The sequence below is a fragment of the Juglans regia genome, chromosome 10, assembly GCF_001411555.2.
Source record: "Juglans regia cultivar Chandler chromosome 10, Walnut 2.0, whole genome shotgun sequence".
NCBI classification, from domain to species: domain Eukaryota; kingdom Viridiplantae; phylum Streptophyta; class Magnoliopsida; order Fagales; family Juglandaceae; genus Juglans; species Juglans regia.
Window position 1 is genome coordinate 31,486,223 of NC_049910.1, and position 72,089 is coordinate 31,558,311.

The following is a 72,089-nucleotide window of genomic DNA, read 5'->3' on the forward strand; positions in this document are numbered from 1 at the left end:
ACCTCTCTCTCTCTCTCCGTTGCATTTCTTCATCACTTCCATGAAACTATCTTCCTTGAACTCCGTTACTTTATGAAAAATTAACTGAAATCTTGGATATTTGTTGCATAATTTCATTGAATCTTCTTTCTTGATTATCCCTATCAATCCTTACCGCCTCTCTCTGCTATTCCAACAAAATAATTGTCTCTTAACTCTGCTTCTGTTGCTACTTCAGTTGTGTTAAAGAATCCACCATTTAAGTATACGAACGAGTTCCATCCGCTATTGTTGTCAATACAAGAGAAGAATGCATTCTCTGATATCAATTATAATGGACTCACTAGGATCACTCTCCAAGAAGAAGAAAAGAAGGATTTTAGAAGGAAAAAAATGGGTTGAATATCGTTCTTACCATTTTTCCCTTTGATCATACAATTCTTTAATAAGCTTAGGCCTTAGCCCATGAGTACAACAGTAACTGCTAACAAACGCTAAGCCCATACAAGTCAACCCATGCATTTCTACTCTATTATCTACTCAAATGTTACAATTGATATGCCACCGTTTCCCTTTAGAATAATACGCTGCCGTTTATATCATCCTTTGATGACTTGTATAATTTCTTATATTTTATCACTTAATTAAAAAAAATTGAGTTTTTATTTATTTTGGGATACTCCTGAACAGATTTTTATTTTTAATTTCAGAATTTATAAAAAAGCAAGTCCAAACCCATTCAAATTCAAAGGACTTTCAAGTGGGCAAGACGTTGGAACAACCTAAGAACTTTCAATGAGTGTAGGATTCTTCAAATAAGGATAATGATGGAGTTTGAGAGTAATTCATATCAGAGTCCAAAATGTACTCGTAGACAGCATGGACATACTTTAGTATTTTAATCATAACTTTCTGTTCCAATATCGGATTGATTCAATTCTTGATGCGTTGAAAATTTATCTTAAAGGGCTACAAAGTTGTCTCTAATAAGGTTTTCCAAATTATAACTCCTGAAGTGCGTACGTGGATGCCAAGTTGAGTCTATAAATTTAAGCGATTTTGTGTGCGGGAATATGAAGCATTAGGGTTTCTTTCCTACCTTATTTAAGCATATCATTAGCACGAAATTGATGAGTTTTTTGAGAGGAGCATTTCTTTGGAGTTTTTTTGTTTCAGACGCTGCGGCTTGCGAGGGATGACACTGCAGACTGCGATGAGCATTTTTAGTGTTCATTTTCTTCTATTCTTCTATCAGAAAAATTATGGTAAATTCGTTTATGTTGAATTTAATTTTTAGCATGAACTAAATTTTCTTTATTCTAGGAAAACGATGTAATCTAGTTTCAAACTATGCTTGCTTTTCTATGTTAATTTGAAATAATTATCTTCTATGTTTGTCTAATTTATTTTGAGTTTATTGCTTCTAATTAACTGACCATTAATTAGATTATTTTAATATTGTGATTTGCTGTCGAAAGAGTGAATTATAAGATAGATATTAGATATTTCGGCATAGGTAATTATAGAGATCGAAAGGCTTGTATGAACCTATATAGTATTAAAATCATTGGTCTTATTGCTTTCTTGCTTTATTAATTTGCATACTCTTATGTAAAATGATGAACAATAATAATTTCCAATTGACTATCGAAAGAGGCTTTTGGATGTTTGTGGAGATTTGCTAACAAACAGAGAGAATTAAATTCAATTAGTTAGATGAGTAAAGCATAGTGAATGATTATGTGAAATCGATTTCCTAGAAGTTTTCTTTCCCATTGATTTAATCTTCGAACAATATCTTTCTTTTCCTTTAAGTATTTTCTTTGAATTAATTTTATTTTAATTTTTAATTATAAAAATCTTAGTGACTTTTCTAAATAAAATCGAGATTAATATAATTTCGGTATTTGTCAAAAGTAAGTTACCAATCCCTGAGGACGATACTATTCTCATTACTTTACTATAAAACTATGATACTGTGCACTTAATGTTTTGCACCGATCACCCTTCCTTCGGAACATAACACATCCCATATCCAATGGATTTAGTTCCCAATTCTTGCTGGAAAGGAAGGTCTTCTGCGTTCTAAAGTTTACATCCCTACATTCTCCTGAAGATGGGAGGTAGGGGTGATACTCGCATGGTGCGAGGTTGGGGGTTTTTCCCCCAACCCCCGGCCCCCGCCCCCAGGAGGCAGGGGCAGGGGAAAAAATCCCATCCTCCCCGGCCCTCGCCTAGGCACCACACTGTGTTTAAAAAAAAATTTGGTCTAAAAATATATTTTTAGATCTAAATTATAATATAATTTAAATAATAAATTCAAATTTATAAATATAAAAAAAACTTAAACTCATTAGAGTTAGATTTTAGATTGATTTGGCCTCCTAGACCAATTTTTATATAGGAGGCCAAGGCAATACAATAGTCATCCTCAAGCAATGTAGGACTTAATAATAAGTCTCACATTACTTGAGGATGACTATTGTATTGCCTTGGCCTCCTATATAAAGGTTAGCTTAGGAGACCAAGGTAATCCAATGACTTAAATATAATTTTAAGTATTTAATAAATTGTATATATCTATATACAATATATTTATTTATATATAAATAAATAAAAAAATTTTTATATGTAGAGCGGGTGCGGAGGGCGGGGGGGGCCCCACTAGGGTCATCCCGCCCCAGCTAGGCCCTCTTTATGCGAGGCGGGGGACCCTGCCCCCGCATAGGCGGAGTGGGGTAGCCCGCCTGCCCATGCAGGGCCGGGGTGGATGGCCCGCCCCTAAAGATCCTCTACTACTCTCACAATGCCACACTGTATTTATTATCTAATTCTTTAATTTTTAATTTTTTTATATAGAGCTGGCTTTTTGACATAAACGTAGGGAAAAACAATGATTGCCAAAAAATTAAGGACAAAATTAGTATGGTGGCTCTACAGCCCCCGCTCCCAGTCTCGTTGGGAGCCACCGTTAGTGTAAAATAGTGTTTTTTTATTTTACTTTTTTATACATGTATTTTTTTAACACTGTAAAATATTTTTTAAAAAAATAAAAAAATTATAATATCATTAAAAAATACTTACTTAATCATTAAGTAAAAAAAATATTAAAAAAATATATAACAGGACCGGGAGCAGTGAAAGTAGCTTTACTCAAATTAGTAATATTAAAAGAGAAATATAATTTTTTATTATAAACTTTATCATTTTTAGACTCACAACTAATGTATCGTATTTTAAGCAATTTTATTTAATTGATTTAATTATGAACTCCTTTAATATATATATATATATATATATCAGATCAACAAATTTTATTAAAAAAAATAAAATAAAAAACAAAAAGTAATCTTAAGAAAGCAAAAATGCAAAGACAATTTTAATATAAGAAAATGATATAAACACAATTATTGTACGACTTTTACAAATCTCTAATAAAACATTACTATTTTTAATTCAATTCCAAATAAAATTTATATAAATTTTAAAAAACTAATATTTTCTTAAACAGTTTGCTAAATTATGTAATTTTTGTTTTGTTATTTAACCCATAAATAAATAAAGATTTGGGACTGGTTTGACTAACATAATCAAACAATCTCATCATATATGATATAATTATTATAATTTTTTTAAATTTTATAAAAAATATAATAAATAAATATTTTTTTTATTTTTAAAATAAAAATAATTTTATAATAATTTTTAATTCAATTTTTAATATCCCAAACGAGGCCTCGCTCTTTCTCATGATTTCACGATAAAAAATCCCGTTGACGGTTAGGGCATAAATATATCTACATATATCGCTGCTTTGTCATCGAAATCTTCGGCGATCAGACACGCACTTACTGCTCACCGTCCAGTGGGAGGGAAAAAATGTCCTCGAGAGACAAGGACCAAACGACAACGCATCACCAGCCTTTCCTCAGCAGCCTCGTCGTCCGTCCCTCTGTCAGCGACGGCGCCGGAGGCGGTGGTGTCGACGGTGGTTTTGGAGGCCGTGTCAGCGATTACGAGCCTGGAGAGGTCCGCCGTGATCCTCCTCCGTACTCTCGCTCCGATCGATACCCCGATGAGCCTGGTTCGTCTCTTTCTCTCTCTTCGTCTTCTCGATTGTTTGGTTTTGTGTTTTTTTAATGTGCAAATTGATTGTGTAATTGTTCGGGTCCTTTTCTTTAGATCTCAAAATTCAGGTTTAAATTACAGGAATTATAGTTTTTCCAAACCCTATATCATGGAAGTAGGATTTCTTCGGGTTTTTGCTAAGTGTATTTGTTACTGGTCTTAGCTGGTTTCCGGATAATTATGATTGATTCGGAATTATGTTGTTTGTTTACTTCTTGTTATGTTTTTTTATCCTTTGGTTATAAATCTGCTTGTTGAGCGTCTTTAGCTATCATGAACTTTTACTTATAAAAAAAAAATCTGCTTGTTGAGTTGATTTGGTTTTTAAATTTTCATCTCGATTGTGATTGAGATGAAGAAACAGCTTTCATTATGCGTATTGCTAGCATAGATATATAGAACTGATTGATTGGTTGTATTTTGGCTTTATTTTTTTATGAGTAAACTTTGGATTAATTGATATGGGGAAAAAATGTTAATTTATGCTTAGATTTTGTGGTGATAGTCAAGATTTTGTTAACCATGTGGAAATCTAATTTATACATAAATAAAATTGTGGTCTAGCTACTGTGTTACAGTTCATGTAGCTTTTTTGCAGTTCTTACTATATCTTAGTTTATCCCATGGGGTGTTGAATTACTCTGATGGGGTATCTTTTAACGAATTAATCATGATTGTGAATGGGAATGCTGAAACAAACATCTGACTCTATTTACAAATTAAGGTTAAAGAATAAGATGGCTCCTTTTTGTGACTCAGCTCGACTTTCAATGACACCATTATGGATGGTGGATTTGTATCTTCATATGTTAAACACAGTGATGCCATTTATCTTTGGAAACACATATAGGCCTGTTGAATTGAGTGGAATAATTTGGAGGATGAGTCATGCTAAAACGACCCAGTCATGAACTTGGTTACCTCTGAGACTGTATGAAGGCCTATGTAAACTCAGGGTCACATTGAGGACTGATTGATCTTCATGTTAAATGGGCTCCCTATATCTTCCTATACCTTGCATGTTTATGATTATTTCTCTCATATTTGCTCCTAATCAAATTGCTGTCATGGACTTCTAATTACAAATAAGCTCTGTATTTTATTTTGTGTTTTTCTGAGTCAAAACGATATCTACCTTACTAGCTATGTTGTTTAATTTATATTGCCTCATGAGTCTGTCCAGTATTCCAAGTAATATTATTTTTAAAACCTGTTCAATATTCCTTGTGTTGCGTGTCGAGCATGTGGATCAAGTATCACTTATGGAGTATCAAACTGCGAATAAATTTTGCTATTATGTGTTACAGCTCTAAATGTTGCCTACATGCACTTGGGCCTTGAGGAAGGCATGTTGGTGTGAGTGCGGTCTTGGATCAGGGTATGGGGGAACATGTTTTTATGTTAGGACTAAATGTGTTTCGATACTTGCCATCGGTTGATATTGTTCGTTGTGTTTTGAGTTTATGAGGTGCAGCACCACCAAAATAAGGGCCTGGGTCCCATTTGTTGCAATTCATGGTCATGGGCATTGAAAATTGGGTATTTCTGGGAATGAAACTGATTGGTTGGGGTTGAAATTAATTGTGTCTAACTGGGAATGCTAGCCATTTTCATGATGAACTTGCAAAGATCCAAGATGTTCATATGCCTTGATAAAGAGCCTGAGAACCACACTCTCATCAACCATTACTGTGATGGTGCTTCTAACTTGTTATCAATCAAAAGAAGTATACAAGAAAGAGAAGTACAAGGGCTGAGTCTATGGAAAGAAGTTCAGTGTGGTGAAATAGTACCAAATGTACCTTTACAGAAGCTGACATTGTGTTGGAAGCTGATGTGTAATGGTGAATGTCGCGCTTTATAATTTTTTGCTTACATTGGGTTCTTTAGTGCATGGAAAGGCATATTTCTGTTCTTCCTGCTTACCGATAGATTTTAGCAGGTGTTTTGCTGCTATATGGACTATTCTTATGAGGATTGATGGTTTAGTTGGGTTTGCATTTTCAGCTCTTCCCCTTGGGTTTTGAATTAGGTTTGAGTTGGACTGTTTTATAGTAACCAATATGAGATTGTGCTTTTCAGACCTGTTATAGTGGATGATAAATGCATGGAGATTTGGGAACTTCTGTTAGCAAGTTACTTTCTTGCTTCTTGTGAACTTCTGTAGGTTTTGGTTATTATCATATTTCTGACGAGTGGTGAGTTGGTACAGAACTTCAGATCTTTAAAATCTTTGGTTATTGTTTTTCTTAACGATCCCCATCCGTTCACACTTCTATTGTTTCTAAGTTGTAGAGGCATAGTCAATGGCAAACAGTAACAATGAATTACTCTTCTTGGATTGCCCATGCCATATGGCTTCACCACACTTTCTCATCTGAGCAACTGTTTTCTCTGGTTGGTGGAAATCTTTGACGCTGGTGTTGCGTTTAAGTCAAATTTGGGGGTGTTTACAAGATGCTGAAGTGGTGATTAAAAAGAAGCAGACCAAGTTGGTAGTGGGTAAACTATTGAGTTATTTGGATGCTTTTTGGTTTTGTTCCTTTGGGGTTCACTCAATTGCTGTTGCTGCTCTTTTTGGCTGGCATGTTTCGACTGTGAGGTTTTGTAACAAGGTTTATTGGAGGTGTTGCTTAATCTGCTGGGTTAGTTTTAGGCACATATCCATCTTCTCTATCTGCAGGCAGCAGATTTGGATGAAGTTCGCTTCCTTATAACTGCTACGGTGCTGTATTAAGTTGTGGTCGCACCAGATCCATGAATTTTAGCATTGGTTTTCATATGTTTAGGTTCAAAAGTATAAATTATGTAATGGTGCACAGGGTAATGGACGTGGCTTTGTAGATAGAAATACTGGACTTGTTTTCTTTTTGAAGACCATGAGCAGTTTCCGTATGTGGTGGGTACAAGTAAACACTGTTTGACTTGTCATGCTTTAGTTATATTCACTGGTGATATGGACCACTTGTTTGGGAAGTGGCAACAAGCGCAGATATCATCTGAACTTCTTACTCTTTCACATATTTTTGCTTTCTGCTACATATGGCAAGAAGATGCCTCAAGTGATGGTAACCATCCTTGCAAACTCTGTTCGATGGGTCATTTTTGAGTTTCATGGTCACAGTCCTTCAGCTACCATACTAGTTTTATACTTTGACCTTTTCCCCTTACTTGAACAGGGGTGGCTTATTGCTAGATTTCACTGGTTTTTCTGTTTCCAGGATATACAATTCGTGCAGGTTCTGGTTCTCCTGTACGCCACAGAGATGCAGGTCATCGTTACAGTCCTAATTTTAATCATTCAGGTGGTCTGCCACGCAGCCGGGTATTTGGCAGCGGGAGGGATCCTGGCAGATATAGAGACTCTTCACCGCCTTATGGCCGAGGAAGGGGTGGTGGTAGGCCATTTGGTAGGGCTTTTGATGGGCCTGGGCTTGGCCCTGGGACATTCAGAGATGAAGGCATGAGTAGAAATAATCCAAATGTGCGTCAAAGAGAAGGAGATTGGATTTGCCCAGATCCTTTGTAAGTCCATCTCTTGCATCTCTTTGTGCGACAGTTTTGCTATTTGCAGTCTGTATTGGCTTTTGCTTGTAGTGTGTTCTGCAAGTTTTAATTGTTGTAAATTTTCCTTTTTCTTTGAGAAGTAGGACAATGAATGATCTATTACAATTTTGCTAGAGATTTTCCTTGTTTTGCCTGTTCTAGTTTTGCAGTAGGCATTAGGAGCAAGTGTGTTTTTGTTTTAGCCTTTGTCATCTACTGTTCCTTCTGTTGCATGTGTGACTCAGAGAATCTAAGCGTTCATTCTTGTCTCACTTGTTTCTTGACCATGCCTAGGTGTGGGAACCTGAATTTTGCAAGGCGAGAGTATTGTAACAGCTGCAAAAGGCTTCGCCATGGGCCTGGGGGTAGTCCTCGGAGGGGCTATCCTGGCCCACCTCCTCCACATGCTCCTCCACCAAGACGCTTCCCTGGCTCTCCACTGGAGCGTTCTCCAGGCAGGAGCATGAATGGGTATAGGTCGCCGCCGCCTCCTCGTGCTTGGGCTAGGGAGGGCCCTAGGGAGTTTGGCGCTGGTGGTCTGCCACCTCCCAGGCACGAAGGTAGGTTTTCTGATCACCACATGCGGAGAGATAGACTGGACTATCCAGAAAATGACTACAGGGGAAGAAACAAGTTTGACAGGCCAATGCCAATGGACTGGGGCCATAGGGACCGAGGAAGGAATGTCTTTTTCAATGAAAGGAAAGGATTTGAGAGGAGGCCACCGTCTCCACCTCCACCTCCACCAGCAGCACCATTTCGCCGCTGGGCTCATGATGTTAGAGGGAGGAGCCGCTCTCCAATAAGGGGCAGCCCGCCACCAAAAGACTATCACCGGGATATGTACATGGATCAAGGACGAGGTGATCGGCGTGCCGTGGGGCGAGACAGAATTGGAGATGCATATTAGCGGGGTGCTAGGGAATAAAGTTTGCATGCATAATTTTGGTTCTAGTAGTCGATCTTTACATGTTTGTTAACAGAGGAAGGATAGTCAATCAGGACTAAACTTGATGTTTTGTTTTTCCGACCTTGGTAAATTGTTTTGGCTTTAAATAGGTAAAAAAAAAACTCGTTTTTACAATTATTTGTCCTTGCGAAAACACACACAGATATATATATATATATATATATATCGAGAGAGAGAGAGAGAGAGAGAGAGAGAGAGAGATTAATTTCCCGTGTATTGGTTTGCTTCTTTTGTTGTAGTTGGGTTATGCTTGAGCTTCGAGTTAGATTGCGCTACTGTCGTTGTCATTAGCCAGTCTACCCTCCACTTGTTCCAAGTCTTCGCAAATCAACATCATAGAATTGATGTAATTGCAAGAGGCCATCTCTTTGGTATTGAGATTTCTTCCAATCTTATCGTCTAAATATTTTTTTTACAATTTGAAAAATAGATGGATACAATTCCATCTCTCTCTCTCTCGCTGTCTTTCTGTGTATACGAGGTGGGGTGAGATATTTAACTCATGGCCAAATCACGTTAAAAAGAGAGACGAAATTATAATACTATCCATCTAGGTTGAGGTTTTTTGCCATCCAATTTTCTTGTTAGAATAGGAGTTTGGCTTCTTTATGTTCAGTGAATAAATTTGGGCGTGTCACGTTGTGGTTAATAAACTACAATATTATTTAAATATCCCTAAGAGAAAATATACTTACAACCGTAAATTGCGTAACCGTCGCGTAATCGCTTTGAAAAAAATGAATAAAACATGGGACCCACATGAAAAAAATTAATTTTTTAATAGTAGACCCCACTCTTTTTCAAAGCGATTACGCGGCGGTTACGCACTTCACGGTTGTATGTAGAATTACTCAAACATCTTCATCAATCTATCGTTAGAAAACTAACGAGAAGTCAGTCATTTGTTTGTTAGGTTTTTATTGGCTAACATGTGGTATCAATATCTGTATTAGCCAATCAAAAGTTGGCACGCTATATATTGATGTCATGTGACAATCCTATAATTAATTTTCTTATGGGAGATTTACGGAGATATCTAATTATGAATTTCTTAAAATTCAGGTGTTAATTTTACAAATTGTGAAGATTTAAGATCTCGAGTTGCAAATACATCAAAATTCATTTTGCCATTGATCTTTATTTGTGTCTATGCTACAAGAACTCTCTATGTATAGAATAGTTTGTAATTTTCTTTTATTCTTAATTTATCAATTATACAAATAAGTGTAAAAGAGATAATGGTACGAGCTTTACTATTCATCATCTACGCACATCATACATTATATATTTTTTATTTTTATTTTTATTTTTATATTTTTTTTGGTTTTATTCTTTTTAAACTCATTGAATTCTTGAGCTCTTCATCCATATACCACACATTTAGTAAGAGAGAAAAAAAAGTTGTGTGTAGTGTGTGGAGATGAAGAATATAATTTTCTTTAAATTTTATAAAATATCCTCTATTTAAGCTGTGTTTGGTTGCAAGACTCAATTAAGCTTAGTCTAATTTTAAGTTAAGTCTAATATCTAAACACACAACTCTCAAATTACTAAATTCATTTCAACTCAAAACTTTCTTACATATGAGACTCACAACCTTTTTCAATTTCTCATAAAAAGTATTAAATTCATATTAACATCCAAACACATTTTAAACTCAGTTTAGATGAGCTCTATATAATTCCCTCTACTGCTCAACTTACTACTATTCATAAAGAACTGAGTTCAGCTCAGCTCAACATACAAACGCAGCCTTAATATAATATTATAAAAAGAATTATAAATTAGTTATTTTTTAGGACTCATCTAGATAGTGAGATGAGATGAGATGAAATAATTTTGGATTAATTGATTAAAATATTATTAAAATATTATTTTAATATTATTATTGTTTTGAGATTTGAAAAAGTTGACTTAGTTATTATATTTTATATAAAAATTTAAGAAAATTGTAATATAAGATGAGATGAGATAGGTTGAGAGTGTTTATTATCCCAACGGGCATTAATATCAAATAATTAAATGCCCGTTTGGTTGCAAGACTCAACTGAGATTAACTCAGTTCAGTTTAATTTTAAACTGAGTCTAACATTTAAACACCCAATATCAAATTACTAAAATTATTTCAACTCAAAATTTCCTTACACGTGAAATTCACAATCTTTTTCAATTTAACACATATTTATACACACAATATTTTTCAATTTCCTATAATTGTATTAAACTCATTTTAATTTCTAAATACATCTAAATTCATGTTAGATAGATTTTATATAACTCACTCTATATATTTAACTTATTATTATTTATAAAGAATTCACCTAAACTTAACTCAATACCAAACGCAACCTTAACCGACCGTTTGTTTAGTTCGGCTTCTTTCCAGACTTGTCCGCTAATCTTACCTGCCTAGAAAATGTCCAATCACACTCTCACTCTCACTCTCACGCTCACGGAGTCAGAGACCCTTCACCCTTTTTACCGCCATTTTATTTATTTATTTTATTTATTTATTTTATTTTCAGTTTTAACCATTAATCTTATAATAATATTAATAATAATAATTTCCCTCGTTTCCAATACTCCTAAGAATTCTGCTTTCTCCAATCACTTCGTCCACGTTTCACCCATCTCAGCCGACGGTCAACTGCTGATGATTCCCAGTTCTATGAATTCAGACCGTTAGATGATTCTCTCATATACCGTCTGATAAGACCATTGGGGCTAATCTCACCGTCAAATATTCCACAAAATTGAATTTCAAAAGCTTGGGAGAGAGAGGGAGCAGAGACGAACAAAAGTCCCTTAATGCTATTCTCCTCCACTTCTACTTCTTCATTGCTTTCTTTTGCACTACGAAACTGTGTGTGTGTCGCTCTCTCCTAGAAACTTTTACAATTTTTTCTTTTTTTTAAATTTCTCTGTGTTTGAATTTAAAGCCTTCTCAAACTCGGTCACTATTCGCTTCGCTGAGCTTCGGCTTAAATTTTGAGCTGCAAAATCGTGTATTTGAGTTCGTTTCGGTGGCTTTCGATTTCGTCTTGGATCTGAAAGTGCCTGAATTTGAGGAACTTGGGTGATTATTTGGAAGTAATCAGTGGATTGAACTCTTGAAGGAAAAAAAGAGAAGATAAATTTGAAATTTTGATTGAGTTTTCGAATTTTTAATTTGATGGGAGAAGGTGAAGGAAGCGACTTACATCCTAAGAAGGCTCAATCTGAAGGTACAGCGGCCTCCGCGTCGACGGAGGCTCCAGCGGCGAAGAAGCTGGCGAGGCAGCTGGATTTCACGGCCTTCGGTGCTGCTGGGGGCTCGGGGAGTGTGGTCTTGCCGGAGCACCCGCAGCCGCTATTGCAGTCGCAGCCTCAGCCTCAGCCTCAGCCTCAGATGGTGGCGGCGGCCGTGATAGTGCCCCCCCAGACGCAGCCGCAGCCGCAGCCACAGGTGATGGTGATGCCGGTGGTGGCGCCCCCTCCGCCGCCGCATCATACGGCTCATCCGCCATTGAGGGTTGTGTAAGTTCGTACAATTCTGGTTTTGCAGGAACAAGCTTTGATTTTGTTTGGGCAATTGTGGTTGTTGGTTCATTGACAAAAATGCTGAATTAGTTCGAAAGATTTGGTCTTTCGTAAGAGTGGTATTTGTATGAACTTGTGTTTGTTGCGTTGAGAAGGAATCTTATTTGATTTGGAAGCTTTTGCTAATGGAGAGTGACGTTTGTGTTTTTGGTTTGTGGGTTTATTGAGAAAGTACCACATTTAGGTGAAAGATCTTCTTTTCGAGTATGAAGTTTGATGTGTATCTGGAAAGTACCCATAATCACAGCTGTTTCTTTATTTCTAGCCTTATTAACATTTGTTCACTTGTTTGTTGCTTTTATGGATCTCTGAAGATATTATTTCCTTTATTTATAGAAGAGTGGGAGGATTAAATTCTTACTAATAACATATATAGTGCTTTTACACTAAAGTTTGCCTGGAATGCCTACACATAAATTTAGGTGCGGTTTGGATAGTAAGATGAGATAAGATGGTTTTGGATAAAAGTTGAAAGTTGAATAAAATATTATTAGAATATTATTTTTTAATATTATTATTGTTTTGGGATTTGAAAATGTTGAATTATTTATTATATTTTGTATGAGAATTTAAAAAAGTTGTAACGATGATACGAGATGAGACGAAACATTTTTACTATCCGAACGGAGCTTAGTCAGTTTGAACTTAAAACGGTGAGATCACATGAAACTTTGGATTTGGTTATTCACCCATCTTATTATAGTGTCACAAAGCTGTAACGGTATTTTTTGGGCTTATCTATGTTATGTGAAAATGTAATAGTTTGATAAGTAATAAATATTATTTTATTTCCTTTAAGCAGAACTGTTGAAATATTTATGAATTCTCCATATTATGGTATCTTTCATAATGGTGTGTTATGTGTTGTGCCATATCTATGAAATAGAACTTTATCTCACTTTTGTGGTTGTTTGAATTTAGAAAATTCTATTCTCAAGGTGGTTTGTAGAGCACACCTAATAAAATGCTTACATGACATAATTTGATTTGGAAGATAAATTTTAAAATTTGAATCTTACAAATCAAATCTTATTGTTTAAGTGATGTGGATGACATGCTCTACACACTGGCTTGAGAATAGAATAACTCTTGAATTTATATATATATATTTTTTCTTTGTGCTATCATAATAGTTCCTTCAGCTAGTCTACCTGTGTTGTAACCCTGCTCCCCAACCCAAAGAAGGGATGCCAATTGGCATTGCTTTGCCCTTGTATCATTGAAGAGTAATCTCTTGCAGGTGAAATAATATGGCTGCACACAAATAACTTACTGATAGGGTACATGTGAATATGTTCATATCAAAGCTCCATATTTATATCTGAAATTTAGTATAACCCTAACCTTTCTTTCTGCAGAAAACCAGATTCCCCAAAATCAAGACCAAGACCAAATTCTGATGTGAAGGATGGTACTCCAAAGAAGCAAAAACAGTGCAACTGTAAACACTCTCGATGCTTGAAGTTGTAAGTAGATGAACACTTTATAGTCCCCTGGTATGACTAAAGAGTTTTGTTCTACCCTTGAATTACAATGCTCACACGCACACACACAGCTCCCACATCTATACTTCTTTTGGTAGAACTTGATAATTACACCATTTAATACTGTGCCATGGCCTCATTACTTCATAATTGTTTAATTTAATATTGTGCCATGGCCTCACAACATCATAATTGTTTAATTCTAATCATGTAACTTGAGCTGGTGGCATTTTTCCTTGCACCAAAGAGGAACAAAAGTAATTAGTTTATATCTTGCACTTCCTTTATTTTACTATGGTTGTGTGTGTGTATGTGTGTGTTTGGGCATGCTTGCATGTGTGCATTCTGATAGAACTCAAAGAGAATGACATATTTCTTATACTTCCTTTATTTTCCTTATGCACCAAAGAGGAACAAAGTAATAAGTTTATATCTTACACTTCCTTTATTTTACTGTGGCTGTGTGTGTGTGTGTGTGTGTGTGGGCACGCTTGCATGTGTGCATTCTGATAGAACTCAAACAGAGTGACATATTTCATCGTCCATTCTTCTTTGTTTTGTGTGATGGTTGCTTAACAGTGTATAATAAAAACCAGTAAGGGCATAGTCAAAGCTCATTGAAGCCTCTGAATTTATATGCTAACTGAATGAAATTTAATGTTCTGTATAAGATATTTTTACTGATGTGAAGCTTGTTTGGTCAATGTGATCATGTCAGATATTGCGAGTGTTTTGCGTCTGGAATATACTGTGATGGGTGCAACTGTGTAAATTGTTATAACAATGTTGAGAATGAAGCTGCTAGGCGAGAAGCTGTAGAAGCAACTTTAGAGCGTAATCCAAATGCGTTCAGGCCAAAAATTGCAAGCAGCCCACATGGAGTGAGGGATAATAGGGTATGTTTAATATGCAGTATTTTGAATACATCTATCAGGTACTGGGAATCTTGCAGTTTTTATGTTGGTGTAGATAAACATGCAAGAAGTTCAGTGTTTTAGGTACTTTCAATTAATGGAGGTATTGATGCTCCTAACAGGTTCTCTTATCATGTGACTAGCCATTGTGGCATCGTTGTTACTTCCAATTATGGTTCTACTACAGATATCCATTATTGTTTATTTGGGAAATTTGTGCTAAAACTTATGTGACATCAGAAATTCACATTATTGCTTACAGTTTTCCTATTTTTTTGTGCATGAGATGATTACAAGAATAAGTGGATAGAGAATTGTTATTATGTTACTTATTGTATTCTGCCATGTGCTCGTTGTTTTTGGCTTGTGCATGCTTGTGTTGCTTGCTCTGAACTGTATCTTAGAATATTTTGTAATGCCATTATGAAAAATGCTGGCCTAGAGAAAAGATAAATTACATGTTCTGAATTAATAATTTGAGAGGCATACATTGGCGATATACCGATTGAGTGTTTTTGTATTAGTACACCAAACATTATTCTCTTTTCTGTATGTTAACAACAAAACATATTGTGTGCTTTTGAATTATATGCAGGAGGAGGCTGGGGAAGTTGTAATATTGGGAAAGCACAACAAGGGATGCCATTGCAAAAAATCTGGGTGTCTCAAGAAGTATTGTGAGTGCTTCCAAGCCAACATTCTCTGCTCTGAAAATTGTAAGTGCATAGACTGCAAGAATTTTGAGGGTAGTGAAGAGAGACAGGCTCTATTCCATGGAGATCAAGGCAACAATATGGCATATATGCAGCAGTTAGCAAATGCTGCCATAACTGGAGCTATTGGGTCCTCTGGCTATGCATCCCCTCCAATATCAAAGAAGAGAAAAGGTCAGGACCTCTTCTTTGCTTCAGCAGCTAAGGATCCATCCTTGCAACGGCTCAGACATCTTCAACAGGTAAACTTGCTCGTCATATTTGAGGAGAAATTGTATTTCGACTGATTATTGGTTTAAATTGGCGAGTATAAGAGAATAATTATTTCTCTTCAAATTCTTGCTTATGACAGATCACCTGATCATATCTGTCTTATAGGGATTTTAAGCATTATGTTTTAGTTAAAAAGAGAAGTTGACTGAAGTATTGATGACAGCTGTGCACTGCTGATAAGGCATGGCTGCTGTCTTTTTAGTACGTGGATAAAATTTTTGTAATTTTAAATTATTTACTGCCACTAAACTTCCTCTCATTGTGACTTTTGGGTGCTACTTTCATTACTTAGTATATTCACAGTTATGTTTCCATGTTTATCAGGCAAACCAACTCAGACCTTCTGCGCCATCTCCTTCCCCGTCTTCAGTCCCAGGTGCTGGTGTTGGTGGAGCTGCAGCATTAGGCCCTTCCAAATTTACGTACAGGTAAAAAATTGTTGTCTTCTGGGAGATGCATTAACCTGCATGGTTACACTACTAACTTGTCATAATTGTTGAAGGTCTCTCTTAGCGGACATTATCCAACCACAGGACGTGAAGGAGCTTTGCTCAGTTTTGGTGGTACTGTCAGGAGAAGCTGCCAGAACAATTGCAGGTATGTCATGATTTGTGTTAAGAAATTTGTATTTCAGGTTGGGTACAATGCGGTCTAAATTACCTTTACTTTAGAGGTGAGGTGCATATGAAGTTCTATATGACACATGACACATTTCCTGATGAATTATCTCTGATTCTATAATATACGAACATGATAAACTTGATTAATATTTCCAGAACAAAGAAGTGTGACAGAACAGCGGGCAGAAGATCAGACAGAAACTTCCCTTGCTTCATCAACACAAGAAAGATTTCAAAGCCAGAAGGAACCTGATGCTGAGAAAGCTGTGGCTGATGATTGCTCAAGTGCTACCCAGGCGGGTAAAATCTGTGCTGAAGATTCCAGTTCAGATGGTGCCAATGCGCCAAAAGGAAGGCCAATGTCTCCTGTAACTTTAGCATTGATGTGTGATGAACAAGATGCAATGTTCATGGCATCTGCTTCTCCAGATGGGTTGATAGGTCAGGGCAACACGTCTTCACCCTTGCCTTATGGGCACGGTATGGCAGAGGTCTATGCAGAGCAGGAAAGGATTGTTCTGACAAAGCTTCGAGATTGCCTTAATAGGCTCATTACTTTTGGAGAAATAAAAGGCAAGTTAATCTTCATCTAAATTTTGATGAATTGTTTAACTGTGAAAGAAAAACAGCCATATCAATTTCCAAACTAGAATCATTGATCATTGTTGGGGAAAATCAAGTTAATCTCCATCTAAATCTTGATAAGTAATGCTTAAAAGTCAAAATTCAACTGTTAAACTATGGCTGACTGAACAAATAAACAGGTTGAGGATGGAAGTCTGAAAATTAGGATCATTTTTATTTTTTTGGGGTGCCTGTGTCCAGGCGGGGGGGAGGGTTTGGTTTGTTGTTTCTTTCTCAGTTCTGTACTCAAGACAAAACTGGCTTCCCTGCAATCAGAAAGTCAGCATGATTATTATTGGCCAGCTATAAATTACCGAGTGCAGTTGGTTTCTTCATCTGCCAGCTTTGTCCCCACACCCCCACCCTATCCCTTTTGTGGCTGTGTACTGTCATAGTTGTTCATATCCAATGGATGCTCAAAACTTATTATGCTAATATTAATGATAATTACAGCAATGACAGTTGATGACAACAACACTCATTATTGCCTGCTTTAGTACTGAAAATTATAAAGGCCCTTGGTCTGGGTGGTATGCTCCCTCTAGATTTAAGGTTCGTACCCTTGAGTGAGTGCAAACACATTTTAGGGACAATTGGATGGGGGGAGTCCCCCTTGAATTACTATAGATGCACTCATTGCCGAGGGCGTGTACACCCCGGAATTAGTCAGGACTTTGTTTCTGACATCTGGTGCCAATAAAAAAGTATTGAAAGTTATTGACATTTTTTTTATACATGAAAATTATTGACATTTACTTGACACATTGCAGAGACAAACTGTTCATCATTAGCCAGAAGTGAATTGGGAGGTCAAAAAGAAGTACTGAGCAATGGTGCTGCCAATGCCGGGACTGAAGCAGTGGATCAACAGGGTCCAGTTGGCAATGGTATTGCAAAACCTTTTTTTCCAGAGACAGCCATGACATCTCATATGGCTTCAGCCATTGCGACCCCTAGTAATGAATTCCTTCCAAAAGTTCCATTCCTCCCCGAAAATGGCGAAAGAAAACAGAAGACTGAAAAAGAGGTGTAAAAAGATTTTAGTACAGAAATTTGTCCTCAAGGCATTTCCCTGCATTTCCATAAGACTACACCATTGTTGGGTTTCTTCAATGCAGTAGTCAAGATGGAATTGGGTCTCATTATTAGAGCTGACGGGGATCTAATTCAATGTTTCTTTTTCTTTTTCTATTCTTTTCTTCTACGCCATTAATATATTTCTAAGTTAGTTTCCAGCTTCAGCCTTAGTTTGACTTTGAACACAAAGTGGTGTAAAATGTCGAGCCTTTGTAATTGAAGATGTGATTCAGATGATTAATGCCAATGGCAATATAGCTTGTAGCCTTGTATTGTTAGGTGCTAGGAGTTTTATTTTAACCATTCACATTTCTAGAGAAACAAAGAGCGGAATTATAATTTTGTATTGGAATATGTTTCATAGAATTTCTTCAAGAATAATAAAATGTGCACATTATTTATTCTTGTGAACGAGATGTTACTCTCCCTTTGCAAATATTTTTTACTACCTCAGAAATTAGAATATGCCTTTTAAATAAAAAGTCTTAATTCTTGTGAAGTTACATCATCTACTATCTCATTTTATTACCATTAAATAAAAATTTCTATTATAAGAGTCAAATCATCTTCTCCAGTTTTATTATGGTTAAATGAAAAATAAAGAAAAAATGTGCAATTAAGTTAAACTTCTTAAATGAACAATAATATATCTAATTAAAGCAATAAATTTTATTTAAAGCTAAAACTATTAAAAGGAGAATAATATATTCAATAAAGCTAATAATTTTTATAAAGGATTAGCAGTTTTTTATATTTTTGGAATGTGTCTCTTTTACAGAGGAAAATAAACCTGATAAAAATAGAGACATGACTATTATATGATGATGTTGAAAAAAACAGTTCTTTATTTTTGCTGTATATGGTATAAAATAAATCTAAAACATTTTATACATCTTTAAAACAGTTTTTTTTATAACGAGAATTCCATTAATCAACAAAGCATTACAAACAATATTTTTCAACCCATATAACAAATTCAATAGACTCAGGGAAAGAACATTCCCATACACTGATATCATCAATATGCCATGCATACTTTGCCAACTTTTGTGCCCCAGCATTACTTATGCTTCCAACATGTTGAATGCTACACTGGTGAAAGAGCTTCATCAAATCTTGTATCCCCTTGATCATATTTCCTATCATAGACCGTGAATAGGCTTCTTTACTCGGAATAGTATTGGCCATAATCAGTGAATCAGTCTCTATCTCCAACTTTGGTATACCTTTATGTAGACATAGTTGTAAACCTCTAAGAATAGCCAACAGTTCAATCTCGAGTAGATTATTAACTGTCATCTCTTTCTTACAAGCTGTTAGCAGGACATCCCCCTTCTCATCTCGAAGTAGAGCTCCCACTCCTGCTCTTTGTTGGTCAAAGAAAAGAGCACCATCAACATTTAGTTTCAAAGTTCCAACTGGTGGAGCAATCCACCTGTCTTTACTCTTCTTGCCAATACCCTTCACCTATTTCAAATCAAACCATAAGGCCAATGCTTGATGTACTGCAGTTGTTGGATGAACTTTAGAATCATCAAACATTTTCTTATTGCGCCTATACCAAAACCCCCATGCAATGAGTATGATTTTTTCAACTTCCTCTTTGCTGCCATTTTTCAGTGCTGTAGTAACAAATTTTGCAAAATCTATACATCTTGCCTCAGGTTGCAAAACAAGTCCCAGGTCAATCCAACACTGTCTGATTGTTTTGCATTGATAAACTGCATGCATTATGTCTTCTTCCTCAGTACCACAGAAAACACAATTGTCCTCCAATACCACTTGCCTTTTCTTTAAATTGGACTTTGTAGGTAAACAACTCATTGAGTAGGTTGGAATAGACATATCAACTACCTTAATCAAAATCTCTTTTTCCCCTTGTGACAGCACCTTCTCCTTCCAGCACTTCAATTTCTGCCATACCTTGTATTTAATCTTAAAAAAAAAAAACTTGATTATTTGCATGGCCAACCACTGAAGGCCGCCCAAGTACCTATCATACTACTGAAACGGTTGAACTCCCTACAATGCCAGTAGCTCCTCCTGTTGAGAGCTTGTAACATTCCTGCTAAAAACCACTATTGTCTTAGCCCTATTGACTTGTTGGCCAGATGCTTGTTCAAATAATTGCAGCAAGTGTTGGATCTTTAAGTTCTCTTCCATATCAGCTTTGCAAAATAGGACACAATCATCTATGATTGATTCTAGGTGTACCTTTTCAGACTTGAATACCTTTGAACTGATTCTCAACAACAGCTTGTTGTAAAAGACATATAAGACCTTCGGTACATAATAACAATAGATAAGGAGATAGAGGATCTCATTGTCTCAAGCCTCTAGAGGGAATGATGGGTCCTTTGGGCTCACCATTAATAAGAACAAAAAAAGAAATTGTTCTAACACAAAGCATGATCAAATCTACCAATTTCTTAGAAAACCCCATAGTAAGCATAGTATGCTCAAGGAAAGGCCAACTAACCCTATCATATACTTTACTCATATCCAATTTAAGAGACATAAAACCCTCTTTCCCATCCCTCTTTCTTCTAAAAAAAATGAATGATTTCATATGTAACAAGAACATTATCAGTAATAAGACGACCCGGAATAAATGCACTTTGAGAGTTAGAAATAACATAAGAGGGTAAAAGGCCTCTTCCTTCCACTTGAACCACCTTCATCATTTTGATATAATACTATTAGGGAGTGATTTGAATGTGCAGCTATTTCGTGCTTAACTCTAGCAGTGGGGAGCATATTAGACCATCCTTCATTTGCAAGAAAATGATCAATTCTCTCACTAATTCTATGTTGCACCTCCCTACCATTTCACCATGTATATTTGGAACCTAAATATCCAGGATCAAACAATCCATAATCATCAAGAGCATTTCTAAACTTTGTCTCTTAGATCTTCCTCTACCACCCCTCTTCTCCTGAATATTCAACATTTCATTAAAGTCTTTAAAAATAAGCCAAGCAGCAGGATTTTGTACATTTAACATACGCACAAGTGCCCAAGACTTATGTCTTCGAGCCACCTCACGATGTCCATATAACCCTATTAGAAACCACTTATCACAATCTCTTTTCACACAAGCATGAATATGGTATCTTGAGTAATTCTGAATATGAATTTGGTACTCCTTCCATAGAAGGGCCAAACCTCCACTCCTACCAACACTGTCTATTGCCAAACACCCTTCAAACCCTAACTTCCTTTTCACAAACTCCATTTTCTGAACTAATAACTTAGTTTCAATAAGGAACATTATTTAGGGAACTTCACTTTTGACAAGATCATGAAGTGCACGAATTCCTGTGGGCTTGTCTCTGCCACCCTCAGTTTCCTTTAAACTTACTTTTAACTTCTTACACTCTTGAAAATGTGACTCACTAACAGAACCCTCCCCAGCAACTCTTTTCTTAGCAACACCCTCATGAGAGAGAGAGAGATTTTGACCTATGGCACGAGCTTTGCTCTTCCAATTTTCACGAGTAGGTTGATCTTACTTCTGTCGTGGCTTGGGAGTTGAATTGTTTTACTGAGTAGCCATTAGACTATCTGGAGGGACCTTAAGGCCAGTGCATGGGCCCAAACTAGAGTCAGGGTCATGACTAGGCTCGTCCCTTAAGTAGTCCAAGTGAGATGAAGACATTTGTATTGGCCCATTTAGGCAAGTATCAATTTCAGCACATAACTTCTCCAAGCTTCCCCCCTTATCTGCTTCAAAATCGACCATTACAGTTGTTTTCTTTCATTTCTTAACTCTTTCCCCCACCAGCTCCTTCAATGACACTATTCTCAGATTTTCCTCCTCCTCATCAACACTAATCACGCCGTCTTCCATTCGTTCTCCATAATTAGGTAGAGTAACATCTTCCATGTTCTCGACGTTGGCCTTCCGGCCATTGGGAATTGCTTCTTCTTGTTCATCTGTAGTCTGAACTGGATTCCAATCATCACTCATTTTTCCATTCTCATCCATAGGATCTGGGTTCTGAACTAGAGTACTTCGACACCTTGCATAGACATCTACTCAAAGCCAAGTGCCAAACTACTTACTGCCATTTCTCTGTTTTATGTCTTTTGAGCAGGATAATCCAGAGTGTAAAATATGACCACAATCAAAATAAACTCTTGGTAGTTTCTCATAACACACTGGTACCCAAACACTTCTTCCATTCACCCTAACCATACACCCTCTTGCAATGGGTTTTGTGAGGCCCATTTTAATTTTCGCATGTAAGCTATTCCCCCATCCTACTCTATCTTCATCAACATCCACCTCTTCCACCTCCCCCATTGAATTTCCAAGCCTCTCTCTAGTCTGTTGATTCATGCAAGCCAATAGCAAATTATGCATCTGTACCCACAACGATGCATGATTGAAACTCATCTTGTGATGTTGTGTAAACCCATCAAACAACTTAAGAACAAAGAAATGATTGTTAAAAAACTAAGGGCGACCCCCTTCCACCCTTTATTTGTCAGCATGAGTTCCAAATATGATAAGAAATATGTTTTGTCCTACCTGTTGAAAACTTGTCAACTTAGTCATTTTCCACATCTTAGCCCTTGTTGGCAATTATAGCTTTTGTTATCACACATTCCATACATACTTTCCCAATTAAACACCTCTCACCCTTACGTTGAGCATTCTCACATGCCTCCCCTCTGATATCAATTGATATATCTTCCTCCTCCGTCAGAGACAATTGTCCCCATCGGCCCTCAATCTCTTCCATTTTGCAATGAAATAGCACTCACTCCACTTTGAAAATTAATAGGAACACATTCTTTCACCACCTCTACATCTTAAAGCGAGAGCAAGAGAGGAGACTCTGATTGCTGCTTGCTTCTCCTTTAGAGCCACTCTCGATGGGGACGCTAACATTTAAACATAGGTAAAATATCTTAAAACAAATATTGTACATACTAATGTTAATTAGATATCTTATGGTATTCGTGCACAATACATGGGTGTTCGACTAGTTGCAAGTAATTGCTGTAACAGATCAATAATTCAATATTAAGATATTTATCTTCTATTAGAATTAGAAAATGATTTATATATAATGGTTGTCACCTTTGATCCTCATAATCTTATAATTAGATAAGATTTAGTCAAATAAACATATTATTAAATAATATGAAAGTTAATTCTCCTCGAGTTAAACTTATTAAATGAAGAGCAATGCTAGATACAGTCCCCATTTGGAGACTGCAATGCAAGCCTAAGCTATTTTAACTTTAAATTTTTTTTAAATTACAAAATTATCCCTCCTAAAATGATGTTTTCTCTCATTTAATAATGTGCTTGCACACGCAGTCCCCACTTGAGGACTGCAAATAGAATTTCTCTTAAATGAAAAATGTATACATTTATTTTAATTACTAATTATTTTTTTTTTTAAAAATCTATTTTCAAGTTAATGTGTAGAGTATACCTAATAAACTGCTTATATGACATAATTTAATTTAAAAGATAAATTTTAAAATTTAAATCTTACAAATCAAATTTTATTATTTAAGTGATGTGAATCATATACATTACACACAGACTTAAAAATAAAATAACTCTTATTTAATTAAAGTAATTCGTTTTATTCAAAATTATTAACCTTTTACTTTTCTAACACGTGCTGTTCTTTTGTTTTCACAAAAGATACGAGTTACAACATATTTGAATATACTTAAAGAAAACTCTTCCAAACTAGTATCATGAATTGCCGAACATGTAAGAGACATCTTTTCAATAAGATAACAGTGTTAATGTCTTACTTTTTTTTTTTTGTTTTTTTTTTACATCTAAAAATCAATGTGACTTCTACATACTACACCATCACCCCATTCTCTCATCCAACCTCGTTCATCCATCTGCAAATTTATTTATTTTTTAAAAAATAAAGAACGATCCGAGAATGATAGAAAGTAGAGAAATACTGTACCCACAATTGAATTACACAAAAATAATCTCATAAACTGATGTAGCTTCACGTGGTTCGTCAGATTGTAAAGTTACTTTTATTATAAAGTAAATGTAATGGATTACATGAAACCACGTCAATTTGTGTGATTGCTTTTGTGTAATCTCTTGTAACTATAGCAGTCCTCTAGAAAGTATTACATTTATAAAATAGAATGAAAAAAAATAGTGATGTGTATAACATTACTCATTAGTAGTTAATCAAACACTATCAATCCTATTAAAAAAACAATCACATCTCACATATTCAAATGACGCGTGACAACCTGGTAGATTGGGTTGGAGACATTTTCTCTAACCCAAAAGAAAATCATTGTTCGTTCATCCGAGGGTGACTCAGGAGACACAAATAAAAATAAAAATTGAAAAAGCGCACCAAGAAGAAAGAAAGGGAGACAACAAACATAGAAATCAAGATCTTGTTTCTAAATATAGACAAATTTTACTAAATATTGAAAAATCACTAGCGAACCAAACATGAGTTATTCTGCCCACCATGAAAAAGGAACATCTCTTCTCCTATTCCGTATAGATTTAGGTCGGATTGAATTTGAAGTTCCTGCTCACAAGCGTGACTTTGAAGCTGGAGATGATGAAGTAGGTGCACTCTGCAGGAGGAAACAAGAATGTCAATAACACAGAGAGAGAGAGAGAGAGAGAGTTTTCTCTGCTTTCTCCCACTTCCACTTGTAACCAAGTATTATCTTCGTTGGAACATAATCTCAGTACTGGGAAATTTGCCTTTGCAGGAGAATGACAACACCATACATATTCAAAATGCCAAGGAACAAAGCCAAACCAATTAAAGGCAACTTTAAAAGTATAAGCTGACAGCCGTGACGCATCAAAATTAATACCAGTGTCATTATCAATTAACCACTCCCTATCAGTGGCATGAAAATTGTAAATGCAAGATTTTGGCTAGGACTAGGTGACTAGATGGATAAAGATTACTTGATGTTTTTATAAGTTGGATGAATGTAAAACACTTTGATTTTATCTATAAACATTTGAAGTGTATCTAAAAGCTATTAGATAATGTTTTAGATAAGTCAAGAGTATAGGTATCCGAATTCCAAGGAGCCTAGAATTATCCTGTGAAGAGTTGAAACTACATTTGCTAAGAAGACTTAGCGCCAGGTGTCAACAGTTGCATCAGCAGAGTTCTTCCGTCAACAAAATTCTTCTGTGACTCAAACTCTTATCAGACTCATTCCGTCAACAGAGTCCTACTGCAATTCAAATTGATTTTCAGATTGTTTATTTAAGGGATCCTATTGTTAGGATCTGTAGAGATTCAGTTTTAGATATTTTCTAGAGCACTTTGCAGTGCATATTTTGATGAGAAAATTCTTTAGAGAATTTTCATATTGTTTCTCTCAAAAAGTGTGATCGTTGATCCATGTTGAAGATACATTGATCGTGATTTAGCCACTGGAGTTCCAAGAAAAAAACCAATATTTGAAGATCGCCAGAGGTTTTGGCTACTGTGGTAGAGACAAACAGGTCGTTTGTCGGGTCAAAACGTGGTATTACAATACAAGGGTACTTGGATAATTTCAATTGTCATTAGAGCGTGGTTCACTCATTCAAGTGTGATACGTGCCCCTGTTGGCCATGTCGTTTTTTTTTTTTTAATGTCGGGGAACCTCTCCAAGGCAGGGCTCTTCGGACCCACCCCTGCAGAGTAAACCTCGGTCCCGTGCACAGCACTCTTGAAAGTTTCTCTACACGGAACTGGTTCAATCGCTGGTTTGCACCAAGGGGTATGACCCCTAGAGATTGTTTGCACCTAAGGGGATTTGAACCTTGGACCTAGGGGGAGCATACCCCCAAGCCCAAGGCCTTTACCACTTGAGCTAACCCCTAGGGGTTTCCCGCCACACTTTGATAAGGAAAACTATGCATATTGGAAAGTTCGTATGAGGGCTTTCCTCAAGTCGTTGGATGAGCATGTGCTATGCAGTTGAGCGAGGATGGACTAAACCCGAGACAGTCATTGATGCATGGACAAGAGATGAGATCACCAATTGCAATTGGAATAGCAAAGGACTTAATGCTATTTTTATGGTGGTATCTTCTGAAGAATTTAAAAGAATTTCCATGTGTGAGGTGGCTAAAGAAGCTTGAGATATCTTGGAAGTCACGTTCAATCTCGGTGATAAGGTGGAAGACTCAAGAGTTGTGAGAAAGATCCTAAGATCTTTGCCTGAAAGATTTCGCTCAAAAGTGACTGTCATAGAGGAAAGCAAGGACTTGGATGCAATTAAGGTTGAAAAACTAGTAGGTTCCTTACAAACCTATGAGTCTTCACTTCCTCAAACAAGAAAATATAAGTCCCATTGCTCTAAAAATTGTGAGAGAAGATCGTGAAGATTTTTCTGATGAGGAGAATCTAAATGATGAGGATATAGCACTTATTGCAAGAAAATTTAGAAAATTCATGTTTAACAAAAAGGCAAATGGAAAGCAAAAGAGAGGTAATGAATTATTTGCTAAGAAGAATGATTCTAAAAAATGGAATAAAGAGAAATCTGAGAAAAATGATAAAGTTAAGTGCCATGAATGCTCAGGTTATGATCACATAAAGATCGAATGTCCAAACTTTAAAAAGAACAAAGGAAAAGCAGTTAATGCCACATTAAGTGACAGCTTAGATTCTGAAAATTCCAGTTCATCATCTAAGGATGAAAGTTCATTTATAGCCTTTTCTACAGCTAATAGTGAGATTCCTGAAATTATGTTAACAAAATCTGAAAGTGATGATGATGACAATGACTCGGAGGTAGCTTTAGTTGAGGCTGATCATGAGCTGAGTTTAAAGGAAGTCTATAATGACTTATGTGAAGAGGTGGTCAAACTGAAAAAACTAAATAAGAAGCTTCACAACAAGCTCATAGCCGTGGAGAATGAAAAGAATAATCTGTCCAAGGCATTAAAAACTTCTGAAGTTAAAGTATCAAGATTGAACACTCAAAGAGGAGTATTTGAAAATGAATTGGAAAAAGTTCAAGAATACAAGAAAAAAAACTGCAACTTGGAAATTAGATGAGATGTTAAGCTTTCAAAAATCCAGCTGTGATTACACGGGTTTGGGGTACATGACTTCCCAAAGCAAAGAACTTCAAGCCTCATCATCTACTGCCACTTCATCAAAATGTATTATCTTTGTTAAAGAAAGCCAAGATGAGGATGCTCCAAAGAAAGATGTGTCAAAATCTAACATTCCGAGAGCCTCTCATGAAAGATCAATGTCAAGGAAGCTTAATCGAGGTAAGTTTGAAAGTAAGTTTATTCCTCCTTGTCATCATTGTGGTATTCTTGGCCATATAAGGCCATATTGCTTTTTAACTTGAGAAAAGTACAAGAAAAAGAAAGAAAAAGAAAATCTACAAGAAATGAAAAGAATTTAGAAAATAAGGTTGATGACTTAAGTCATCAGATAACTACCATCAGTTGTATACTTGGTGAATTAGCAAATTTTTGTCTTCTCAACAAAGGAAAAAATATGCAAAGTGATATGGACAAGACCAAACTTAAAGCAAAATAGGTGGTCAAAGAAGATAGTGACTAGATCTTGCCAAGAAAGAAAGCTATTCGTGTCTATTGGTGTGTGTGACATCAAGTGAGAGACACACTACACACTTGCATTAGTTTAGGACATGCATTTTTTTTTTTTTTTTGTGCTCTATTTTTATTTTGCTGGTTTGTTTGGTTAAATTATTTTTCATTTTTTTGCTGGTTTGTAGCTTAATTTTATTTTTGTTCAGTTGAGCAAAGTTCATACTTGGTGTGCCAAGTCTTGAGTACTTAGGGCCTCACACTTTCATTCCTTGAGTTGAAGCATCTCTCTATTTTGTGCAGTCAACTTTGTTTATGTTAACCTTATGATTCATCTAGACAAAGTCAAATTATAATGAACTGTGAGGAACTTAGTTTCACTTTCTTTATTATTATGTTCCATATTGTTTAAAAGGTGTTCATAAAAAGGGGGGTCTATGCCTTAAATTGACTAATACTAGTTGAGCCTAGTACTAAAAGCAAGAGATCTCACCTTGTCGGACATAAATGTTTGATCCATATAGAAAAAGTCAGTGTTTATTCATTGCGGAAAAAGACACCCTACATGGATTTGTCCCTTAAGTCCTAACAGGAAAAATCGTTACTCTAATCATTGTGGAAAAAGATGAGAAATAAAAATGGATATATCAAGAGTTGTGCAAACTTGTGTTCGGAGGAGAAACTCTTTCAAGTATTTAGGCTCTAGCATAAAGTTTTACTTTTAAGGTAAGAGACAATCTCTTGGAAGTATCTATGGAAATAAATAAAAATATATATATAATAAAAAAAAGGATGAAAAATACATATATATGATTCATTGAAGTAAGTATTCTCACTCACTCACACGAACTTTGATAATTGATGAACTTATGATGTGTAAACAACCATTGTGATTGTTGCAAATAAGAGTATCTTATTTTTGATTGTGAGTGACACGATGCTTGGACTTGTGATGCACTTAGGCATGTACATTGACTCAATTTAAAAAAAATAAAAAATGAAAGAAAAATTTCGAAAATATTTTTTATAGGGTTTTTATGTTAATTTTAGGTTTGTTTGTAGATGGTTTGTTTGACATTTTTTTTTTTTTTTTTTTGGGATAAGTCTAGAAGGGGTGGTCTACTTTATTTTGGTGTAAGTTATGGCCTAATTGTATAAGTCTCAGTGGGACATTGCGATTTAGACCCGTGCGTGGCACGGATGGGCAACAAGTGACTTAAGTCACTTAGATAGACCTACAGACTTGCACACGGCTGAGACCCCCCCAACCCCCCTGATATTTTCTATTACCCACACACCCTCGACACTCTCCTTATCGAGCCCTAGCCGCATCTCACTTCACACGTTATCATATTCGATTTTCTCATGATTAAGAACCAGTCCAAACCATCTTGATCTACAATTCTCTATCATGGTAACTACTTTCTTTCATTCATCTTAATCTATTTTTCAGTTCTACGATGTGGCGCACATGAAAAGTGGAGATTGGGATTTTGGTTTTGATTTGTAATGTTGGGGTTTGGATTATTGTTGATTGGAATATGAGTTTGTACATATGAAATGGGTTTATTGTTTTTTTTTTTTTTTGATAAGTAAGATATAAATATTATTGATATGAATGAAATAGGCATAGCCCGAATACACAGGAAGTATATAGAAAGACCCCTAAGTACATTCTAAGAGCGATAAATTAAAGACAAGAAATCATAAACATTGTTCCCATTTAGTATAATAGCAGAAAACCAAAGCATTAAAGTGTGAAAGAAAAAATTCTTTAGCTCCGCCATTGTGTGTTCCTTATCTAAATGGGTTTATTGTAACCATGTATAAATGCTCAATTTTTTGGTTATGCCATTGAGCTTCTCGGATCCTATGGTATGCCAACCAAGTGCTTGGTTTTATGTCTCAACCAGGTTACCTCAATCATTTGCTCACTATTTGACATGCATCCATATTCATACGTCACGGTTGTATATGTGCATGGTTGAGTTAAAATCAGAGAGCGCTTTAGTAATGTCAAATCAAGGTCTTCCTTAGCGTCCTCATCTTAGCACACATAGACTTGGTATTTATTTTTCTGATTCAGATGACGAGGAGGTTTGAGCCTTGTCAAATTAGTGACAAAAAAGGAAAGTTAAGAGGAGCATTGGAGGAGTAAATTGATTGTTTTGGTATTGTGAAATTTATGGGGAGTTAAAGTAAGTGTGTTGCCGAGAGGGAGTTGAATTAGTTCTGTTTAAGATAGTTTAATATTGAGGGGGAGAACTAAATACTGAACATGGTTATTAATGATGACTAGAACATGATTTTAGTAGGTTTAGATTACATCTAACCTTTGATTTTGTTAAGACTAATTTCAATTAATGTTTTATGTCATTTCTTCTCATTACTGTATTAAGATTTTCTTCACGAGATCTTGGTCTGCTGGTTGTTTTTATTTTAGGTACAGACTACATTCATCAAACTGATTTTTGTCACCAATCCGCCAAAGAGGGAGATTATAAATGCAAGATTTTGGCTAGGACTAGGTGACTAGATGGATAAAGATTATTTGATGTTTTTATAAGTTGTATGAATGTAAAACACTTTTGACTTTATCTATAAACATTTGAAGTGTATCTAAAAGTTATTAGATAATGTTTTAGATAAGTTGAGTGTAGGTATCCGAATTCCAAGGAGCCTGGAATTATCCTGTGAAGAGTTTGAATGGAAACTATATATGTTAAGAAGACTTAGCGCCAGGTGTCAACAGTTGCATCAGTAGTGTTTTTCGCAGCAAAGTCCTACCGTCAACAAAATCCTTTTGTGACTCAAACTCCTATCAGACTCATTCCGTCAGCAGAGTCCTACTGCAATTCAAATTGATTTTCAGATTGTTTATTTAAGGGATCCTACTGGTTAGGATCTGTAGAGATTCAGTTCTGAATATTTTCTAGAGCACTTTACAGTGCATATTTTGGTGAGAAAATTCCTTAAGAGAATTTTTATATTGTTTCTCTTAAAGAATGTAATCGTTGATCCATGTTGGAGATAGAGTGATTGTGATTTAGCCACTAGAGTTCCAGGAGAAAAGTCAATATTTGAATATCATCAGAGGTTCTAATTGCTATTGCGGTAGAGACAAACGGGCCGTTTGTTAGGTCAAAACATGGTAATATAATAGATGGGTACTTGGGTAATTTCATAAATAACCACACTATTAAAGGCCCCTTGAAATTACAAGGAAACAAACAAGAAGCCGACCCATGAGGCATAAAAATTTATCACAATCAATTAACCTCTTCCTATCCAAAGGTTAAGTGGTGCATACCATTGTTTTCAATTTCGTGCCGTACCGGCTGGTAAGGCCAAAATTTTCTGTACCGGCGGCTGGGCCAGTATAGGTACCATATATGTTTTGTACCGGCCCAAATACCGGCCGTACTACCGCCTCAATTTCGGCCTGTACCGGCCTATATTTCGGCTTTCAATTTTTTTTTTTTTTCATTTTTTTAAATTATAAGCTTATTTTTTTACCCCCAATTCAGACTAGGCTATTTATAATTTATATATATATGTATTTATATATAATTTATTCATATATAGACTATTATTATAGAATATAATTTATATATATAATTTATTCATATATCGACTATCTCGAAACGGTACACGAAACGGTACCAGTACCGAAATATTTCGTTCCAGTGCCTTGACTGGTATGGCTTCCGGTACGGTATTCAAAACATTGGTGCATACAAAGAATAAAACAGATTTCTTACCAATGGGATGCCTCTTCTCGCTCTTTCTTCCAAAAACCTTGATGGTTTATAAAAATTTCCGTATAGTTCTGACCATTTCTTGAGACTTCTATAAACATGGTTAAGCCCAGCTGCATCTGCCCAAAAAACAATACCACCACTGCAACAAAGAAATGATTGCTGTGAAATTCTTACACATGGCCAAGGAAATGTAAGATTCAATATGATATACCTAAGAGTAGATGCACAGAATCAAATTTCAATAGCCCATTTTGGAGTTTGGATAATAATTTTGTGAAACACCATAAAGCCTCATTTCCAATAATGCAATACTAATGTTTCCAGAATAACCAAGTAAAATACATAGCCTCTATATACTAGGTAACCTACTTTTCAGCCTTTTAGATTTCAAGCAGAGGACTGGATTTGATACATTTATTACACAGACAAGATATATGCGACTTATTATCATTAAGGAACAAGGAAAAAATCTCTGATAAGCCCTCACAGTTTGGCAGGAGGGATAATTCAAAAATGAGCAGACTGGTAACACATACAAATTTGTACCTACACTTGCTAGAATAAGATATAAAACCTGATGAACATATTTCAGGAAGGAGTATATAGGAAAAGTTTGGAAAGGAATAAATGATTACTTGAAAGTCCAACTAGAAAGAAGGTAATAATGGTCAAAAAGTTACTCACCGGTAAGATGGAAAACTCATCCCAAGAACAGATGCAATGTCAAGGTCTGATGCTCGAACAACTATTCCTTCACCTAAAACACGACATGCCTCATTCACCGCTGGAAAGAGCATCATCTCAACTATTTCTTGGTCGGTAACAGATATAGACTGCCAGCATTAAAATAATCCAGCAAACCCATTAGTTGATTGTCTCACAGGGACTGAAAAAATTATGTGTAACAAGTGGATCGACAACAACTTGAAGCAGTACTAAGTAATTTCATGGAAATGGAATGCTCGTGTATTGATGTGGAGCAAGAGTACCTTTCCACCAGGCATAATATTTGTTAGTTGTCTAGACTCCTCAATAATTGGTAGCACAGAGGGGTCAGGTTTTGGCTTGCTCCCCTTCTCGTAAATGTAGTATCCTTTTCCATTGTTTTTACCTAAAACAATGGAAGTGCATAGTCAGCTCAAATTATAAGACATAAAAAGGCACACAACGTCAGAACAATAAGAAATATTCATATGGGTGGCTATAGAACTCATTATTACCATTTCTTCCACTTCTCACCAAAAGTTCAACCAATGGCGAGTTAAATGTGCGATCAGGGAATGCGTTAACCAATTCTTTCCCGGTTTCTAGGGCTACTCCATATCCTGCTAAGTCCTGAAGCCTGCAAGTCAAGAGCATCAGGGAATAGACATCATGGTTTGTTATTATTTGTTGGTTTAATTTTTGTGTCTTTCCATGAGGTGATGATGTAAAGAGCATTAGGGCTTAACCAGGAAGCTCAAGATACTTAAGCCTCTTTTGGGCCCCTGAGAACTGCTTTGCAGTGGCAAAAACATGATTGCCACAGGCACATATACACAAAAAAGTCTTCAAATCTTCTTAACCCAAAATGGCTGGGGATAGAACTTCATAGGAGACTTGTTTTTAGCTACTCTACATAAATGCAAAGCAATTAAGGAAAGAAGATTACTGGAAAGGACCCATTGGGAGGCCAAAGCTGCTGATTGCTCTGTCAATTCTGAACACATCCACACCTAAATGTACCAGAACATGCGCGCCTTGAAAATATGGGAAAAATGTCCGATTGACCGCAAAGCCAGTGCAGTTACCCACTACTACAGGAACCTTCTTAATTATTTTCCCAACTGCCATGAGATCAAGAATAACTTGAGCAGATGTCTTCTCAGTCCTTACAATCTCCAGAAGAGGCATCACATGAGCAGGACTGTATATCAAAGATTCATGTTAACCAAATAATATACCAAAAGCATCACGATCTATAGAAATGCCTGAATTGAAAAAAGAAATGTACTATAGCAGTAAAATAGCATTGTAATATCACTGGACAGCATGAAACTTTACTGCTGTTAATAAACTAACACCATGAATGATAGAATTCCATCATTATTGAATTCTAGGTATGCAACATGCTCAGCTGATTAAAAAGGCATGCATGCCTCTATATAGTTTAATTGACAAACTAGAAGAGACTAACCATTATTCAGCTGAAAATATATTGAGAGAACGCATTAGCCTCCTAGAAGGGGTTGGAACTTTTTTGCCTTTAGATGTATTATTTCCAACCAAACAAAACTTCAGGGGAAATGTTTTCTGAAAAAACTAGCATATCCTGTGCTTTGATTTCATGACAGGGATCTTTTTGTCGTGCAGAAAAGTTTGTTTGTGCCTCAGATCCTATCAATATTATACAGACTCTAAGTGTTCAATCATATCAAAGACCACAGCGAAGAAGTTTTCCAGATTTGAGAACCTTCATGCTTAGGTCATTGTATGAGTGAACTAAGATCGACAACAACTAATGTTTCAATTCCTCTATAGATTTTACTAGCTCTTGTTGCCCTAACCTTCCTTAAACTAGGCGTTCCCCTTTATATACCCCTAGTGTACTTGGGTTGCAACCCTAGCTAATGGGTGGTATTGCTACTTCAAAAAATTTGCTCTGTTGGATGAGCCCAACTATAGACCTCAAGTAAACCACTATTTTTCAATTCCTCAATGAAAGATGAGTGAGGAAAAGTTTGTATCTACTGCGAAAATCTGAAAGAGGATCTGCTTGGTGAGTCAGGTACTTACAGCAATTATTGAATACATACTCCTACAACTAAGAAGGTCCGTGGCATGCATATATATTAACCTTTACATCTATAAAGCGGATGATAGCAAGCATGTATTACTGAAGGGAAATATAATAACCTGAAAAAATGTGCCCCTACAATGCGATCTTGAGAGCTGGTCTTTTCCCCAACCAAATTGAGATCAATAGTAGATGTGTTTGTTGCCAAAATGCAGTGGGCAGGGCAGACTTTCTCAATTTCACCAAATATTTTTTGTTTTAAAGGAACATTTTCAATGACAGCCTTCAAAATAGGATACACCAACTAATGTTAAAAGCGCAGCACTAAATATGTCATGGATTGTCCATTCATAAGACATATTACTTAAAGAAAAAAATGGGGTAGATGAACATAATGTATTGAGTAAACATGAACGGATAACACATCCACCAACTGCAGACTGAGTTTACCACCCATTTTACAAATGGAAAGTAGTGCTAGCACTGCCAGGATTTTGTAGGTTTAAAAGTTCCAAAGTTGCACTACCAGAATGAGTTTAGAGAGAGCCCACCTCAATGACCATATCCACCTCTTTAAAGTCTGAGTAGTCCAATACACCTTTAAGCAGTGATAAGGTTTTTTCTGCCTTATCTTGTGTCAGCTTTCCTTTCGTTACCAAACCGCGAACATTTGCTGTCACACAAATTACAAAGTCATAAGTTTCTATTGCATGGATATGGCAAAGTCGGGTGCTGCTCTCGGACACCTAGTGCCAATAAAAAAAAAAAATTGTTTTGCTTTTTTTTTGGGTGGGGAGAGGGGTTCATTTTCCATTGTTGAAATATGTAACCTTAAAAAAATTAACATACTACAATACACTAGCATGAATGCTTAAGAGTAAGGTATAAAAAGAAATCCCAACAGTCAGCTTTAACTTGAGTGTCTGTGTTTAGACAACACCTGATAACTTTTCTTCAACTATATCAGCTAACACTTCAGTTAATATAATTTAAACTATGTCCTTCATAAATGAAAGCAAACTGAACGAGAAAATAACATTGTGAATCTCAAAACTACTGTGAAAAAAGGAGCCACCTTCTATTGTTCTTATTCCCTTCAGAAGATATTCAGAGTTGACTTCCTTGAGAACAACATATATGTTGCCCAACATCAGAGCTGTAGCTATCCCTGAACCCATTAGTCCTCCCCCTATTACAGCAACTTTCTTTACGTGCCTTGGTTTAAGCCCAACATCAGTAACATTAGGTACCTGTAAAAGACATTGAAACAGGGGAATTAAACAAATGAATTCAATTTTGTCAACAAAAACCAGGACAAGGTTACTTAGGAAATTAGAAATTAAATTATCAGTACATCTCCAAAAGCTAAAAGAATTTACTAGTACACAGGAAGTATACAAAAGAGATGCCAATCTACAAGAAGTTAAAGATATAAGAAAGTCATGTAGATTTAGCCCATTAAAAGAAAATAAAAAGGCAGATTGGATTGGGATTGGATTGGCTTGGGTTGTGCCCAGAAGAGTTGTGGATCTATTTTACTCCCGGAGAGAGGGTTAGGTGGCAACTCACAAATTTTAGCCAAGTGGCAGATGGTTCCTACCTACTTGCCTCATTTAGTGAACTTACAAGGTTTTTTAGGACTTCAAATTTCTACAAAAATAAAAAAAGACATCTATGATCACCTTTGCTCAATAACTTGCATAATAGAATATCTAATCTTTTATTTCTTTCTCATGATGGTGATCTATTGTTGGAGTTTTTTTTCAAATTCGTTTCTTAAAAAATTACATGTAACTTTTTTTATAACGAGGAGTCCTTGAGACTGCAAATGCAACATGTCTTTTACCCAATCAAACCCTGGACAGTTGGACCTATGTAATGCATCCCCATCACACAAATTAGGTAAATTATTGGCTTTTCACCAATGGGATATTGCTTCCAAAAATTGTTTGCACCCAAGGGTTCGAACCATAGACCTGAAGAGAGCATACCACTAAGAACAAAGCACGACCACTTGAGGCAACCCCTAAGGATTAAAATTACACATGCTCAAACTTGAATTTTCATTGTTCAATGACAGGACACTTATAGTAAAATTTCATAACACTTTGCACTGATTATCAACTCTTCAAACATTCAGAATTAAGTGTTACTATTATTAGAAAAAGGAAATTGTATATAGAAGGTAGAAACAGATGACAATATCACTTGTTAAAACCTGTAAGAAAAAGGAGATGATTAGTGTTTCTTTGGATTTTTGGAACTCACTCAAAATAAGAATGTATAAGAGCCATCTTGTAACAACCTGATCAAATAGTATTAGGGATGAAATATGGATAATTTTATAGGGCTTAAATCAGGATTAATTGGCCATTTTGGATAAGCCCACAAGCTATAATTTTTTAGGATGACTAAGAATTTTATTTAGGCTCATAGGCCCAAAAGATTATTTTAAGGCCCGTCAAGGTTTAGTGGATAATTTTGGATGGCATTCGTAGGCTAATATTTTTGGAAGTCATTGAGATTTATCAGGTAATCCTGAATAGGCCACAAGCCCAAATTTATTATGATGGATGAATGGTTTTTTTGGGCCCAATAATTGGATTAAAGCCCACTTAATACTTATGGACCAAGTGAGCCCTATTTAATTGGTTTGAGCCCAAGAATTTATTCTAAAAGCCCAATTGAGATTTATTGGATAATTTTGAATAGACCACGGGCCCAAAATTTATTATGGTGGATTAATGGTTTATATTGGGCTTAGTAATTGAGTTAAAAGCCCATTTAATATTTATGAATCAAGCGGGCCCTTATTTAATTGGTATTAGGCCCAAGAATTAATTTATGAGCACAAAAATATTTATTGGACAAGTTAGGCTCATTCTGAAATTTAAGATCGGCCTGTTAGGGTTGTTAAGTGACTAGGCCCATGAAATTATAGGCAAGCCCTATAATATAGGTGGACCCATTAAATGGTCCAGCCCGTTTGGCAAATCCTAGGACTCATGGGACAAGCCCACAAAAATGGACTCTAACCCATGTGAAAGGCTCAACCATTGGCAGTCGCGGCACCAAGCATCAATGTTGAGAGCTTCGGCCATGCCCACCTCCTTTGGAATCAAAACAAGCCCCCACGTTGATGTTGATCTGCATTGCACCCACTGTAGCTTCATCCTTTCCCATGGAAAAGCACTTTCCAGCCCAGTCAGGCCATGGAGGACTCTGGCTGTAATCATGCTTGACACCACCTCTAGACCACGTGAAACCAACAACAAGAATATCAAGGCCGTAGACGCAGACCTTTGTGAACCACCACCACACGTTGCCAAACTCTATCTTGTACGACGGAAGCCGCCAAGCCATTGCCTCAAGCCTCTATCCTACACCACCGTAGACCCACGTCCCACTCTTGTTCCAGCCACGTTGCCGACCTAGGTCCCTGCACCGCGAATCACCTCCCAGCCTCTCCCTCACGGTCACGGCAAACTCACTTGCATCGTAGCACATTGCAGCCCCCACCGCGAAGCAACCACCTACCTAGTCCACACAGTCAAGTCCTTCCCCTTCATTGCAACCTCATGGAATCCCTTGTTTTATACACCAAAAACAGATAAAAAAATTATACTCATAGCATTGCATCGAGAGCACCTCAAATTGGCACAAAAAGTGCCTACACCGCATGGGTTGCCTACTCCGCGTCTCAACAGGCTGCTGTTGCACCACGGCTGCACTGAAGAATCACCGCGACACTGCCACAGACAGTGCCAATCACCACCACGGACAGCAAGGCCAGCAACCTTTCCTGTCAAGACGCAACCCCACTGCACCGCGATAGAAACAGCCCCACCGTAAATCGCACCTCCACCACCTCCCACGTTTGCACTAGCAACTATCACATCCAAGTTTTACCGTGATGGGAGCTTCATGTACAAGCTGCTTCACATTCCACATGGATGCAACCTAGCCACGAGGTTGCACGTAGAAGCCGCCACATGTAGAGGCCAACCACCATGGAAGCCCAGCCCCCTCCCTCCCAGTTTCTCCCTCTATTTCCACATAAAGCTCTCTTCCTCTGTACGTAACTCTTTTTCTCCCTCCCTCTCTATCCCTCTCTTGCTCGGTATAGACCTATGTTTTTCTATAAAAGGGTATGTGTTGTGGGTCTGAGGGTTAAGGTGTGTTGGCCATTAAAGAAAGGAACATACAAGTTTAATGAGTTATGCATAATACATGTTACATATTTATGTTAGTATAAGTATTAAGTATGCATGCCTTTCAAGAAAACCCTATATTTATTATGTTTACTTATGATGTGCTACTTATTGAGTATTCGACTTATTTTTGAATATTTTTATGTTTTAACCACTCCTGGTAGGATCTTTTGGAGAATGGAGTTGCAGGACAAGACTTAGTTAAGGAAGGTGAGGCAAAGACATAGATCATGTACAGAGCTTTAAGTTATGATTCTTATAGTACAAAATTTGAGAAATTTTAGTAAGGGCTTCTGCAGACTCTTAAATTTTACTGAAATATGTTTTGATCAGTTAATTTTTTTTATCAGTAAATTTTACTGAAATTTGTTTTATTTTAAATTATAGAATCTTTTATACCTGGCGCTTCATTAAAGAAAAGAAAAAATAAATAAATGCAAGGTTAGTAGCACTTCTGGTCCCTCTATTTTTTTTTCCAATTAATGTTATTCTTAAACCTAGGGGAATGGGGTGTTACACATCTAAGCCATATTAGCAATATGATAATTCACACATAAAAAAAAACATCATATCCCTTAAGAAGTCATACATTACTTTCCTTCCAATCCTATGAGCAAGCATTGCAATACATGATTAGTACAGAATGGAGACCTGGAATAGACAGATGCAGATAAACTATGAAGTAACAAGTCAGAACACACATATCTTACACAATTTGAACTATGTGGTAAATAGGAATATGTTTACCTGGCTTGACATGGCTAGGTAAAAGAATTGCCACTTTAAAACAAAAACCAATGAGCCCATATTATGCAACCCCATAAAGAATTACTGTCATAATTTTTATTAAACTTACACATTTTCAGCATGATTGAAAGAAAGTAAAAGCCATTGCTTACCGAAAAGGGAAAGCCATTAGAATCCAAGCAAGGATCAAGCAAATCTGATAATTCCTAAATTGAAAATCATGGAAAGAGCCAGAGGGAGTTCCCGCATCACTTATAGTACCTTGGATGTTGCACGTTGGGCAAAAAAGGAATGGACAAGTCCTTTTGAAGTGTCTGATAAGACCAACTCCCTAAATACTTTAGCCTCCTGCAATGATAAGTTCATATTTAGGACATATATGAACAAGTAACAAACCAGCTCCTTCATCAATATTAAATTAATGACTTCCGGGTGATGAAACATGCTTACTTCAGCAAACAATAACAAACATCTCATTCCCACAGGAAAGACAACCAATATAAGTTTCTAGTGCCATAAAATAGCATATTTTTTCTTCTTGAGGAAGGTAATTTACACACGTTAACATTAGCTCCTAAAAAATCCCACAATACCTTTAGAACTCCAGTATATCCTCCATGAACAATTCCCTCCCGCATCACATCAAGGCAGGCCTTGTGCTGAGGCATATTTGGGGCAGTTTTTCTGGCTTGTTGTGTTGCAGCGTTTAATGCTTCATATGCTTCGGACAGGGAACCAAGCTTGTCTGTCTTGTGAAGGGAACGTATCCTTGGCTTGCGCCTGTTTGCAATGTCTAAAGCCCATAGCCGAGATACTTTCAGCAACTCTTCAGAGGCCACAACAGCATCAATAAGACCCAGCTTCTTCCCTTCTTCTGACATGATCGGTTTGGACAACTGAAAACCATATTCAATCAGATGACATGACATAAAATGATAAAGGAATTAGAACACTCACCAAAGAGAGAGAAACTCAGAAGGTGTAGAGTATGGTCCCAGACAAAACTATTCATACAAATACCATGTTTGGCGGTTTCACTCTTCCCACAGCATATTCGGGGAATTTTAAAGGTTAGCTAGGTACTTGCTTTCTATTTGAACATTCAAAGCATAACTAAACTCACGCTGGTTATTACAAAGATTTGTTTTTTACTAGAGATTAAATTCAGACGTTAAACCACCATCACACCACAAACTAGCATAAGCAAGACAATGGGAGGAAAAAAAGAGCTTATTAGTGTCCCTCCCACTCAACTATCCTTAAATAATTTACTAAGGCTGTGGTTTTATATTTAAAGTAAGCTTTTCTCAAGAAATCATCAGATTCTCAGGCAAAACCCTCAGTTTTCTCCCCTTTTTCTGCTGCTGTAGCTTACCATGTCCAACTAGTATTAGTATCGGTAATTAGGTAAATTGGGAAATGTAGAAAGTCAGTTCACAAGCTCGAAGCAATTGAAATGGAAAAGAAAATTTGAATGTCGAGGATGTTTACCAGCATCATTTCAACTGCCTTTGACAGCCCTACCAGCCTTGGAAGACGTTGTGTGCCTTATAAAATAACTGAAGTCTTAATAACTATATTGATAGTCAGTTTTACATCTGTTCTGACCATCAACATAGTTGTTTTTTTTAATTATAAAAAAAAAATAACTATGTTGATGGTTAGAACAGATGAAAAAATGGATATACATAACAAAATGTGTGCGCTGAATGTAGGTGTACCTCCAAACCCTGGAATAATTCCAAGTGTCATCTCAGGCAAGCCAAGTTGAGTTCTTGGTGCTGCGATACGTGCATGGGATCCCTGAAAGAGGCTAAATGGAATGAGGCAATGAAAGAGGGTAAAGAAAAGGAAAAGTAAAATAAAGGAAACTGCTACTGCTTAACAACAAAAAGACATACCAGTGCCAACTCCAAGCCGCCTCCAAGAGCAAGTCCTTCCACAGCAGCAACTACAGGCTTTTTGCAATCTGTTCTTATGAAGAAACAAGATTAAAAAGCCAAGAGTGAATTGAAAAAAAATGCTCAAATAAAAAGTTTGATTCTTGGAAACCAAAGCTTTTGCAAAAAAACAGAGTCCATGAGACCCAGAAGATTAAAGTTACCTTCAATTGTGTTGACCACAAGATCGACTGATACATCAGGCATGAGTGAAATATTCCCTGCCGGGTCAAACAAGAGCGATGCATCCTAAGTACTGACAGTGGAATCTAAGTTCTACCTATCTAGAGGTCAACTGTACAGGGTATGTCAAATTACTCGTACCAGTCTCCTGAACCTTCTCGAAAACATTGATGTCGAACCCTGCAGAAAACCTCCCTCCTCTGCCTTCAATGAACAAATACCACAACCCCACCAAAACACAAAATCAGAGCAAAACTCCCACTTATTATTCTCACGAAAGAAGAATACGCAAAAAAATCTCAACAATATTCAAAATATCCACATGGCACGTATTGGAGCAGGGGTAATCACTAAACATATGATAATCACCAAACTGAATTTACTTCGAACAAACTTGGGCCTTGTTTGTCTACAAGTTTTTTTTCAAAGTTTTGAAAATTTCAAACTAATATCCTCAAATTTTAAAGAAGTTTTCTAGTTCAATTTTTTGTTCAGTCATTATCCAACCACAAAAAACAAACCAACCTTTACAAATACCAAAACAAAACTGCTTTTAAAAAATTACAGTGAAACAACTTTTCAACTCTACTTATCCACTGCCGCACGAATCATATACTAAGCTTATTTTCAAAAAACTCTCCTTTCCCAAAATCCAAAAGACGATACATATTAAGAAAATTCTAAAAAATTTTCATAATTAAAGGTACCATTAGCACTTACAACTACTTCACGATCACCAACATAGAGATCCTTCAACCCGATCAAACGGTACAATGAACACCAAAAAGAAAAAGCAAACTCAAAAGGCATGGAATGAGAGAGCTCAAAAGGATACCAGTCAAAACGATAGCTTTCACATCATTTCTTCTGACCGCCTCGTCAAATTTCTCCTTCAACCCGACAATAACTGCACCGACAATAGAAAAATCTCAGCCAAAATAAAAACTTCATATATAATAAAAATACACGATTCCACAGAATCGAAAGAGGCGCGGAGCTCACTCTGAACGGCTAAGGCGTTAGCCGGCGGATTAGAGAAAGTGATTATCGCGACGCCATCGTTTCCGACCTCCAAGGTGACCTTAACCTCCGCCATATATAGATATCGTGAAATGAGAGAACCAAAGGTTTAGACCTTTACCTCACGATCGATGAAGATGAAGAAAACGAAGAAGCTCCGTTTATCAGAGCGTTACGCAGAAAGAGGCTAATAGCCACTGTAAGGTTCAACGACTAAAATTACGCTACGAATCAGCCCTGTTCACAGGTGATCACTAAAATTAAGAGTAATGCTAGAGTTGATTCATATCACACGTGACGTGTCTACTTCTTCTATTTTTTAATATATTTTTTTATTTTATTATGTTTTTTAATGCTAAATGCATTATTTAATTCATCTACCTATCCTGCTTATCAGCTCTCTCAGTTCGACAGAAGCCTCCATATGATTCTCTTTCAATTCAGCCCGACATCGCCGTGTGCTGCCCAGCCTCACTGGCATCACCGGCAACTTCCCCTCACGCCGACTACCAAGCCAGCTGCCACCGATCTCTCCCACTCGCAGCCCTCTCTCTCCCCTACAATAACGCAACCAAAATGGGTTTTACTCATTTCTCTCCCCTTGCGCTACCGTACACTGCCACCTAAACCACCACACATCCACCACCTCACACTGGTGACCACATCTAGCAAACCCAGCCACCACAAACCTCCATCTCCCTCTCCATCGCACACACGCAAGCTACCCATAAATGGTGGGTTTCACACGAGCTCGAGGTCACCGACGGCCCTATCGCGGCCGTGCGTCGGTTCTAGCCCCACTGAGCACCTCCCCTGACAACCGTGACTCCTCCCCAAGCTCCTCCGAGTAGGGCTATAAATGAATCAGTCTGTTCGATAGATCGCTCGGTTAAACTCAAATTGAACTCGGCTCGTGAAAAAAAAAAGTTCGTTCATGAAAGCAGATATCCGCTCGATTTGTAAATGACACATACCCGACAAAATTCGACTTAACTTGGCTAAGGCTCGTTAAGGTCCGCTTGTTTATGCTCAAGTCGACTCGCTAGCTCGACTCGATTAAAACTCATTCATATATTAATTAATATATACATACACCTATGTATATATCTCTATTATATTATAAGTGTCTATCATACGGCTGTAAACGGAAATTCTTGTTTTTCGTAAGTGCCTATCAAACGGCGTTAAGTCCATGTTAAAGCAGCAAATCGTGTGCATTTTGGTCCCAGTCGAAAATGGGCTCTCTCAAACCCAGACCCTCTCTAGAAAGTTCCTTCTCTGGAAACCAGACCATCTCTCTCTAAAAACTCGCTTGTCCGAATCCAACTGGGGGGAATGAGAGCTTCGGCTCCTTCTTCATCTTCCTCTCCTCCTTCTTCTCACAGGCCCTTCGTCGCCTCTAGTGGTCTCGTTCGGTTTTTTTTTTTTTTTTTCTTTCACGTTTTCTGCCGAATAAAGGGGGTAGCCGTTTCGAGCTTCTCCAGTGACCATCGTCCGACACGCGCACCACCGAGAGAAGCCTCACCCGCCGATCTTGCGGTCGATGGAATTGAGAGCCAATCGGAGCATTGCATCGCGCCGACGTGCTGTTTAAAGGAAACACGTGGGGTTCTCAAACCACCGCGTTTTTGCTTCTTGATTTGAAGATCTATTTTGAAATTTTTATTCGCTTCTTCTATTTGTTGTATTTTTTCCTTGCACTCTATTGTTCTTTCTCTCGTCGAGACGGTGTGAATCCGAAAGTCAAGTTTGGAATTTTTTTGCTTTTTGTTTTTCGGTTCGTTGTGGGTTCTGTTTGTTTTTATTTACAGTTCTTCTTGAAGGAGCTAGCAGCAGCTCTCCGTCAATTTCTGCGTAGCCGCCGTGCAGTCACCGTAAGGAAGATCCATTGAGCTGCCAACCATCGTTTGCAACAGATCCAGCCTCTGGTTCCTTGCTTTTCCATTTGAGCTTCTTGCTATTGTTGGGAAATCTTTTGCAATTGCCCATTGTTGGGATCTTGTGCACATGCACTTACCACGTGTAAGTGCAGACTTGAAAAAAGAGGAAAGGAATTTCAGTCTAGAGGGATTGGGCCTCGCTTTTTTCTTCCTTTGGAAATGAATTTTTGTTCGTGAGATTGATATAGTGAATTGAATTTCTTGAACTGTATACATGGTTCTTTCTCATTGTGAGCATGTTTTAGCCTTTTTCTTTCTTTAATTTTAGTGGCCTTGTCCTTCTGCCATGACTTGTAGGTTTCTTTGTTACTATTTGGATTACTGCTGTCATGTTCAAGTCAAATGATATTCTATGGAAACAGACAGCTCTCAAGGTACTGTAATTTGTAGATACGAATTTTAATGTTTTTGGTAAAGATTTTATTTTTGGTACGAGAAAGCTCTCTGAATTAAGCAAGGGAATTATTGGTATCTCTTAACTTTCTCAATTTGTTTAAATATGAAGTTGCTTATATGATTTCATATTTGTCTTTTGTATTGATATTTGCATCTTTTTATTGTTTGTGTTTATGATTTTCTAATATATTTGGTTTATCTAGCAGATTTTTTGTTCGTGGGATTGATATAGGGAGTTTTTAAAGTATTGGGTAAGGACTTTTTGCAGAATCCTTGAATGGGGATCTTCTTTTCTTACACTCAACAGATGGCCATGAAGAATTTCAATCATAATTCTCTTATTGAAATGTGGGAAAATTTTAGCAAAGTATATCAATCCAGATTGTTGAACCTGGAAAATTTTGAAAAAACCCATATTTCAATAATAGTGCACGTCATTATATGGGTCTGCTCATGTGTAAAGCAAAGCAAAATGAGACTAACTTTAGAGTTGGACCCACTTGAATGAAATCAGGTTGAAGTTTTTGCCTCGATAAGTCTTTTGTTCTTGTTTTTCCTTTTCTTTGGTCTCTCATGCGTATTTCAAGGAAGAGTTTTTATCGATTTCTTGAAACTTCGCCAAGTTTTCGTACACATCATGTGAGCTATTAAAATTTGAAATCCACAAAAGTACACAAACTACTCATGTGATTAATAGGCTGCGAAATGGGTTTGGCATATTTCTGCATCTTGTCGTTTATAGTTATCAATTGCCATACGGCAAGAATATTGTACGTAATGAGAAAATTGGAGTTTGACTTTATTATACCCATTAAACTTGTGTGAGGGTTACTATATATGGACCTTTCTTTATACATCAGAATTTATTTATTTCTTCTGTTTAATATATCTTTCAAACAAATTGGGATCAGCTGTGTGGATCCTTTAAGGCCATTCAGCCTTGCCTACGGGCTAGGGCCACGCTCTTGGTTTTCACAGACCTCTGTTACATATGGCCATTGGCCATACCATATATATATATATATATATATATATATATATATATATAGATGAGGATGAGGATAGGTAGGTGGTAGCACTGGAAAACAAAAAAGATAAATATGGAATTAATTACTTTAGGGTCTGTGGTAATACTTTAGTAATAGAAGATGATAGCAAAAAAAGATTTGGTATGTGAAGGTAGCTTTTGATGACATGCAGGAGTGCGGGGACCTTCCACTTCTAAAGCTTGTTGGGGCTCAATGCCTTATCCCTTTTGTGGAATTGAAGATTGTCCTTCCATGCATGCATTCCTACTACTCCCTTGCAAACCATAACAAACAAAAGTTCAAAATTGGGTTAAACACAATAAATTGGCACAAGCCCCACCCAAGCAGTAATTGTACTCGATTTCTTATTTCTGTTACGATTATGATTTTGATTGTTATTTGATAAGCAGTATTTTTAAATTCCTAATTTTTATGGATTTGACAATGATAATAAATATTATGTTTGGGATGATTTTGTTTTCTGTAATGGGGAACCCTAGAGGAATAAAAGGTTGAGCAGACCCTTCTACAGCTAAGAAGTTTGAAGAAAACTGCAAACAATCTATGGAGGTAGGGTCTTTGAAGCTTTGGTGTATGATCTTTTTCTTCTTTAACTCTTTTTTGTTCCAAAGAGGTAGGGTCTTTGAAGCTTGCTTTGATGTTTGGCCTTGATGGCTTTGCTTATCTTTGTCTAATGTATTTTGAAAGACAAGTTTGGGTCTGAATGGTGCTTTTGAGTGATGGTACTTTTATTTGGATGCCGTACTTTACCTTTATTATTTAAGGCTGCAATTCGATTTAAGGTTGAGATTGTATCACCTGCAAAATGGAAAATGTCACATTCTACTCTATCTTGCCTCCTTGGAAAAAGGTATACAAATAGCATTCTCTCCCGAGTTAATAATGACTATGTTGTCTGAAGCTTTGGCTTGAGCAGTAGATTTTGTATAGGGATGCAAGCAGAAGCAGAACGCAAAAAGAGAGCTCCAGTTCTTGACTCTGAAGGTAATAAAGTCAGTTTGATATGTCAAGTTTCTTAGTGTACCACTTTTCAACACTCAAGTAGGTAGCCTTATGCATTCGCAGAAATTAGTCTCTTTATAATTTATAGGAGAAAGACAAGCCAACATCAATGTTGTTGATGGAAAGAAGGGTTCTATAATCTTACAATCTGAAGCTGCAAAGATGGATAAAATTAATAGGGCCCAAGGTTATTTATCATGTCAATACAGATTAATTCCCACAGTATGGAAGTAATGTTTTTCTTCCATCCTAATATTAGTACTAAAATATGTTTTGATAAGTAAGTTATTACTAATATCTTTAGAACATATATGCTATTTTGGACATGCATTTAATTTCAGCATTGACTATGATAGAATTCATAATCAATTCAAGTTTTGGTCTGTATTAGAATGTTTTTGTTGGAGTGGTTGCCACAAGAAATTTAGGTTGTGTATTGGATTTTGAAAGGAACTTATGTATATATTAAGCCAGGTCTCACTAAAGGGGGCTTGTTCATGTTCTCTTGTATGGTATGTGAATATCAACTCGAGAAGTCCTATGCTAAAACCCTTTTTTTTCTCAAACACATCCTATCTGATCTAATATAGTGTGCAAAAATTTAAGGAAAGAAATTTTTAATGCTAAATCTGTTAAGAAAAAAATTGTAATTTCAATTCCCCCAAACTCGGATCAACCTATGGCCTATTTTAACTTATTTGTCTTTGTACTAATGTTTTTATCTTCTAATTTATGCAAGCATGTACTTAACTATCGTTATCAAAAAATATTTGCTAGAATTTACATTTTTCTTTCTATGCATTACATTATTGATTCAAATCAATTTTTTTTTTTATAAAAAATATATTATTTTTTAAAAATAATCATTTCATCTAGCTAGGCTAGCGTGCTTTGCAAGTTGCCTTGACCTAGTACATATATATATATATGTATTAGCTAATAATATAAACATACAACTTTTATAATTAAATATATAATATGTAATCTAATTAGTTTTGTCTATATAGTGAATATACTTCATAGATATATTTTATAATTTGTATAATAATTAGTCGATAAAATTTGATAATTTCATATACTAGTATGTGGGAATCATATATGAAATAGATATATGCTATTATATTAAGTGTATGTATTAATAATATATGTAGGCATATAATATATTGTTATTTTGGATAAATATCAACTAGTTAGATATTAATTATTTATAATTTTTTTAAAAATTTTATAATTCAATAGAGGTTCTACTTGTTAGTTGTATAAATTCAATATTAGATTTTTTATTTTTTTAATTTATTAATTATTAAATCTTATTCAAAAAATAAAAAGAAAATAAACAATTCGAGCTCAAACTCGTTTGTGAGACGAGCTCGAGCTCGAACTCGAGTTGAGAGTTAAGCTTATCGAGTCGAGTTCGAACAAAAAATAAAAAAAAAAAAATCTCGAGTTCAAGCTCGAGCTTGAGCTCGAGTATTTTGAGTCGAGCCGAGCTCGGCAAGCCAAAGCCCGAGCCAGCCAAACCCTCCACCTCTCTCTCACTCTCTCTATCTCGCTCTCCTCCTCTCTCTCGCTCTCCACCTCTCATCCATCACCTATCTCTCTTCATTAGCTCTCTCACTCCTTCATCAGCTCTCTCTCAAAGCTCGTCTGGTACTATTTTGAATTCTGACAATGAGATTGGGGGGAGGGGGAGGACGGGAGACGGGGGAGGAGTGAGAGGAATTTCAAAATGAAATGTGTGAAATGAGAGGGAAGTAGGTTTTGTTATGAGGGTATTTTTATCATTTTACTATGGTGTGTTTTGGATGATCCCAAATAGGGGCTGATGCCAATATTATTTCCTAAAATTAATAATAGCAATGAAAAGTTAGATAAAAATTAATAATAAAATAATGAAGAGTAGTAATAAGATATTTATTGTTCTTTATTGATATTTATTTGTTGTTTTATGAGATCTATTGTTTTTATGAAATATTATTTTACTCATAGTACTGGTTGTCGAGATTTATATGATTTAAGATATATAGATTATAATACAAGACTTGAATTAAAAGTATGATGGATAATATAAAAGAATTTAAGAAAAAACAATAATTAATAAGACAAGATTATATATCAATGATAACTAACTATTATGTATATCAAAGAAGACAAGCGTTAATAGAGAAATGTAAAAATTATTGCAAATTCTTAAGAAATGAAATTAAAAGTATAGGATATCATTTAAGTATCCTTGCTTTATTAAAAAAAAAAAAAAGTAAAAAATCACTTATATAGATTTTTATGAAGATAACCTATAAGAAAAAGAAAATGAAGTATATTGAAAGACTTGTGTTGGTAAGCTATCCGTTGGTCAACCCATTTATGTTGAAAGGTTTTAAAGGTGGTCTCGGTAGTGTTTCCTAAAGTTCTTGTTCTACTTATTTCTCATTGAATTTAGGAAATTTTTGCTTTAACTTTAAAACATGTCTCAATGAACTCTTTATTTAAATTTAATGAATCCACTACTAATATTTCTATAGAACCTGATAACATAAATCAATAAGATTATAGTTTAATAGATATAGAAATGAATTTACAAGATTGGACAATTCCTCATATTCCAAAAAATCAAATATACAAGCATTCCACTTTTTCTTCTAAATTATCATTTCTTTCTAATTTTACTATTAAAATAGTAGAAAAAATAATTAGATTAAATAATGATTATGAATCACTACAATTATTATCAACAGAAGTTACAAAACATCATAAAGAGTAGAAATATTCTTTTATACATATTGGCTTAATACAAGTGGCTATAAAATCACTCACTAGAAGCGGATTAAATACCTCAATATTACTATGTCTAAGAGACGTGAGACATTATAATTTTCATGATTCTTTACTTAGTAAGGTAAAATCAAGCTTGTTCCAAGATCCAGTTTATTTTAATTGTTATCCTAATTATTCTCTTTCATTATTTAACACTAATATCTTATATGCTTCAATATTAAATATTAAAAAAACGGTTATCATATGAAGAAATGATCACATCTTTTAACAATAGTATATAGGATCCATTATAAACTAATGAAAACAACATTAGAGCCACAAACTCTTATTACCAATACAAAAGGATATACATTATTATTACAATCTAGTACACAAAATTCTATTGTACAAATTCATAAACAAATTAATTGGAACCAAATTACTCTCTCTAATGAATGACAATTAGAAAATGTCACTCCATTACCTAAAATAGAAAATAATTCTAGAGATGATCTAGAATACATCGATAAAAAAAACTGGACGGAATAGTCTAAATTGCTTTTCAACCTTTTAGAAGGTCTGTATCACATTCACATTATTCTTCTCCAACACCTTCTAGCTATCATATATCCAGATTTGTTCTTACTTCAATTTCTCGGAATAAATCTCAAAATTTTGACACCGAATCCCAGAATCTAGACACTCAAATTAGGAGAGTTATTCCTGTCAATATTATTGACACATCAATATATACTATCAATCGTCCCGATATAGCATCCACCTCTTATAATCCCGAACAAGTAAAAGAACTTTATTCTCTAACATATTCACAAGTAGTTAGAGATGATGCCCAAATATACATCATGAGTAAAGAAGAATTTAAAATTAATAAAAAAAATATCTCAAACAAGATTATATGAAAGAAGAAAATAATAAAAAAATATTATTATTTTTCTCAACTTTTACAAAAACAAAAAGAGATTATATTCGAGAAAAATATTATGAGTACTTAAAAGAAATATAAATCATTTAAAATATATAAATCAAACCAATTATCAACCATAAATAGGACTATTAATCAATAGATTAAGGAAGTTAATAATCAAATCGTTTATGAAGAATATCTCATTTTGAAGACATTAAGTACAACCAAAGAAATATTCAAATATTAGCTTCACCAATAAAAAAATGTAATACTAATACATAAAGTAAAAACACAAATAATATAATTCAACAAAACAATTATATCAATTTATATCTAAAAATCATGAATAAACAATTAAAAAGACTAGAAACTCAACTATCTCCCATTAATTCCACTATTAAAGAAGCCAAAAAAAACCCCTTTATTTGTTTTCCAAGAAATCTCATCTCATCTAAAAACTATTTTTTCTAAAAATAAAAATGATTTATTAGAATAAATATGTAATAAATTAAAAAAATTAAATATTACTAATATAACATCCACTTCAAAACTATCTCATATTAATGTATTAAATAAAACAGACTCACCTATATTATCTGATTCTGAAATTAGTAATATTGAAAACCAATTTAAAAATTTAGAAATAAATAAGAGTAGATCATGTTAATAGCTTTTCAGTTAGGGATTCTAAATATCATGTTTCTATTACTCGTAATTGGTATCTGATGCCTACTCCACCGTATATGCAATTCGAGGAAAGAGAACATATAGTAAGATCTGTTTTTGCACCAGATTTATTATATGAATGAAATATAGATGTATTATCTGAATATGAAATATTAAATCATTTCCAATAAATGATTGTGGTTTCTAATGTTTATAAAAGTAATAGAAAAACCGATAATCAAGTAGCTCATATTATTGTTACAGGTTTTGCTGGCCAATTTAAAATCTGGTGTGATCATTATCTTTCTCATGATCAAAGAATAAAAATATTAATTTCATATAAACATGATGAAAATATGAAAATCATTAAAACAAAAATTGATCAACCATTAGAAGATGATGTTAATACTTTAATATTTGTATTAACCAAACACTTTGGTGGCAATCTCCTTCAATTTAAAGAAAGAACTAGCGATTTGCTAATTAATTTAAGATGCCCTCAATTATTTGATTTTTGTTGGTATAAATATGTATTTCTAACTAAAATTATGATCAGAAATGACTGTCAACAACCATACTAGAAGGAAAAATTCATAGCCGGACTTCCATATTAATCCGGCCAAAAGGTACGAGAATCATTAGTAAAATTATATGGTACTATTGATTTTCATAGTCTCACATATGGTGATATAATAACTACTATTAATAGAATTGATTTAACTATGTGCAATGATCCAAGATTAAAAAATCAAATGGATAAAGAAAAGAAACTTGCTAAGAAATAGTTAGGTACCTTTTGTTAACAGTTTGTCTATACTCCATTATTAGCTCATTTAAGAAGACACAAAAAAGAAAAAAGAATTTATAAGAATTATCCTAACAAAAAACAAAAATATAAACGACCTTATAAAAATACAAAAGATAAACAAATATACAATAAAGCAATAAAAAAATCCAAAAAAGTATAATAAAAAGAAAAAACAAATTGTTTGTTATAAATGTGAAAAAATTAGGCATTACAAATCAAATTGTAAGGTTAAACAACAGATTAATGGATTAGAAATACCTAAGACATTAAAAGAAAAATTATTAAATATTTTTATAATACATTCAAGTGATGAAGAGGAAAGCTCTTCAGAAGAAGAAGAAATCTATCAATTAAAGTAATCAAATTTTTCAGAGCAATCTTCTAATAGTGAATCAGAAGAATATGAGGTACATATCTGTAATTGCTTAGATAAGAATAATTGTATTTGCAATAAAACCATAAATGTTCTATCAAAACATGAAGACATTATATTATAATTAATTGACAAAACTAATGATTCACAAGAAAGAAAATATTATTTGATAAAATTAAAGGATACTCTTACTAATGAAACTACTTCAGTAACTTCTTCAGCACCATATAATTTTTCAGAAATAGTAGGAAGATTCAAGATGAAAAAACAAAAAATTACATTATAGGATTTACAACAAGAAATTAATGAAATAAAACAAGAAATTTGAAATTTGAAAACATCTAACCTTAAATTAGAAGTTTCAAATGAACATTTACTACAAGAAATAATATTATTAAAAACAGACAAAAATATAAATATTTCACATGATAAATAACAAGAAAATTGTTCAACAATAGTGATTAAAGACGAAATTAATAATTTCATTAATATCCTTGATAGGATAAATTTTCAAAAATTGTATACTGAAATAACAGTTTCAATCAATCAAGAATTTTCTTTTATTGCAATTGCCTTATTAGATACATGAGTAGATTTAAATTGTATACAAGAATGATTAATACCTTCCAAATATTTTTAAAAAATAAAAGAAATATTATCCCAAGCTAATGGAATAAAATTAAATATAAATTATAAATTATCTAATGCATATATTTGTAATAATGGAATTCGCTTCAAAACAATATTTATTTAAGTAAAAAATATTAACACTAAAGTAATATTGAAAAATCCATTTATTGCCTTACTTTACCATTTCTCTGTGATAGAAGAAGAAATTTCTACTAAAATACTAGGACAAAAAATTCAACTTAAATTTGTATTTCCTTCTGTATCAAAAGAAATTAACTCCTTAAAAAAAGTTTCATTAACCAGAGTAATTAATCTTTTAACAAAAAATAAGATTAAAAGAAAAGAAAAACAGATAAATCTCTTAAAAAAAGAATTAAAATATAAAAGAATTGAAGAACAATTAAAAGATCCATTAATAATTCAAAACATTAATAATTTTAAAATTTTCATTGAAAAAGAAGTATGCTCTAACTTGCCAAATACTTTTTGGAATAAAAAGTAATATATAGTTGAATTATCATATGAAAAAATATTTTCTGAAAAGAATATTCCTACTAAAGCTAAACCAATCCAATTGAACAATGAATTATTAGAATTGTGTAAAAAAGAAATTAGTGATTTATTAACAAAAATGTTAATTAGGAAAAACAAGTCACCATGGAGTTGTATTGTTTTTTATGTTAATAAACAGACAGAATTAGAAAGAGGGGTACCTCTGCTAGTTATTAATTATAAACCATTAAATAAACTATTACAATGGATTAGATATTCAATTCCCAATAAGAAAGATTTATTATCCCGCCTTTATAATGATATTTTATTTTCAAAATTTGACATGAAGAGTTGATTTTAGCAAATCCAAATTGCTGAGAAAGACCACTATAAAACAACATTCACAATCCCATTTGGACATTATGAATGGAATGTTATGACATTTGGATTAAAAAATACTTCTAATGAATTTCAAAATATTATGAATGAAATATTTACTCCATTCGCTCACTTTCCAATAGTTTATATAGATGACGTATTAATATTTTTCTCATCTATTGAACAACACTGGAAACATTTAAATGCTTTTATTCAAGTTATTAAACAAAATGGATTAGTTGTTTCCTCATCAAAAATAAAAATAGGTTTCTTGGACATGATATTTATCAAGGAACTATTACACCAATTAGCAGAGCAATAGAATTTGTTAATAAATTTCTTGATGAAATAAAAGATAAGAAAATTACAAAGATTTTTGGGAAATCTTAATTATGTTGCAGATTGTTATCAATCTCTCAGACCATTATGTAAACCATTATTCAAAAGACTAAAAAAGAATCCAACTCCATGGATAGAAACACAAAGAAATATTATAAAACAAATTAAGTCTCACGTTAAGAAATTAGCATGCTTAGGACTCTCATGACCTCATGCTTTTAAAATTGTTGAAACAGATACTTCTGATCTTGGTTATGGAGGAATTATGAAGCAAAAATTATCAACTGAATTTGAACAAATTGTTCGATTCCATTCAGGATGTTAGAATCTTACTCAAAATAATTAAATTACTATTAAAAAAGAAATTTTACCTATTGTATTATGTATTTCTAAATTTCAAGATGATTTGTTATATCAAAAGTTTTTACTTAAAATAAATTGTAAATCAGCCAATGAAGTTTTGATTAAGGATGCTAAAAACTTGGTTGCTAAATAGATATTTGTTAGATGACAAGTCATATTAAGTATTTTTTATTTTGATATTGAACATATTAAAGAAGAATCTAATTCTCTTTATGATTTTCCATCCCGAGAATTTTTACAGGGAAAATTATGTTATCTTCAAAATCAAAAGTAAAGTCCAAATCCTCTTATGCCAGTCCACCATCTCCTCCCTATCCTTTACCTTGTCCCTCTACAACTCCAAGACCATACACAGTTCTGGAGACATTACCACAAAATATTAGGTCATCTTACAATCTATTCTCACCATTAGCTTCTCCAAAATTACCAACATACTCTTAAGTTGTTTCTCATTCTTCTTCCCATTCTCAAATTATTAATCCCCCACTATTATCTCAGTCTTCTACATCTCCTATTATTATTAAATTTCATTGGCATCCAGTCTTTCCTATTGAGTCTAAAACTCAGCATCTGACGAATTCCCAAAAATTACTTGATGCTTTTCTTTTGCTAGACTGGCACTTTGTCCTGCAAAATATTAAGAAATCTCAGTATTTTTATGAATTCATTTTAGTAGACATGGATTCAATTATTCTCCTTGAGATCCTTTGTTCTCTTCAAACTCAACCTTCTCTACCTACATCTCCAATTATTGCATTTCATAAAGTTATCATTAAACAAATTCTCACCTTGGAATAATGGGAAAAAAATTCCTATTTAACAAAGAAATTTTCTCATTCTTATGATCTGTCATATTATGATTATTATGATTATCAGCAGACATGAACAAAAATATTTTTAAAATGAAACAAAAATTTGTGGCATTTTTGGTTCTTCCATTTCGACAAACTACAAGAGATCAGAACACTCCCGCGATGGTTTTTACTATGGTGGGATTAGAGGTTTGTTGAGCTAGTGATAATGTGGGTTGTTGTAATGGAGATAATCTGATTGGATGTTGTGCATCTTCATCATCATCACTATTTGTGACATTATTTCAATTAATTTTTTTCAAGTCATTTTTATTGGTAATAGATGCTAATTGGGCTTGAAATCTATTCCGCTGGACAAGAACTTCTGAAGCTTTGGTATTTTTGAAAACATTTTTAAAATATGATCATAATTGTATTTCTCCAACCACTTGACAGAGACTTGGCGGGCTAAGAACATAATGGTTTTGAGAGAGGGATAATGTTTGATAACATATTCTCACTTCACAATACAATACAATTTAATTTTGTTTTGAGGAAGAAAAGAAGAAGTGGTAAACAATGATTTAATGAAGGTGGATAATCATTCTGTGAAGCAAAAATCTGAAGACTTTCTTGGAGAGGGAGAGGAAGAAGAAGAGGTTTAGGTTCATAATGATCACATCATAGTAAAAACCATCGCGGGAGTGTCAAAGTTGTATAACCAGCCATATGCATGAGTGCAAGTAAAACATGCAGTATAACCAACCATATGCATGAATAAATATGAAAGATAAAAAAGATATATGATAAAATGAACTTCATTAAAGACATAATACTTACAAGGAGATTAATTCTCAGAAGAGTTGGAAGCAGAAGACATGAAAGAGGACTAGAGAAGGAAAAGCTTGGACGAGAAAAGAGGAGGCTTCAGATGAAAGTTTCTGAATGCTCTCCCTTGTTTACAAGCTTTTTTATATAGACACCATAACAACACTTCCAATAATACATGCCTATCTTCCTACTTCAGCTAATAATAATTAAATGTGAACAGTGTAGACAAAGTCTTTTGTCTTTTCTTTAGATAGTAATCTGATGAATAATCTTGAACAGTGTAGACATGGAATTTATAGAATATGACCCTCAGATTAATGTGAACTCTGACTCTCAGATTATGTGATCCCAGAAGATTATTGCTTTTTCAATTATTCAACATATCATACGAAAGCTACAGCTTTATCTCTTCAAAGAGTAAAAGACAAAGAACTTTATCTACACTGTTCAAGATTATTTATTAGATATTTTAAGAATGTAGAGTACTAGTAATGGCTTATTCATCTTTATCTTCATCTTTATATTTGCATAATATGTCTTTAAATTCTTCTACATTAGCTTATGCACTATTCACTCTCCAAACATTATTTTTAATGTTCTTTCTCACTCCTACCCATTAAAATCAACTTTGTGGAATTTGTATTAAGATGATTTTGATATATGAAATTTGTATTAAGTTGATGATACAAAATGTTTTTTAATACATATTAATATTTATTGATAAAATTAGTCATTTTGATATATGAAATTGGTAATATTTAGATATATGAAATTTATATTTTTAAGCGCATGGTACTAATTTTAAAATATATAAAAAATAATAACTTTAAGAAAAAAAATTAAGAATAATAATTTATTATTATTTGGTTCAAAGATGTATAATTCAATGTGAGAATTTTTCTTAATATGCAAAATCAATCTTTAAAAAATGTGATTTTGAATATGTATATAGAAAAATTAATGCTAGTGCTAAATATTCTCAATACTCAAATTAGGCCTAACTGCAATGATCGTATGTTTCAACGGAGAGATGAGCTCGGATTATATTAGAATTGGATTGGGTAATCAAAGGAGAGTATTAATACACAACATATTTTCACAATGCATTTCACAATAATAGATATTTTTATAAAATAATGTTATTTTTATAAAGTGTTTTACAAAATTATTCCTTGTTAAATACATTGTTGTAAAAAATATTGTATATAAATTATTTTTCATAAAAAAAATGAAGATTCTTTTGGAACTTGTCCAATCAGACAAGATGACCTTTTTGTTTGGTCCCCGTCCTTGCAACTTGACCTTCATTTAAAAAACAATAAATGATAACAGGCACAAACAATTAGTTTGGTCAGTGAGATTAGAATTTTTTATTTTAAATAAAAATTTAAAATATTATTATTTTAAGATTTAAAAAAATTGAATTAAGATTTAAAGTTAAATTATTTATTATATTTTATATAAAACTTTTAAAAAATTATAATAATGAGATGAGATGAAAATTTTATATCTCATCTCATTTGCCAAACATGTTTTGTGGCGACATCAGCCCAAGTTTAACAAGTTGAGATTCTCCGGCGTCCACGAATCTATATATGGGATGAAAAATAATTTATATAAATAATATTATTTTATAAAAATACACTCATAAAAAGTTTAAAATAATTTGAAAATTATTATACGTATATCATTAGTATTCTCGTTGAACACTTCTAAAAGTAAATCACAATGGAAAAAGAACAATTACTACACGAATTAAACAAGACACAATAATGCGAAAGAGAAATTTATGGGCATTTTTAGAACATGTTAAAAAAAGCTTAACGATGGATCTTTCCTTTTGAATGGTCGTCAAAAATATTTTCCCATTTTTAATGTTTCAAATTTCTTGATATTAGCTGCAATTTCATAAGATTGTAAAAAGAAATATGATAGGAAAATAATCAAAGTATGGGGCGAGGGGCGAGCAAAGTCATCTAGTTGTGATCCAATAAGCCACTTTGTTAGACCCTTGTCAATTAATATTTAATGCGATTTCATTCTCATTTCAAATCATGAGGACCCATGCATTTAGAGCCTCGATCAACACCCAAATCTACTAGAGTGACACAACCAAAATATGGTGGAAAAAAAATACACAAAAGAATATCGAAACCAATGGAATGGTTCCGATCCCATAATTTCGTAGTAAAAATACTATTTATTAATCCATAATTGACTACGGAATTACATAGGTGTCGGAGTAGTTGGAAGTAATTTCTGTAACACATCAATAATTCAATATTAAGATGTTGATCTTCCATTACAATTAGAAAATCATTTACATATAATGGTTGTCACCACATTTTTTTTTTTTTTTTAAATCAAGACTGTGAGAGGTGTTATCCCCTGGACCGGACCAAGAGAAGGGCCCAGCACCCAGACATGTCAGAAAGTTTGGCTGAGACCACGCCGCATTAATGAGACAGGAAGACTTATGAAGGAGAAGCACGCCACATTCAATGTGACTCGGGGCTCGATATGCACAACGTGAGGCCTTGTGTCAAGAGCAGTCACCATGGGTATCTAGCTGAGGTCATACTGCATTAATGAGATGGAGAGAGCTATGGAGGGAAGGCACGCTGCATTCAATGCGTCATGGGGCTTAGTACGCTCAACGTGAGGCCTTGTGTCAGGAACAATCACCATCAGACTTGAGTGGCCTGCGGCGCTATAGGTGGACGACATGGACACCCGATCCCTTACAGAGCGATACACACTACCATGAAGGTCAAATAGTCAGGTATAAATAAACTCCTCCCATGACTAGTGAAGAGGTAGACATCTATATACATTCTCTCTTCATCTCCATCATTGAGACTAATTTGAGCATCGTTGGTACCACGGATCCCAAGCTCACCATTTTTCATCTTAGTAGGAATTAGAAGCCGAGCCCCAACAGCATGGAGTTTCCCAGGCCGCGAAACACAGCATCGCATCGGTCCACTTCTTGGAGGCAAAGGAGGAGTGAAGTTCGTTGTAGTGGCGGTCGATTACTTCATAAAATGGGTGGAAGCATAGACGCTGACAACAATCACAACCCGAACCATAACAAGGTTCCTCTAGAAGTTTATAATCTGCTAGTTTGGGATTCCTCAAACCTTTATATTAGACAACAGAGGACAATTCAATTGCTTCCATTATGGAGAATGGTGTTCAAAACTCAAGATTAAAACCAAGTATTCATCTCCAGGACACCCACAAGCAAACAAACAAGTAGAAGCCACCAACAAGATGCTGCTCAATATTCTGAAGAAAAAGCTAGGAAACCAAAAGGGGAGATGGGCCAAAGCACTCCACAGCATACTACAGACCTATGAACATCAGTCAAAACCCCCATCGGAGAAACACCATTCGCCCTCGTCTACGGGACCGAATTCGTGATCCCGACAGAGGTAGCAATACCCAAATACCAGATACAACACTTCAACCTAGAGCATAACGATGAAGGGTTAAAAGAAAACTTAGACCTCTTAGAAGAAAGGCAAGAAGAAGCAGCAAGCCGAATAGCCACCAACAAACGAAAGGTCAAACGGTACTTCAACAAACGAGTTCAACCTCGAGCCTTCAAAGTAGGAGACATAGTCTTAAAGTAAACGGGTGTCACCACTCAGGAGGAAGGAAAACTAGGACCCCGATGGGAGGGTCCATTTGTGGTAATGGCGAGCGGAAGGCTTGGCTCTTATCAACTCAAGGACCAAGAAGGTCGCGAATTGCCCTACCCATGGAATGCCAAGTACTTGAGAAAATATTTTGTATAGAGACCGTGATGCTGCCTGGCAATGTAGCTAACAACTTTTCAATAAAAAATGCCTATGAGCTCATTCCATTCTCTTATGTCTGAAAGCTTCAATCAAACAAGCTCAGTCCATTGGCTGGCCACGATGCATTAGCTAAAGGCCAGAGCCCTCGAGCTCTACCCCAACAATAGCCAGTCGTAACATAAGTTCATTGACTTGTCGATCTTCGTGCTAGGTTACTGCTTGCAATGCATTGGCTATGGGTTAAAGCCCTCGAGCTCTGGCTAAACAATAGCCAGTCGAAACACAAGTCACTCGACTTGCCGACCTTCGGGAGGTACAAGCCCAGTCTCTTGGCTGGCCACGATGCATTGGTTAAAGGCCAGAGCCCTCGAGCTCTGTCCCAACAACAGCCAGTAGTAACACTTGACTTGTCGACCTTCATGCTAGGTTTTTGCCTACAATGCATTGGCTATGGGCCATAGCCCTCAAGCTCTGCCCAAACAATAGCCAGTCAGAACACAATTCCTTCGACTTGCCAACCTTTGGGGGTACAATCCCAGTCCCTTGATTGGCCATGATGCATTGGCTAAAGGCCAAAGCCCTCAAGCTTTGCCCCAACAACAGCTAGTCAAAACACAAGTCCCTTGACATGCTGACCTTTGTGCTAAGTTGCTGCCTGTGATGCATTGGCTATGGGCCAGAGCCCTCAAGCTTTGCCCAAACAATAGCCAGTCGGAACACAAGTCCCTTGGTTGGCCATTATGCATTGGCTAAAGGCCAGAACCCCCAAGCTTTGCTCCAACAATAGCCAGTCGTAACACAAGTCCTTTGACTTACTGACCTTCGTGCTAGGTTGCTTCCTGCAATGCATTAGCTAAGGGCCAAAGTTTTCGAGCTCTGCCCAAACAACAACCACAAAATAAGAGCAAATACAAGCGGCAAAAAGATAAGACGGTAGAACAAGCAAGATTACACAAACCACAAATGTGAGGTATGTGTGTGTGTGTGTGTGTGTGTGTGTAGGTGTCCTCGTCACATCAAAAGCCTCAACAGGCATAAAAGGACAAGAAAAAGAATAACAAAACAAAGCTAATGCCGTGATTGAGAACTAGGAAAGGCCAATGGCATCTCCTCCTTCTTGCCCAAAGACTTCGCAAAGCGATAAGCCTAGTGGTTTGGCAGGAGAGACTGTAGGTCAATAGTGTCGAGGTCAATTGCGGGGTTCTCCTTCAGATGGTCACACATGCGCTCGAGGCCTTCCTTATAGCGATAACCCCATGCCACATCCCGGAGAGTAGGAGCCAACCGAAGTTGTGACTCAACGACTTTCATGCGCTGTCGAGCGGCCTCCTGGGAAGACTCTGATAGGCGGGCCTGGATTTGGAACTGCCAAGCAGAAGACCTCATTCTCTGCTCCGACTTAGTGAGCCCGATGCACTTATGGAGTAGCCGAGAAAGCTCCTCTGAGACATCCATCTTTTGCCTTGCCAACACTTTGCCCGCTCTCTTGAAAGCTTCAAGCTCTTCCCAAACAAACTCCAACTCGCACTCCAGCCTCACGATCTCGTCAGTGGCATGACCCTTCTCAGTGAGGAGAACCTCAAATCCCTTGTGGAGATCGGCAAGGTCCTCATTTGTTGATTGCAGGTCCTCCTTGGTGGATTGCAGATCCCACTCCATCAACCTAATATCCTGATCCTTAGACTCAATCTCCTTCTGATGATCTCGCCTCATCTTATGGAAGGCCTCATTATCTTCCACTAAGGAGTCACACTCCATGGACAGATCATGGAGGTTGTCGCTCATCTTTTTCATCTGTAGATGCATAAGGCAGTTCAGTGCTCGCTGAGCCCTGAGCTCCTATTCGAGAACCTCCTGGTCATTAGCAACCATCTCTATGAGCTGATCGGCGGCTTGAGATATGAGAAATAGAGTCACAAGAAAGGGGTAAAATGAAACACAAGCTAAATAATAAAAGAGACACACATATGCTAGCAAAAAGAGGTTTGAACTTCTGAGCCTGCTCCGTTACTAATTCAGCCCGGGCCTTCTCCAAACTTGGCCCTGCCCCCTGCGCCCCAACTCCCCCGGGATGGGGAGGGCCTTGCACCTGCCAACACCAAATCAACCTGTGGGAGAACCGTCGACGAGCCTACCTTTTCCTCACCTCAACCAAAAGCCCAATCGTGGGGAACTTCTGGACAACCGGAGCCATCCCTAACTGTGGAGGACGCTGACGAAGAACTATCATCCACCAAGTTGACGTCAACCTTGGTAAGAGAAGACGCCACGGCTTAGGCAATCATAGGTTCTTGAGATGGACCATCATAGGTAAAGTGTAAGACAAAATTAAAGCTCGGAAGAAAGCTCAATGGAAAATAAAAGAATAGGTACTAGAGAAGTTGGTGGAAGAGGAGGGTCACCTCGTGGACAGCTGGAGGGATCAGTTCAAAGACCACAGAAGGAGCCACCTTCGGAACCATTGGCAGGGTCGGCACAAGAACCTCTGGAAGGGTCGGCTCCATGACCATTGGAGGGGTCTGCTCCATGACCACTGGAGGGGTTGGCTCCATAGCAATTGAAGGGATTGGCTCTAGGACCTAAAGAGAGGTCGGCTCGGGGACGACGCCGGGAGTCACCTCCAGTACTTCGGGAGAGCTTGGCTCTGGGACCATGGGAGGGCTCGGGGAAACAAGAAATGAGGACTCTGGTGGGAGGATAGGGGCTTCAGCTCCTTGGCCAAAGACTCGCCATAGGCAGCCTCCACCTGGGCAAGCCTCTCTTCAAAAGGGGTCAACCCTTTAGCCAAAGACTCACCGTGAGCGATCTCCTTTGTCGAGCCATACCAGCGGGGGGCTGGATTGTTAAAAGTATTAAAGAAGAGGGAAGAGATGCCGATATTGTCTTCCTTCGCAAAAGTTGAAAGAGAATTGCTTAGAAAGCATGGCACCCAAAAAATGTGACACAATCAACCAAAATTCAGCATTACCTATCGGCAAGTCCCCCAACGGAACTTGCGGAGGGGGAAAGGTACTTGTCGTGGGAGCAGCCCCACTAGAGGAACTGCCCTCCTCCTTACTGGAAGCGCCTGTTGAAGGCGGACATGAAGAAATCCCACATGTCTTTTGCGCTGAGACCTGTGGGGCCGAACGAGGAGCACCACCGTACTCACTAAAGGGAGACCTCGCTGGTGGACGGCATGATGAACCAGAAGGCTCATCGCGGTTTCAGGTCGACGGAGTAGTATGGGGAGGCCTGGTGTTATAGTGCACAAGAGTTGCTACCGCTGTGCGGAGAGGCTATGGTTCACTGAATGAAATGCTCTATTTTTGGGGTGGAAAAATAGAGGCTGACCTTGCATGAAAAGAAGGTGGCGATGCTGGTGGCTGTTGGTTTTGGGTGGTGCTAGGGCAGCACTATGGAGGTGCTTCTAGCTGGACAGTGTATGCTCCTAACGTGGGGCTGGCTTTGACTTTGCATGCATGGTTGTACGTGTGTGTGGGTGTTGCTGGACGTGCATGGTGATGGTGCAGCGAGGCAGTGGCGTTGGTGGCTGGTGGTGCACTGCATGGAGCTGAGTGGCTTACAATGGTGAACTATGCTACTGTGCATTGGTGTTGGCGTTGCCGTGTTTACGTACATGCATGTATACGTGCAATTTTCTTGGTGGTTCACGGCACGGCTATGGGTGGTGCTGCGCTGGTGGTTCTGCAAGGATGATGTGCGCAAGAGGAGGCTGGGCACAGCTGGGCTCATGGCTGTGGAGAGGACGTGTGATGATGCTGCCACTGGGTAGTGGCGATGCAATGGATTTGGTGTTGCCATGCGTGGTGCAGGTTGGCTGTTGGTGGAGGTGTTGTCATGGTTGCAGGCCATGCGGTGGTACACAGTTGTGCAGTGGCTTGGAGGCTAGACAAAAATAAATAAATATTAGACTAAACAAAACAAAAAATAAAAAATAAAACTATACTGATCAAACAAAACAAAAGCAAAAGAAAATAAATAATTAAAGACAAAAATAAAACTAGACAAAAAATGAAGAATACAATATTAAAAGTGTGTTGTGCATTTGAAGAAATATTATTAAATCACAAGTATTAAAATTAAGCATAAAACATGCTTTAAACAAATTTAAATCACAACTTAGATTTATGTCTCTTAATCATTTTTTCTTATCTTAAACCAATAATAAAATAATTAAAAATATATTGGTTTTAAATGTATAAAATATGCAATAATGTATTTCAATCACCTAGAGGAATGAAAGTGAGAATCCCCAACTCTTAGACGAGAAGTGACCCTAGCGGTGGGGTCGTCAGTTCGTGACCGCTTCTCTCGGCTACCTTCCGATGGAGAGGTGGCTTGACGTTGCCCCCTGCAAGGGGAAGGGGGAACCATTCTTCATTCCTCATCTGAAATTTCGGTAGGAGAAGACTTCACGGCTTAGGAATTGATGACTAATCTCCTTAGGTGTTGTAACCATTCTTCATTCCTCATCTGAAATTTTGTGAATGGAATTGGCCTTCCTTCTAAGATTTGCACACATGTGATAGAACTTAGTATTTCTATCTCCTTCATTCAACCATCTTTGTTTAGTTCTTTTTTTCCATTTGAGATTGTCTTTTTCCAGAAGTAAGTCTACATCCTTCTATAACTGTTTGATGCTATTAGTTAAATCACTATGGTTTGATTGTTGAAACTTCTATATCTGATTGAGCTTGGAAAAAATTATTCCCTTTTGATTTCCAAATGTCTTTTTACTTCAGCTAGTCAGCTTATTTTTGCATCTTTGCAACCCAATAGTAGAGGCCCTCAACTTATTAGTGGACATTGTTGGTTTATTCCACTCTTCCTTTATTAACAAATGAAAATCCTCCCTCTATGCCCAACTTGTTTCACAATGGAATATCTTTTTATTTTTATTTCTTGCATTCCAACTATTATGTGTAGTGATCAGTAAAGGACAATGATCAGAACTTTGTGTAGTTAGGGCCTTCACTGATGTTTCTTTGAACATTTCATGCCAAGCAATGTTTCCAAAAGCTCTGCCAGGTCTTTCTTTGGTAAAAAATTGGCCTTCTATATTATTGCTTCAAGTGTACTTATCACCAATGTATCCTAGGTCACTCAAACCACAATCATCAACTACTTCTCTGAATGCTTCCAGTTGTCTGTAAGGTCTAACAACTGCTCCATTTTTTTTAGTGTGGTGAAGAATCTCATTAAAGTCACCCATACAATTGTTAGGCTTTAATGCTCGAATTAGATTCCAACTATTAGTCATTTTAGCGGATGTCCATAAAAACATGTTAAGAGAAATTGATTCTCACTTCCTGGTTCTGTAACTCTTAGAGAGATATGGTTTTGAGTATAAGAGTCTAGAGTAACATTCATCTGACCTTCGGCATGAAAACAATACCTCTATTTAGATCCTTACTGTCAACTAAAAAGTTGTGTTCAAAACCTAATCCATTCCTCACTTTTTCCACTTCAATTCTATTGCATTTTGTTTCAATAAGAAAGACAAAATTTGGAAACTTATTCTTCACCATCTGATGAAGGTTTCTACCTATATGGGGGTTTCCAAGCCCCCGACAGTTCCAACTTAAGCAAATCATGGCTATTGGTGGGGCTGTTTAACAGCTTACACCATTTCTTCTTGGTTTAAGCTCCCTTCAGGAAAGAGCATTTGTACTTTTTAATAGACATACTGCCTAGTTCATCTTCAACATTATTATCTCTATCCCTATTCTTAGAACCATTCTTTCCATACTGATCAAAAATATCTTGAGAAGCAGTTTGAGCAATAAAGAATTTATCTCTTGCTCTTTTTTTCTTTTTTTTTCCTTCCAGCTAGCTTGGTTTGTTTTGGATAGAATTTGAATTTGATCATAAATAAATTGAGCCAGAGAACTTACTTGATTTGACAGTGATTCCTCTGATTGTGGGATTTAATCAATTTGTTATCCTTCCTTTATTCCTGCAACCTCCATATCTTCCATTAATGCCTCCTGCATTGAATTCTTAGCTATGAGTATGGGAGCAGATTCTTTTTCTGCACCATTTCCATATTTAGAAGATACTGCAGGAACTTTCAAAGATGGAGACAAATTTTCTTTCCCATCACATCTTTGATTTGAACGATTCTCCAGAATCACAAATTCAGTTGATTGAGTAAATTGCTCCTGCTTTTCAGGAATCTCATCAATGGTCCCATCTGGTTGCGCCTGAGATCTTGTCTTACCATTTTCAGTTTCCTGGCTGAGCCCCTCATCGAAATTCCTTTGTTCATGGTCATGTTGCTCCTAAGCTGGAGGCTCACCACCATTTTTTTTTTGGATTCACTGCTATGAGCTTTTACAGCTATTGCCTTTAACCATGATCCATACTGACATTGAACCTCATCAGTCGTGTACTCTCCTTGATTGGCCTGAGGACCATTCTTCTTCATATGTTTAATCACATCACATTGAAAGCAAAAAATTGGGAGACGTTCACACTTGAATGGAATCCACATTTTTTCCATCAATTTTAAAATATCTACCTATAACTAAAGGCTTTGTCATATCACCACTCTAACTCTTAATAACTTTCCCCACCCAAGCCTTGTTCATCTGCTTCAGGTTTCATCACTTTCCCAAGAACAGATCCAATTTGAGATCCAATCTCCTCTGTCATACTTACTAGAGGCATATTATGAAGTTGAACTTTCTCTTCTTTGGGAAAAAGATATCTTTTGGAGAGGTGTTACTTTCAAACTCTTGGAGGCAGACAATCAGACTATCAAAAGACCACGACCTCCCCCACATTACGTTCTTTTTATCACGTTCATGTTGGAACTCCAGTAGAAATGTGTTTTCTCCTACTTCCCTGGATTGTATCCCTTCATCTAGTCTCCACACCTTGATCATGGTTGTTCGAAATGCTTCTTTGTTAATTTTTTTTGTCAGTCACGATCAATGCAAGAAGACAATATTTCCCTTTTGACAACTACTCGTTCAATGATGAAGTTGATAGTATCAATTCCTGTCTTGATCAGTGAGATTGAAACCTTTATTTTTCTAACTCTTCTTCCATACTAAGCTCTCGTTTGGTTATACAGATAGGATGAGATGATAAATTTGTAAATAGTAGTAAGATAATTTATGAATAGTAATAAAATAGTTTGAGTTAAGATTTTTGTAGGGCTGTGGGAAAGTAGAGAAAAAAAATTGAATAAAAAATTATAAATTAAAAGAGGGTTAAAATATCATTTTTGTTTTGAGATTTAAAAAAGTTGAATTATTTTTTTTTTGTTTTGTTTTGTTTGGAAGTTTGAAAAAGTTGTAATGATTAGATAATAATTAGATAAAAAAATTAAAAATTTGAAAAATATTTATGTTTAACTAATATATAGATATTGAGATGAGATAAACTAAGATATAATGAGATAGTTTTAAAGAAACCGACTTAAGACGCTTCAACTAGTGTCTATAGGTCTTTGCCTAGGCAAAGAGAGAAACCTCACAAGGTGGGGACCGAGTTGGCTGTCACCATTAATCAGCATAATTTTTATTTTCTAATCCTCATAATATTTATTGTAATTAAATAAGATATAGTCAAATAAACATATTATTAGATTATTTATCTTCAAGTTAAACTTATTAAATGAAAAATGTATATATTTAATTAAATTACTATTATTATTTAAATTAAGCTTACTAAATGAAAAATAGTATATGTAAATAAAGTACTTAGGCTCAGTTTGGATACACAAACACATCTCATCTCATCTCATCATTACAATTTTCTCAAACTCCTGCATAAAATATAATAAACAATTCAACTTTTTCAAATCTTAAAACAAAAATAATATTAAAAATAATATTATAACGATATTTTATTTAATTTTTAACAAAATATCTCATTTCATCTTATCTAAATTACGTAACCAAACGAAACCTTAGTTTTATTCAAAATTATTATCAAGTTTACTTTTCTGGCACGTGCTTTTTTTTTTTTCCAAAAGATATGAGTTATAATATATTTGAATATCATAATTGCTACTCATCATCTCAATTCTTATCATTCTCGTATTATTTCATGATGTGATATTTATTAGATGATTAGAGACTATTTATTATATTTCACTTGTAAATCTATCATCTAATATCATATCATAGAATGATAAGAGGATGATAAGAAAATAGATGATGAATAGATTTTTTCTTTGAATATACTTTGGAAAACTCTTCTAAACAAGACTTAGTCTATGTTTGGGTAGTGAGGTAATTTCAGATCATTTGTGAATAGTAGTGAAAAAGTGATGAAAAATATTGATAAAATATTGAATAGTAGTGAATAGTAATAAAAAATAGATAAAAATAATGATAAAATAATGCATGAGATCTATATTCAAATATTTCATAAAAGCAACATCAAATGTTGTAACAACCATGCATGTACTATATCTATTTTTTTTTTTAAATTAAAAGTATCTTATATCTCGTTGGTATATATTTAAGTTTAAACTTAAATTAAATCACAAGTGATCCTAGAAAGGAATAAAGAGTACATTTGATATTTCGATTCGTCATTAGTTACTGTTACGATATCGTTTTAAAAATATCCTTAAAAGTTAAACTGCTAAGAAGGAAAATTATTTTTCATCTTAAATATTATTATTCTTAGTGATATGACATATTTTAAATAATCTTTTATTTAATTGATTAACATAAAAAACCGTCTAATCTGTATGGTATTAATTGGACTTGTTTGGATTCAAAAGTCTCTTATCTTATTATTATAATTTTCTTAAATTTTTATATAAAATATAATAAAGAATTTAATTTTTTTAAATTTTAAAATAATAATAATATTAAAAAATAATATTTTAACCATATTTTTTTAATTTTTATAGTTAATCTAAAACATCTCATCTCATATCTGAATTCAAATCAGCCCTTAGTGTGACTGAAAATGACAAGTTCAAGATGAGAATTTGCATTTCTATGTAAGAGAAGCAAGTTCAATAATCTAATTAATGTTATAACACGTTAATTCTATATTACATTGCAAAAACTATTTCTTGAAAAAAGATTAAATTGTAACCTACAAAATATTATTTACAAGCTAGCCTATTGAAAAAGTACTAGGCCTCGTTTAAATGTTGAGATGGTATGAAAAATTTGAGAATAGTAGTGAAATAATTTAAATTCAGATGTTTTATAGAATTTTGAAATATGAGAGAGAAAAAGTTGAATAAAATATGATAAATTTAAAATATTGTTATAATATAATTTTTGTTTTAGGATTTAAAAAAGTTGAGTTATTTTTTGTGTTATTTTTAGAAAATTTGATAAATTTGTAAGATTATGTAATGATTAGAGGAAAAGTTAAAAATTAAAATTGAAAAATATTTATATTTATGATATTTGAATATTGAAATAAGATGAAATGAGATAAATAGTTCTTTTAAGGGCAAGCGGGGTTGCGTCCCCGCCGTGTCCCCACGTCAGCTGATTTATTAAAAAAAAAAACATGAAAAGCAAGAAATGAAATGGTTTTCCATTTTCGTCTTCCCTTCGTCTTCACCACTGGTTTCCATTTCCATTTTCACCCCCGAGCTTCTCTTCGGTCTGGTCTGTGTGTTTTCATTTTCGAGCTTCGCCACTCTTCACCAGTCCCGAGCTTCTCTTCTTCTCCTCGTCTGATCTGTGGATTTCCATTTTCATCTTAGCCACTCCCAAGCTTCTCTTCACCTCGTCTGGTCTTTGTGTTTCCATTTTCGTCTGAGCCGAGCTTCTCTTCTCCTCGTCGTACGAGAGCGAAATTGGTTGTTGCAGTCACCGTGGTGGGACTCGTTTGCATCTCTAAGTCGCATTCATCGTCGTGGGGGAGAGAGCGACTGGTCCATCTGCTATTAAGGTATATTATTCTTTGAAGTAGCTAGATCCAGTAGGTAGATCTGCTAAAATCTCACAAATGACTCTACATTGAACTGAAAATTTCTTTTTAGTTGTTCCCAGTGAGAGGAGGAGGACCCATGTTTGTTTGCTGTAAATTTGGCTACCATTTGCTATTAAATTCAAGAGCCGAAGAAATTGTTGTTCCCAGTGAAGGTAGCCGAACAAATAGTTGTTAAAATCAAGAGCTTAAAATTGTTGTCAACTTCAAATAGGTTAATAATTGGGGAACTATCAGTAGCCACTTTAGCTTCATATTCTAACAGATGATGTTACAGAATTGACGTAACAGAAAATTGCAAGAAATTGAGTTTTCCATCACAGGAAGCAGCTTAATCAAGCATTCGGTTGTAACTTGTAATTGTTGGGTCAAATGTTTGGGAGTCAATTGGTCGGTCCAGTCCAAAAGTGATCCTTGAAAGCCGTTCTGCAATCCAATGTGGTATACATGAGATTTATAAATTAAAAAGCGTATCAAAGATAATGAATATTGGTCAAAATATTGGGGTAACTGAATATCTAGTAATTTCCTTAAGTACTGTTCTTTTGTAATTTCCTTCAATTCTAATGAATAGTTTTTAACCCTCTCAGCATGGGTAACGGGAAAGAACAATCATCTACGCTAACACCATGTAGCTCAAATCCATTATCCGCGATATGTTATATCATTTAATATATCATTAACATTGGAATGTGTTGAGTTGATATTTATTTTCAAAATACATCAATAACTTTACCCAATAACATGTGCGTGTAGGACATACTATCAACCTATCTAAACATCCCAAATTACATGCATGGTCACAAAGGATAAGTGCCTGCATGGTCACCAAGATTTGTGCCAAATCCTGGTTACTCATTTCCACATAACATAGAAACTCCAACTCCTTTCATCAATATGGAGATGACATTAATATTTGGGTTTTATTGTTTACAGATGCAAATTGGGTTGGATGGATTACAGCCGATGAACTTTGGGTTGGACAGACTTTAGTGTAATTGAATGTATTGGGAAAACAGTGCCATGACCTTTGCTTGTTGATGTCATTGAATTACTTTAGTGTATTTAATGCACTTTAGTGTAATTGAATGTAATTGTTCTTTTGTAATTGGTTAAATGATTTGCTTGTTGATGTCATTGAATTACTTTAGTGTATTTAATGCACTTTAGTGTAATTGAATGTAATTGTTTTTTTGTAATTGGTTAAATGATTTGCTTGTTGATGGAGATACATTGTGCATTGCTGAAATTAGTTGAAGAAATATTTTTGAGTTTTGAGAATGATTTATCCAGATTATTGTAACTAAATAATGAGAGTTTGCAGGTATGTAGATTGATATGAAGTTATTACATGCTTCAAGTGGCTTGAAGCTGGTCTATATGAAGTTTGTAGGCTGTATACGCTTGTGATTATGAACGATCCATTGCAATTGTTCTGTTAACAAAGATAGCCTACAGTGAGTACTTGCAGTGCATTCACAACTCAGTGCGCTTGTGCACTTGAAAAGTTTTGGTGGCTTTTTATGAAAAGAAAAAGAAAAATAGTTTACAAGTCACTTTTGAAGGCTCGTAATGTAATTGAAAAGTTTTCAACAGCGCAGTGTGCTTGTGCACTAGTTCTGTTCACAGCCACCTGCATTCTGATATCCATAATGACAGATTTCATAAAGGAGAAAACACATTCAGAAGCAACATATCAACCAATACGCACATACTGATATCCATAAAAAAAATGGAGAAAACAACTCCAAATGCATTACTAAAGCATTCTGACCTCTTTCTTACAGAGAAATAACACAAGTAAATTAAGCATATCCATTCTCATGATCAAACCAATAAGCATAACTGAACTTAATATATTTACATAAAGTACATACAAAGTCCAATACTTAGGTATTAACACTAGGCAGCAATTAAATTACTTATATACTACCAAGTAACATGCAACTACAAATAAAAAAGCTCAAAACACCCTATGTAGTGTGCGTCTCCGCCTCATTTCAGTTTCTTGTTCCAGAAGCACCTTCTCTCTTGTGGATACCACTATCTCTCTATTGGATACCACCAGCTCTCTCTTCTCGATTTCATCCACTCTTTTACGGAGCTCAGTCTTCGTCTTTTCCACATCGTCCAACATCTTCTCGACCTCATTCTCCCTCCTTAACAGATCATTGTTTCTTTCTTGAAGATGAAACTCAATCTCTTGATTACTATCTGCCCACTTGAAAAATTTACAGTATGATAATCCCTGAAAAATGCAAATTCACAAATGTTAGATGTAAAACATATTTATCACTATAATTTACAAATGTTAGATGTACAAATAATGTAGTTACCTCTGTATTATACTTTAGACATTCTAAGAAGGACCGTCCTGGATTTCTTGGAGTACTTGAATATCTCAATGTGGCATCAACCTTATAAAAGCAGTGTGCTTGTCCCAAAGTACTTTTTGCAAATGATGAAGAAGACATTGATGATGATGATGATAATGATGACATTCTAACATGATGTTTTATAAATTGTAAA

The 72,089-nt window shown here is 35.4% G+C and overlaps 4 protein-coding genes across 5 annotated transcripts; 2 read left to right on the forward strand and 2 right to left on the reverse strand.

The window, feature by feature from the left end:
* Window positions 1–3,749: 3,749 nt before the first annotated feature.
* Window positions 3,750–8,737, forward strand: LOC108997859 (RNA-binding protein FUS-like). Of its 2 annotated transcripts, none has more exons than XM_018974245.2 (3): window positions 3,750–4,063; window positions 7,329–7,632; window positions 7,948–8,737. In XM_018974245.2, the coding sequence occupies exons 1-3, from the start codon at window positions 3,859–3,861 to the stop codon at window positions 8,561–8,563; spliced, it is 1,125 nt and encodes a 374-aa protein (XP_018829790.2). In that variant the 5' UTR covers window positions 3,750–3,858; the 3' UTR covers window positions 8,564–8,737. The 2 variants fall into 2 exon arrangements, with proteins under 2 accessions (XP_018829790.2, XP_035550474.1); XM_035694581.1 differs by lacking the exon at window positions 3,750–4,063 and adding an exon at window positions 6,433–7,175.
* Window positions 8,738–11,402: 2,665 nt separating this feature from the next.
* Window positions 11,403–18,175, forward strand: LOC108997858 (protein tesmin/TSO1-like CXC 5). Its single transcript, XM_018974244.2, has 8 exons — window positions 11,403–12,139; window positions 13,561–13,668; window positions 14,405–14,582; window positions 15,196–15,555; window positions 15,911–16,014; window positions 16,089–16,183; window positions 16,363–16,779; window positions 17,601–18,175. Exons 1-8 carry the CDS (start codon window positions 11,796–11,798, stop codon window positions 17,861–17,863), a joined length of 1,869 nt encoding a protein of 622 aa, XP_018829789.2. The 5' UTR covers window positions 11,403–11,795; the 3' UTR covers window positions 17,864–18,175.
* Window positions 18,176–18,849: 674 nt separating this feature from the next.
* LOC118349700 lies at window positions 18,850–21,650 on the reverse strand. Its single transcript, XM_035695239.1, has 2 exons — window positions 21,483–21,650; window positions 18,850–19,374 (listed from the first exon to the last, which is right to left on the reverse strand). Exons 1-2 carry the CDS (start codon window positions 21,648–21,650, stop codon window positions 18,850–18,852), a joined length of 693 nt encoding a protein of 230 aa, XP_035551132.1.
* A 2,419-nt stretch (window positions 21,651–24,069) lies between these two features.
* LOC108997856 (peroxisomal fatty acid beta-oxidation multifunctional protein AIM1-like) lies at window positions 24,070–42,330 on the reverse strand. Its single transcript, XM_035694552.1, has 18 exons — window positions 42,079–42,330; window positions 41,912–41,983; window positions 41,218–41,280; window positions 41,058–41,114; window positions 40,855–40,922; window positions 40,675–40,756; window positions 40,445–40,500; window positions 39,547–39,849; window positions 39,215–39,301; window positions 35,071–35,245; window positions 34,547–34,668; window positions 34,115–34,278; window positions 32,871–33,125; window positions 32,440–32,561; window positions 32,209–32,330; window positions 31,904–32,052; window positions 31,220–31,358; window positions 24,070–24,505 (listed from the first exon to the last, which is right to left on the reverse strand). Exons 1-18 carry the CDS (start codon window positions 42,170–42,172, stop codon window positions 24,461–24,463), a joined length of 2,175 nt encoding a protein of 724 aa, XP_035550445.1. The 5' UTR covers window positions 42,173–42,330; the 3' UTR covers window positions 24,070–24,460.
* Window positions 42,331–72,089: the final 29,759 nt, after the last annotated feature.

Bases quoted from the DNA above. Each gene is read 5' to 3' on its own strand.
- LOC108997859 (XM_018974245.2), top strand. From the start codon at position 3,859: ATGTCCTCGAGAGACAAGGACCAAACGACAACGCATCACCAGCCTTTC. The intron at 4,064-7,328 runs GTTCGTCTCTTT...TTCTGTTTCCAG, and splicing joins TCGATACCCCGATGAGCCTG to GATATACAATTCGTGCAGGT. The intron at 7,633-7,947 runs GTAAGTCCATCT...GACCATGCCTAG, and splicing joins TGGATTTGCCCAGATCCTTT to GTGTGGGAACCTGAATTTTG.
- LOC108997858 (XM_018974244.2), top strand. From the start codon at position 11,796: ATGGGAGAAGGTGAAGGAAGCGACTTACATCCTAAGAAGGCTCAATCT. The intron at 12,140-13,560 runs GTAAGTTCGTAC...TTCTTTCTGCAG, and splicing joins CATCCGCCATTGAGGGTTGT to AAAACCAGATTCCCCAAAAT. The intron at 16,780-17,600 runs GCAAGTTAATCT...GACACATTGCAG, and splicing joins TACTTTTGGAGAAATAAAAG to AGACAAACTGTTCATCATTA.
- LOC108997856 (XM_035694552.1), bottom strand. From the start codon at position 42,172: ATGGCGGAGGTTAAGGTCACCTTGGAGGTCGGAAACGATGGCGTCGCG. The intron at 40,923-41,057 runs GTAACTTTAATC...TCATAAGAACAG, and splicing joins TGTGGTCAACACAATTGAAG to ATTGCAAAAAGCCTGTAGTT. The intron at 31,359-31,903 runs GTGAGTAACTTT...TCTTTGTTGCAG, and splicing joins ATGAGTTTTCCATCTTACCG to TGGTGGTATTGTTTTTTGGG.
- LOC118349700 (XM_035695239.1), bottom strand. From the start codon at position 21,650: ATGGTCGATTTTGAAGCAGATAAGGGGGGAAGCTTGGAGAAGTTATGT. The intron at 19,375-21,482 runs GTCCCTCCAGAT...GATTTGAAATAG, and splicing joins GCCCATGCACTGGCCTTAAG to GTGAAGGGTATTGGCAAGAA.